This window comes from Mesoplodon mirus (assembly GCF_964341445.2).
Source record: "Mesoplodon mirus genome assembly, chromosome: 5".
NCBI classification, from domain to species: domain Eukaryota; kingdom Metazoa; phylum Chordata; class Mammalia; order Artiodactyla; family Ziphiidae; genus Mesoplodon; species Mesoplodon mirus.
The window spans coordinates 46816011-46876958 of NC_138980.1; the positions used below are offsets into that span (position 1 = coordinate 46816011).

General features: G+C 45.9%; 2 protein-coding genes and 1 pseudogene across 4 annotated transcripts; 1 reads left to right on the forward strand and 2 right to left on the reverse strand.

The window, feature by feature from the left end:
* Positions 1-23799: 23799 nt before the first annotated feature.
* On the reverse strand, positions 23800-24733 carry LOC309803956 (olfactory receptor 2M7-like; the record flags this gene model as incomplete). Its single annotated transcript, XM_082620876.1, is given in 2 exon segments — positions 23800-24651; positions 24653-24733. Coding segments are annotated over 2 exon segments (933 nt in total).
* Positions 24734-37444: 12711 nt separating this feature from the next.
* Positions 37445-40706, forward strand: LOC309805329 (EP300-interacting inhibitor of differentiation 1-like; annotated as a pseudogene). The gene is made up of 3 exons: positions 37445-37462; positions 40169-40414; positions 40455-40706. The product of its transcript is annotated as an EP300-interacting inhibitor of differentiation 1-like (transcript).
* Positions 40707-48859: 8153 nt separating this feature from the next.
* Positions 48860-60682, reverse strand: TRIM7 (tripartite motif containing 7). 2 transcript variants are annotated; one of them, XM_082623079.1, is made up of 7 exons: positions 59825-60682; positions 58840-58935; positions 54393-54623; positions 53557-53579; positions 53155-53270; positions 52609-52644; positions 48860-50488 (listed from the first exon to the last, which is right to left on the reverse strand). In XM_082623079.1, the coding sequence occupies exons 1-7, from the start codon at positions 60329-60331 to the stop codon at positions 49977-49979; spliced, it is 1521 nt and encodes a 506-aa protein (XP_082479205.1). In that variant the 5' UTR covers positions 60332-60682; the 3' UTR covers positions 48860-49976. The 2 variants fall into 2 exon arrangements, with proteins under 2 accessions (XP_082479205.1, XP_082479206.1); XM_082623080.1 differs by lacking the exons at positions 48860-50488; positions 52609-52644; positions 53155-53270; positions 53557-53579; positions 54393-54623 and adding an exon at positions 58161-58556.
* Between the last annotated feature and the right edge of the window lie 266 nt (positions 60683-60948).

The following is a 60948-nucleotide window of genomic DNA, read 5'->3' on the forward strand; positions in this document are numbered from 1 at the left end:
AGGCCACCTAGGAGGCTGGAACATTCAGAATACACACCCATCTCCTTCCAGCCCACACCCAGTGCCCCTCTGGCAAGTTTCTAAAAATAGGACATGGTATATTCAGTTCTCCCCACTGTTCACATTTTCTATGCAGCTATGCCTCAAACCTGGGAAAGGGTGAGCCCAGCATCTATGTATGGATCCCAATCCAGTGTACAAAACACACTTATGAGGTGAGGCTTTCCCTGCTTGACGCAGCCTTTGTGATGGTTAACTCACAAAAACTGGCAGAGCTGAGAGAGCCCCTAGACTGTGACAATAGCATGCAAGTCAAGTTATCATCGGCTCCACAGAAATCTTACACGACAAGACAAGGATTCCCATGGATTGGGCTCATTTTTGGTGGGCTTATAAATTGGTAGAGCCATTTCAAGGTCAATTTCGGTAATGTGTACCAATTTCTCAACAAGAACGTCCTCTGACCAAGAATTCCACATCCAGAAATCTGTTCTACAGAAATATTCACACCGATACCTAAAGATACAAGAGGATGCTCACAGAAGCAGTGTGAAAGTAGATGTCTGGAACTACCTACTTGCTACTAGGAGAACAGATATATATGGTTTATTCATACTATGGGGTACTATGGCACTATAAATTTTTATGGTGCACATACATTTTTAAAGGGAGCATATATTGCTTCTGTTTAAAATTTAAAAATAAGCTGATGATTCTTTTCCTTCTGCCTCATCTCAATGGGAAAAAAATCACAAGAAAATCTTTTTTAAATGTATAATTGAATTGATCTGATTGGACACTTGGTACGCGGGCCTCTCACTGTCGTGCCCTCTCCCGTTGTGGAGCACAGGCTCCGGATGCACAGCACAGGCTCAGCGGCCATGGCTCACAGGCCCAGCCGCTCCACTGCATGTGGGATCTTCCCGGACGGGGGCACGAACCCGTGTCCCCTGCATCAGCAGGCAGACTCTCAACCACTGCGCCACCAGGGAAGCCCTGACTGTACACTCTTAACAGCACAGGGTAGTAACATGACATGTTGTCATGTCTGTTATAGTTTTCAAATCGCTGCCTTTGATTTCCTCTGTGGAATCCTTCCTTATTGTCCCTCAATAGCATCTTGAACAGAGCATATCGTGTTCATACAACTTTGATTATACTGTTCAGTTTGCGAACTCTGACCTCGTATCCAATTCTGATCCCAGCAGGTTGGGGGCCTGCTGTGGGGAGGGGGCCATTCTGCCTCCGGAAACTTCCTCTTGATCCCTCTCACAGGCTCTTGCTGTTCCTTCAGCGATGAGGCAATAACGGGAGATGAGAGAAATGGTGCAGCCACAACCTCCCCAGATCCTCCCCATTCCTCAGTTCCCTCAGCTTTGGTCGAACCCCTAATCTCTGCTCCATCCTGTTCCTGCCAGGACAGCCCAATGCTCCTTTGATTCTGGATTCCCTCACCTGCAGACAGCATGCTTGAGAAGGATGCAGCAAAGTGGCTCAATTTGGCTAGCTTCCCAGATGTTCTTTTGACCCATGGGAAGCTCACACGTGTGTGCATACTGAGTGCAGGCTGGCCATGCTCTCTTCAAGGACCACATCCCCCAGTTTCCTCTTCCTCTGGGTAGATCAACAATCCTATCAAACAAGATGACAAGCTCTTCTTGCAGGCATCATCGAAAATTACATGATTCTTTGAGAGTTGGCTTAGGGGAGTGGCAAGTGACTCCACCCCCAGGGAGGGTAATTACCTCTCAACATATGCATTCAAACTCCCAAGACCTCGGTGACCCCCCTCTCCAGTTTCCTTCCCATCCTCTGTCCCCCAAAGGAAACGATCTCTTTTAACCACTTATTTCACACATTTATTTCTTTTATTTAGTTTATTGTCAACATACATCAGTTCTGTAAAATGAAAAACTATGAATAATCAAAGCATAATCATGAAAATTCACAGTAGCTATTCAATACGAAAAATACAACCATAAAAGCAGGTTCACTCACGCACACATAGCAGCAGGAGATGCAGCAGACATTTCAAAGGACAGCAAGTGCTTGCGTTTTCATCTGAAGACCGTGACCATATCAATACTAGAATGCGTCAGCTTATCAGTGTGTGTTCACCACAAGAGTCAAAATTCATTTGTAAAAATGTTTTTCACATTGAAATTGTTGTAAAAGACACACTTTCCAGAATTAAGCCTCCTCTCAGGCTTCTTGCCAGTTTCTAACACCTAAAAACTAACTGATACAGAAAATGTTTCAAATGTTAACTATTCTGATTCTTAAAGGTTAAGAAAGGATCTTCAAAAATAATTTAAAAGAATCATCGCAAATAATAATACTGGTACTCCCCCAGCCTTACTCCAGCATGGGCGTCTCTGGTTCTGATTCTGCAGCCTTGGGCAGGGCCTTCACCACACTCCCACCACTTTGCTTGCTTCCTTCCCTGGTCCTTCTACTGGTAGCTCCACTCTGGCTCCAGGCAGCTTTGTGTCCAGTGACTGTGCCTGCTCCCAAAGTCTTGGTCTGAAACTCAGTTCCACAGGGGCCAAGGCTCAGGACATCCCCAACACTGGTGAGACTTGGGGGGTTCCTCCTCCAGCCAGCAGACCCCTGTATACTGGTTGCCACAGTCCACATCAGGCCGAGGAACTCTCACTGTCGTCTTCTTTCCCAGCAGCAATTTGGAGAAGATTTTGTAGACAAAGGTCCACATCACTGCTGGCACTCTGATTATGTCACTGCTGCTGCTTCCCTGGATGTTCTCTAGACTTTCCCGGGAGGGAGCCCTTGGAGAAGAGCTGGTCAATGAGAGACCTGGGAGAACCTTAGGACTGGGAAACAGAGAAGTAGCAGGTTAGCTGGGCGCAAGGGGGTGCGGGCCAGAGTCTTTGTTGGGACTGAAGCTGGCTTTAGAATGGTAAACCCCACACAAGCTGGGGGCCACCTATCATCTGCCTTCTACTAATCTGGATGTTCACAACCTCATTGTAAGGCCAGGTGCTGACCACAATTTTAACTGTCACCTTCTTGGCTGCTCTCAGTAGGTCAAAGAAGCAAGAGAAACACCAGTAGCATGAAAAAAACCAAAGTCAGTGAAAGGAAATGGGTCATTCAGGTGGAATTAGGTCCCTCTGTTGTCAGCCATGGTAAGGAACCTCAGGCACAGTAACCTAGATTTCAGATTTCTTCTCTGCACTATTAAAAGCTTAGAAGCATCACTCCCATTCTTACAATAAGAAAATAACTGAAAAATGGAAAAACAATATCTCTTCTTATATCCATCAGAGAACTGAAGTCACAAGGCAAACTGTAACTAGAGAGAGAGGCAGATACAGAGAATCATAGTTTATAGGTGAAACCACACAACTCAGATGGGATTCAAACCCAGCCAAAACTCAGGTTGGGAATTGAACCCACGAACTAGGACTTCTACTCAGCCAAAACTCAGATCAGGACTTGAACCCACTGTCTTTTAGTTAAAATCACTCACCTGGTGTCAGGACTTGCTGCAGCTCAGGTTCTTTATGTCTCAATGCAGAAGGAATTCGGTGAGAGACAAAATGATACGTAAGAAGTGGATTTATTTAGTAAGATACACATTCTATAGATAGAATGCAGTCCATCTCAAAAGGCGAGAGTGGCCCTGAAATATGGGGTGGTTAGTTTTTATGGGCTATGTAATTCTGTAGGCTAATAAATGGGAGGATTATTCCATCTTGGAGAAGGGGCGGAGATTTCCAGAAACTGAGCCACCACCCACTTTTTGGCCTTTTATGGTCAGCCTCAGAACAGTCATGGCACCTGTGGGTGCATCTTCTAGATGCTAATGCATTACAATATGCATAAAATGAGGCTCAAGGTCTAAGGGAAGTCAAATCTTCCACCATATTGGGCATAGTTGGTTCTAATGAGTTTATGTCATATCCTCAATGGCTATGTCATCCTTTAAGGGTTGTGCTCTGCCTCCTTCCCTCCTGTTTCACAGGGAGCCCCAGAGGAGAAGCCTGCTGGTGAGGACAGTACCAGTAGGAACACAAACTGTAATTAACCAACTGCTGGGGGCGGAGCGTGGACAAGCTTGAGAGTTCAAAATTCTAGGCAGGGACCAGTTTAGTCCCCTCTCGCACTTTTCTGAGTTTCACCTCCAGGAGCCCCACCAAGTTCTCACTATGAAGATTGGAGGAAAATCCCCTCATGCTTCCAGCAGGAGCAGTGTAAAAGCAACCATTTTGAAATCTGCCAGAGCACCCTGTTCTTCCTCCAGTTCTCTGTAACAAAGGCCAGCACTCAAGGGAAACTACTTTATCTGACCTGGGGAAGGGCAATTAGCCAGCCCCTCTAGGCTTCCTGTCATGTAGAAGAGGGGAGAGGGAGGCTGAGAAGCACTTGTGAAGATCATACCCCAGGGGCCCAGACCCACAAAAAGACTGAGACATAATTATAGGACTATAGAATGTTCCCTCTTCCCAGTGCCTTCTTCTAACTCAGCAACAGAACCCCTGCACAATGACAGAGGGTTATAGTTAAAAAAACTGAAAGGCTCAGACTCTATTTAACAAGGACTTGATAGGAGAAAGAAAAACAAGGACACTAGAGGAAACTGACATTTCAGACAACTACAGCTACAGCACACAGCAAACACAATATAACTCCCAGCCAGATCAACGTATACCGTCACACTAAAGCCAATTTACCTGGTTTCTATTACCTAATACATCAAGTTCAGCTTTCAACAAAAATACAAAGCATGCTAAAAGGCAAGAAAAAAAATAGTCTGAAGATAAAAAGAAAGCAACAGAACTGAATTCAGATATGGCAATGATTTTCGAATGATTGGACTGAGAATTTAAAATAACTATGATTGATATGCTAAGAATTCTAATGGAAAAGGTGAACAACATTGCAAGAATGACGGATAACATAAGCAGGGAGACTGAAACCCTAAGAAGGAATCAAAAAAAATTGCTAGCAATCTAAAACACTATAACAGAAATGCAGAATACCTTTGTTGGGCTCACCAATAGATAGGGCTGAGGAAAGAATCTCTGAGCTTGAGAATATGTCAATAGAAACTTCCCAAACTGAAATAAAAAGAGAAAAACATAGAAAAAATGAACAGAACAGAATATTCAAGAACTGTAGGACAATTACAAAAGGTCTAACACATGCATAATAAGAATACCAAAAGGAAGAGAAAGAGAGAAGGGAACAGAAGAAGTATTAGAAGTAATAATGGCTAAAAATTTCCTCTAATTAATAACAGGCAGCAAACTACAAATCCAAGAAGCTCAGAGAACACCACGCAGGATAAAACACTAAAAATCTACACCTAGGCATATCATATTCAAATTGCAGAAAACAAAGACAAAAAGGAAAATCTTGAAAAAAGTCAGAGGGAAAAAAACACCTTACCTATAGATGAACCTTACCTATAGAGGATAGGAATTACATTGAATTCTTATCACAAACCATGTAAGCAAGAATTGAGTGAAGTATTGAAAGTAGTGAAAGAAAAAACCACCAACCTAGAAATCCGTAGTCAGTGAAATTATCTAATGCAGTAAGACAAAATGAATAAATAAATAAATAAAAGGCATACAGATTGTGAAGGAAAAAATAAAAATGTCTTTGTTCAAGGATGACATAATTATCTTTGTAGAAAATCCCAAAGAATTGACAAAAAACTCCTGGAACTAAGAAGTGATTATAGCAAGTTTATAGGGCACAAAGTTAATATACAAAAGTCAATTGCCTTCCTATATATACCAGCAATGAACAAGTTGGATTTGAAACTAAAATCACAATACAATTCACATTAGTGCACACACACACACATACACACACACAAAGTATTATACGTAGGAATAAACTTAACAAAATAGATACAAGATCTAGATGAAGAAATCTAAGAAGTCTGATAAAAGAAATCAAATAAATTCTAAATAAATGTAGAGATATGCCATGTACATGGAAAGGAATATTCAATATTGTTAAACTGTTAATTCTTCCTATTGATTTATAGATTCAATGCAATCCCAATCAAAATCCCAGCAAGTTATTTTGTGAATATCAACAAACTGATTCTAAAGCTAATATGGAGCTGCAAAAGACCCAGAGTAACCAACACAATCATAATGAAGAACAAAGTCAGAAGACTGACACAATTCAATTTCAAGATTTACTGTAAAGCTACAGTAATTATGACAGTGTGACACTGGCAAAAGAATAAATGGATCAAGGGAAAGGAATAGAGAACCCAGAGATAAACCCAGGCAAATATAGCCAACTAATCTTTGTTAAGCAATGGTACTGGGAACAACTGGACATCCATATGCAGAAGAAGAAGGAGAAGAATTTAGACACTGACCTTGCACCTTTCACAAATATTCAAAATGGATCATAGGCCTAAATGTAAAATACGAAACTACAAAACTTCTAGAAGATAACATAGGAGAAAGTCTAGGAGACCTTGGTTCGGTAATAAGATTTTAGATAAACACCAAAAGCATGATCTATGAAAGAAAAAAATTATACATTGGATTTCATTTAAAACTTCTGCTCTGTGAAAGACAGCGTTAAAAATAAAAATACAAGTCACAGACTGATAGGAACTATTTCCAGAATACATATCTGATAAAGGACTTGTATCCAAAATATACCAAGAATGCTTAAAACTCAACAACAAATCCAGTTTTTAAATGGGCAAAAGATCCAAACAGACACCTAAGAGAAGATGTACAGATGACAAATAAGCATATGAAGACATGTTCAACATCATATGCCATTAGAGAATTGCAAATAAAAACATCAGGTTATCACTACACACCTATTAGAATGGCTAAAATCCAAAACACTGACAAACACCAAACACTGACAAGGATGTGGAGCAACAAGAACTCTCATTCACTGCTGGTTGAGAATGCAAAAATGATGCAGTCATTTTGAAAGACAGTTTAGTTTCTTACACAACTAAACATAGTCTTATGACCATAATTCAGCCTTGCCATATGATCCAGCAATCACACCCCTCAGTATTTGCCTAAATGAATTGAAAATTTATGTCCACATTAAAAAAAAACCTGAATGTGAATGCTTATAGAAGCTTTATTCATAATTGCTGAAAACTGGAAGCAACTAAGATGTTCTTTAAAAGGTGAATGGATAAACAAACTGTAGTACATCCATACAATGTAATATTATTCAGCAATAAAAGAAGTGATCTATCAAGCCACAAAAAGACACATAAAAACCTTAGATGCATATTACTTAGTGAAAGAAGCCAATCTAAAAGGCCAGGGCTTCCCTGGTGGCGCAGTGGTTGAGAGTCCACCTGCCGATGCAGGGGACGCGGGTTCGTGCCCTGGTCCGGGAAGATCCCACATGCTGCGGAGTGGCTGGGCCCATGAGCCATGGCCGCTGAGCCTGCGCGTCCGGAGCCTGTGCTCCGCAGCGGGAGAGGCCACAACAGGGAGAGGCCTGCGTACCGCAAAAAAAAAAAAGAAGAAGAAGCCCCCACACCAGGAAGTGCTGGAGCTGGTCTTTACCCTTTAGGATGCTTCAGAACCGCCCAGGGCCTTGTCACAAATGCAGATTCATGAGCTCCACCCCAAAACATTCAGGAAGTCGGGAGAGGAGCCCTAGAACCCACAGGTTTAACAGGGTCTGGCTGATTCTAACTCAGGTGGATCTATTTTAGAAGCTTGGGGAATCAGACTGCTGTGGGGAGGGGAGCAATGGGCTGATGGTCATCACCGCTGCCAGAGAAGGTTTGGAGCCCCAGTATATTTCCTAGCAGTTCTAGTGGGGCTGGTTATGGGGTGTGCAAGTAGTATAGATGGGGAAGGACAAGTGAGGCTAAAGAGCAGCTGTGCTCAACAGAGGTCCCAAGATGGGTGTAAAAGGAGAACACTGTCCCAAATGTTCTCTAGGAGTGAAGGTCCTGTGTACCTTCCAGAGGAGATTCAGTGAGTGACACCTGATCTCCCAGTCACTTCTCTAGAACAGATTAATTCTTCCTTCATGCCCCTCCTTCTTGGGACCTAACAGTCCAGTGCACAGTTTTCATCAGCTCTCCATTTTTTTTTTTTTTTTTTTTTTTTTGCGGTACGCGGGCCTCTCACTGTTGTGGCCTCTCCCGTTGCGAAGCACAGGCTCCGGACGCACAGGCTCCGGACGCACAGGCTCAGCGGCCATGGCTCATGGGCCCAGCCGCTCCGCGGCATGTGGGATCTTCCCGGACCGGGGCACGAACCCGTGTCCCCTGCATCGGCAGGCAGACTCCCAACCACTGCGCCACCAGGGAAGCCCCATCAGCTCTCCATTTGCACCAGCTTCCCAACTGCAGCACAAACACGAGGCTTGCTCACTTCCAAAGGCGGTCCTGCCTCACCCTTAGAACCACCAGCTGCCACTCTTTGAGCTACAAGAAGGCCTCACACAGGGGATGGCCCTTGGGGATTTTAATTTTTTTAACCTGCATAGAGAGTTCCAGAACAAGGAATAGAAAAATCTCAGAGGCACCCCCAAAGCCAGGTGAGGTCAAAACTTGCTGGATGTGGGACTTCCCTGGTGGTTAAGACCCTACGCTTCCATTTCAGGGGGCACAGGTTCAATGCCTGGTCAGGGAACTAAGATCCTGCGTGCCCCACTGGGCAGTCAAAAAATAAAAAATAAAACAAAACGGGGCTTCCCAGGTGGCGCAGTGGTTGAGAGTCCGCCTGCCGATGCAGGGGACACGGGTTCGTGCCCCGGTCCGGGAGGATCCCACATGCCGCGGAGTGGCTGGGCCCGTGAGCCATGGCCGCTGAGCCTGCGCGTCCGGAGCCTGTGCTCCGCAACGGGAGAGGCCACAACAGTGAGAGGCCCGCATACCGCAAAAAAAATAAATAAATAAAACAAAACAAAAACAACAAAGACTTGCTGGATGTCAAACTCCAGGGATGGTACCTAACTCCTCACCTCTTCTGCACCATTGATGATCTTTTTTCTCCAAGAAACAGTTGGGAAGGATGCCCACTTCTCCTGCCAGTCAGCAGGGGGAACATGGCTCTGCAGCCACGAAGTGGAAGGTGAGATAAACGTGGAGGAAACTGAGGTCACTGACAGAGCAGACTGGCAATGCAGGATGAAAGGTGCCAGTTACATGGAAGGCAGGAGAGGGCAGAACACAGGGCCTCAGGGAAGAGGGTGGGACGGCAGTCACTGAGTGCAGGGCTGGAGAAGGTGGGAGGGGCTGGAAGCAAAGGACAAGAAGCTATTCAGGTGGGCTAGAGAGAGGTCAGAGGATGGAAGAACTTAAGCTTTGTACCTTCCTCAGCGTTTACTAGAAGGGGTGGTGAATGGGGCTTTTCCCTTGGGGTTTAGTACTTTTCCTTTCTCCAGGCACCCCACACTCCAAGGCAGCAGAAAGATGTTGAGAGGCAACTGAGTCAGCATGGCCATGGGAAGCACTCAGCTTCCAAGTGAGAGTGAGAGGGGCTTATTGAGTAGGAGGCACTGGGGCAGGATTTGCAGGGGGGCTGAACCAAGCATGAAGAGAGAGAAAAGCACCCCCAAAGCAGTGCTTCTCCAAATGAGGGTGGCTCACCTGCACCACCATCTCCCAGCAGCTTTTCGGAAAAATGACTTCCTGATCCCACACCTGATGTACTAAATCAGACCCTGTGAAGGTAGACGCCCCCTCCCCCAGATCTGCTCCATCAACAAGCAACCTGGGTGACTTTTAAGCAGTCAACGTGAAAAGACCCACTGATCAAGGCCCAGAGAGTCTGTCTGGGCCTTTCTCCAGTTTGTTAACAGTGTGCTGGGGAGAGAAGGCTACACTGTACTCTCCTGCTTTCCCAGCTGGATTAGCAGTTCATTTCAATTTGCTCTGCCTGCCCCGGGATTTGAGGAGGGTGGAGAAGAGGTCATCACAAGCAATGGTTCCAAACTTTAGCTGCCTATCGGAATCACATGAATATATTTTATTTATTTTGTATTTAATTGTAGTTGATTTACAATATTGTGTTAGTTTCAGGTGTGCAGCTTCAGATTCTTTCCCATTATAGGTTATTACAAGATATTGAATATAATTCCATGTGCTATGCAGTAAACCCTTGTGGCTCATCTATTTTATATATAACAGTGTGTATCTATTAATCCCATACTCCTAATTCACCTCTCCACCTCCCCTTTCCCCTTTGGTAACTATGAGTTTGTTTTCTATGTCTGTGAGTCTGCTTCTGTTTTGTAAATAAGTTGATTTGTATATATTTTTTAAGATTCCACATATAAGTCATGTGATATATATTTGTCTTTCTCTGTCTCACTTCATTTAGTATGATAATCTCTAGGACCATCCATGTTGCTGCAAATGGCAATATTTCATTCCTTTTTATGGCTGAGTAACATTCCATTACATATATATATATGTATATATATATGTATATGTATACATACATACACACACACACACACACTCCACATCTTTTTTTTGAGAAATTTTTGAAATTTTAATTTTTTTATAATTATGTTAAATATTTACATGGGTTCAGAGTCAAGGCTACAGAACAAGGTATATTCAAAGAAATTTAGCTTCTATCTGTGTCTTCTCCATCCTATTCCCTCCGCCCTCCATGGTCAAGTTTTTAAAAAATTATGGCTAATACTGTCTACACCACATCTTCTTTATCCATCACATGAATATCTTTTAAAAGTTGCTTTGGCCCTTCCCCAGACCAGTTAAATCAAAAGCTCTCAGTTGGGAGCAAGATAAAAGAATGTAAGGCTTGTGGGTGACTGTAATGGGCAGCCAAGGAGGAATACCATTGCACCAAAGGAGGGGTCTTAACCCTTTTTGTACCATGGACACCTTCTCAGAATGTTTGAGGTACATTCAAAATGCATAGTATTACAAAGGAAAGTTATTGTATTAACCCTTGGTTATCAAAAACTAAAACAAATTTTATTTAGATGGGCCATTTTTCTATGTCAAAATGGTCTAACAACCACCAGTAATTCCACATGGTTCAACCAAATAGTAACACATACTTATTATACAGTAAATAACAAGATAGAGCAGTAGGACTAACAAATGATGTAATTACAAAGAAGTGGTAAACATAAACAATATTTCAAGGTATCTGCAACAACTGCAATATAATCTGTAAATGGCTGTGATTTTTGTTGGTGAGACACACACTACCGTGATTTGTTGCTTCCATTCATAATTTTCAGAGAGCAGCGACATCTGCTGGGAACTTGTTATGAACACAAACCCCAGATGGGCTGTATCTCTGGGGTCCATCAAGACAGCAGCCAGCTCCATCCCCTCTCCATCTCCAGGTAGAATTAGTTTTTCAATCAGAAATAATTTGATAAGTAGAAAGGTATCTCAAATTAAAATATAATCAATAAACATACTAGTTTTTTCATCTTTATTGGCTATCTCTATTTCTTCCATGAATTGCTAATCAGGGGTTTTGTCCCTGTTTCTGTCAAAGTGTATGTCTCTCTATAGTGGCTCTCTTTATATATTGGATGTTAATCAATCTCTCTTTTGGTGAAATTTAACAAAATTTACCAATTTTTCACTTATCTGTTTGCTTTATACATGGGTGTCTTGATAAACAGATATTATATTCAAGGACCAATCTGTGAAATTTCCTTCTTAAATTTAGAAAGATCTTCCCCTGTCAGCTGAAGGTTAACATATACCTCGGTTTGCCTGCTTACTTTTAATTCCTTGCTCTTTATTTTGGAATATAATTAAAGAGGTCTGTTTATTTTCTAAATACTAAACAAATTATTTTAACATTAATTATGGTGAGAAATGCCAGGAAAGATAAAAGCAGCCCCTAACAACCGATAAACATGGATACAAAAATCCTCAACAAAATACTAGCAAACTGAATCCAACGATACAATAAAAGGATCATATACAATCAAGTGGGATTTAGCCCATAGATGCAGGGATTTTTCACTATCTTCAAATCAATTGGTGTGATATGCCACATCAACAAATTGAAGAATAAAAACCATATGATCATCTCAATAGATGCAGAAAAAGCTTTTGACAAAATTCACCACCGATTTATGATAAAAGCTCTCCAGAAAGTGGGCATAGAGGGAACCTACCTCAACATAATAAAGGCCATATATGACAAACCTACAACTAACATCATACTCAACAGTGAAAAGCTGAAAGCATTTCCTCTAAGATCAGGAATAAAACAAGGATGTCCACCCTCACCACTTTTTGTGTGTGAGGGGGTCCCTTTTATCCACACCCTCTCCAGCATTTATTGTTTGTGTATTTTTTGATGATAGCCATTTTGACTGGCATGAGGTGATATCTCACTATAGTTTTGATTTGCATTTCTCTAATAATTAGTGATGTTGAACATCTTTTCATTTGCCTCTTGGCCTCTTTAGAGAAATGTCTATTTAGTTCTTCTGCCCATTTTTTGATAGGGTTGTTTGTTTTGATGATATTAAGCCACATGAACTGTTTGTAAATTTTGGAAAGGTGTTTTTATACAACATAGTTTTGGAAGTCCTAGCCATGGCAATCAGAGAAGAAAGAAATAAAAGGAATACATATTGGAAAAGAAGAAGTAAAACTGTCACTGCTAGCAGATGACATGATACCATACACAGAAAATCCTAAAGACGCAACCAGAAAACTACTAGAGCTCATCAATGAATTTGGTACAGTTGCAGTACACAAAATTAACACACAGAAATCCTTGCATTCCTATACACTAACAATGAAAGATCAGAAAGAGAAATTAAGGAAACAATTCCATTCACCATTGCAACAAAAAATAAAATACCTAGGAATAAACCTACCTAAGGAGGTAAAAGACTTGTACTCAGAAAAGCATAAGACACCGATGAAAGAAATCAAAGATGACACAAACAGATGGAGAGATATACCATGTTCTTGGAATGGAAGTATCAACATTTTGAAAATGACTACACTACCCAAAGCAATCTACAGATTCAATGCAATCACAATCAAATTACCAATGGCATTTTTCACAGAAGTAGAACAATAAATTTTAAAATTTGTAGGGAGGGCTTCCCTGGTGGCGCAGTGGTTGAGAGTCCGCCTGCCGATGCAGGGGACACGGGTTCGTGCCCCAGTCCGGGAAGAGCCCACATGCCGCGGAGCGGCTGGCCCCGTGAGCCAAGGCCGCTGAGCCTGCACATCCGGAGCCTGTGCTCCGCAATGGGAGAGGCCACAACAGTGAGAGGCCTGCGTACCGCAAAAAAAAAAAAAAACTGAAAAGTAAACCAAAGACAGATAAAAAAGGAACAGATTATCCAAGAACTGTGAGACAACCACAAAAGTTATGACACACTCATAATGGAAATACCAGGAGAAGAAACAATTGAAGCTATAATGACCAAAAATTTCCCCAAATTAATGCAGGCAGAGATCGAGGAAGCTCAGAGAATACCAAGCAGAAAAAATGTCTCGAAACCCACACCTATGTACATCATATTCAGCTGCAAAAAAAAAAAAAAAAAAAAAAAAAATTAAAGAGATAATGGGGTCCAGGCTTCTACTTGGAAAACATGAAGGAAATGAAATGAGAAATGTGTAGAACCCAAATTCAAATTCTTACCACTCCACTATCTTGTCAGTTCTCTACTGCCAAGACTGAGGTGATACTGAGACAGGAAGGGGGCAGGGTGCCCAACCTTTAAAAGAATGACATAGCCCAAGGGCATGACATAAACTGATTAGAACCAACTAGGTCCAAGATAGACCATGACAGTTCCAAGGCTGACCCTGTTAAGGTCAAATGTGGGCGGTGGCCCAATTCCTGGAAATCCCCACCCCTTCCCCAAAATAGCTGGAATACTCCTCCAACTCATCAGCCTATGAAATTACCCACCCCTATAAAAACTGACAACCCCATACCCTGAGGCCTCTTGCCTTCCAAGATGGCCCACACTCTGTCTATGGAGTGTGTATCTCCCTGAACAAACCTTCTTTCACTTTACTATGTCTTGCTCTTGAATTCTTGCCTGCACAAAGCCAAGAACCCACACTTGACGGCCATCCCAGGGACTCAGACATGACTTGGGATGTGACCATCCTCTCGCACCCCACTCTCTTACTTGCAACATCTTTTCTGGCACCCAATGCGGGGCCTCAAAGGCCATAATCTCGATCTGCCTACTGGGCTACAGCTGCCCTCTGAAGGATGGCTGGGACTTATCCTGAGCCATGTAGATTCAAGTAGCCCGTTAAGTGGCAGCTGACGTCGCCTGCAGGATCTGGCAGAGACCAGTTCTCTGGCCGTGAAGAAGCGCACTGAGGCCAAGGCTTTTCCCCCTCAGTCTTTCTCATTCTCCTATTGCTCTATCTCTTTGGACTTGATAAGATCCACCCAGAGGACCACCAAACATCCAAATTAAGACTGCGTGGCAAGTAATTGACAGATTGGTTGGGTGAGTTTCCCCTGTGGCTCCTCGAGCCCAATTCCCCCTCCCTACTCGTTTCATCCCAGTCCAGTTCTGGGAAGTCAGAACAGCAAGGGGGCCCAAACTGGGGGACTCCTAGATTTGTAGCCCACCCGCAATGAGGCTTATGGCCTCATTGCACCTCGGAGCAGATGTTGCAGGCAAGCACTTCCCTCAAGAGGGTTGCAGTCCCTTCCTCCCTAGGAAACATCGAGGCCATGCACCTTCCTAATCCCACTCAGCCTTCCTACTTTTTCCAGATTTTATCAACCCCTGAGAGGAGGTAGTGGGTGAGCACCTTTCTCAGCAGGCTTACAAATCTCTCTTGGGAAGCATCATGGCTGGACACCTTCCTTACTGTCCTGGATTTCCCTTATATCTTCCTTTTCTCATGACTTCTTGGACTGTCTATTGATCCTTCAGCCTCCTTGCCGGCTTTACCAGCAAGTTGGGTATTACCTCTTTTACTTCTGTGGAGGGGTAGCCCTCCTCAACATCCCAAGGACCATATCCTGAGGGGAGTTTTTGCCTTTTATTGTTATCACCGCCTTGTGGGCTCCAGCCCTACCCTTCAGCTCTATTTGTTTCTCTTTCTTTTGTTTCAGTAGGGATAAAGTTAATCCATTTGGTGGGGGGAGCCTAGGTCTCTTCCCTCCCTTTCTGAAGGATTTAGGCCCTGAGACTCTAATTGCTTTTTCTCACCCTGGCTCTTGTTCCTTTCCTTGACTAATCCAAGGGGCCTCCTCAGGCTAACTGACCAGGCAGATTTGGGGTGCTCATAGGGACCCCACAGTTGACACTGGGAGAATGCCAGGACAAATATCTACCATAACTACCATCTGGGCTTCCCTGGTGGCGCAGTGGTTGAGAGTCCGCCTGCCGATGCAGGGGACACGGGTTCATGCCCCGGTCTGGGAAGATCCCACATGCCGCGGAGCGGCTGGGCCCGTGAACCATGGCTGCTGAGCCTGCGCGTCCGGAGCCTGTGCTTCGCAACGGGAGAGGCCACAACAGTGAGAGGCCCACATACCACAAAAAAAAAAAAAAAAAAAAAACACATAACTACCATCTGTCCAGGATCCGTCAGACCGCTGTCTTGTCAAGACATCCCAACAAAAAATGGGGCAACTACAATCATCCCAATGGACTCCCCACTATGATGTATATTAGCTAATTGAGGAAAATTAGCTAATATGGCTAATTTAGCTATGGCTTAAAGAGGATGGCTTAAGAAAAAAGATATTAATTTCCTTTTGCAATACTGCATGACCCCAATACAAACTAGGGGACCAAGAGATCCGGCCAAAGAATGGGTCATTGAATTACAATACCATCTTTCAGTTGGACCTATTTTGTAAAAGGGAAGGTAAATGGGTGGAAGTCCCATACATACAAATGCTCATGGCCCTATTCCAAAATCCAGGTCTAAAGAACTCCTGCCAGGGGGCTTACCTGGTGGCGCAGTGGTTGAGAATCTGCCTGCCAATGCAGATTGGCACAGGTTCGAGCCCTGGTCTGGGAGGATCCCACATGCCGCGGAGCAGCTAGGCCCGTGAGCCACAACTACTGCGCGTCTGGAGCCTGTGTTCCGCAACAGGAAAGGCCGCGATAGTGAGAGGCCCGCGCACCGCGATGAAGAGTGGCCCCCGCTTGCCGCAACTAGAGAAAGCCCTCCCAGAGAAACGAAGAACCAGCACAGCAAAAATAAAAAAAATAAAAAGAACTCTTGCCAGGTGTGCTGGGCTCACATCCCTTCAAAGTGCCTTCTCCCCACCCTGCCGCTGACAGGAACCTGATGTTTTAGATGATCTCCTTATGAGTCAACCTCCCCAAGGTCCACAACCGGGATATCCTACGTACCCCGATTCTGAGGGGGGACAGTTTCCAGACCATTTACCCCTAATCCCCCCTGCCCCTCCCACCCCGCCTCCCCCCCCCACCCCGTAAATCAGCTCATGGATTTGGCCTTTGGAGTATTTAACAATAGAGATAGGGTTGAAGAGGCAAAAAGGATTCAGGGACAACATCTAACAGCACAATTACTGGAGGCAGCCTTACCCCTGTACCACCTCAGGGTTACCCTCCCTTGTGAAGACCCATGGTGAGGACAAGATCCAGAGAGCCTAGAGCAGAGCCACTGTCTCCTGAGAAAACATCTGTTTTAGGTGTAGCCAACAGGGCCACTGGAAGAACGAACACTCCCTGTATGGGAAAATTTCACTGGGACACTGCCCAGTATGCCAATGAGAGGGCCACTGGAATTGGGGCCACCCCCAAAGGGGGTGGACTCGGGGCCCCCAAACCAGTAATGGCCAAGAGGACTGAAGACTGATGGGACCTGGGAACCTCCCCAGCTCCCAAAGGACACCTGGTTATTCCTCTGGCGGAGCTTTGGGTAACCCTTGATGAGGCAGGTAGGAAATTCATTTTCTTATTCGCTACAGGGAACTCCTGCTCTGTGCTGACTGATTTCCCTGGACCCTTGTCCTCCCAATCCTGTATGATAATGGGGATTGGTGGAAAGCCCCAAACCAGGCAATTCACCCCTCCCCTCAACTGCTTGCTAGGAAATTTTACGTTTGCACATCAGTTTCTGCTCATGCCTGAGTGCCCTCTCCCCTTGTTGGGAACAGACTCGCTCATTAAATTCCAGACAATAGTCCAAGCTGGAGACACTCACAGGGAAGACACCCACCAAGAAAGACAATTACTCTTGGCTGAAGGAGTCTACCCCAGTTCCAAGCCAGAGGACGTCTCCATTCCACCCTGTCTGAGTTTTTAAGCTATGGGCTATTAGACTGGTTCACAGTGGTAGAACTAAAGGTCACTTTCTTCTGCATTCCCCTGCTGCACCAAGACTCCCAATATCTCTTTGCCTTTGAGTGGACAAATTCAGACGCTGTAATGCCATGAATGCCTCCACTCTGTGTGCTTATAAAATTCAAGCTGAGGGTGCCTACAGGATAGGAATGGAATGGATGGAAAAAAATTAGACTAAAAATTGTCCAGCTACCTTTAAAAATGGGATCACATGAGGCTATAGGCAAGCCTCCTCAGATCAAAGGCCAGAGTAAGAGCCATAATTTAAAAATTTTTTAAGCCCAGGAAGGATCCCCCAAATTGTAACTACATTACCAAAATGAGAGGCCACTGGTCTGACTAAACTAACCATACCTGATAGGAATTTTTGGGGAGGGCTTCTCCCCTAAACTAAATGAGGAAAAATAAAACATTCCAACATAGGTAAATGGGTATGTCAGTCCTTCAATATCATTGAGGTAACCATCCAGTTGTTTGGAAAAAAAAAAAAAAAAAAACTTGTCCATGTTTTACAAATCTAGTTTTTACAGGACCAGAGGTATGGCTCCAAAAATAATCCAAAACCCACCAATCCACTTACCACTCCCCAAACCTTCCCTATTTATGTTAAGAGGCTTGTAAGTATTAAACAAAGGGGAAACAAAGTCATCCTAGGAGGAACTTACCTGTACCTTTGAGATGAAAATGTCCTATCTGGTCGTCTCAGGAACACTTATCTCTGCCATCTTTTTAAAATACAAATTTTGAAAAAGGAGGTAAATAATTTGGAACTTGTCAAGGACAAATAAAAATCTTAAGTATCTTTTCCATAAATATTAGTAAAAAGGGTTTAGCCATTTAGACAAGTGAGCTTGATTTGTTCCATCTGCCAGAAACCCAATTTTAATCCAATCTCTTTTGTAGACTGATGGGTTTTAAATTGCTGTACCTGACTCATGGCTGAAATTTTGGAATGGGAACTCTGAGGCCTCTGTGTTTGTCTGTGTGTTTGTATGTATCTACGTGTGTGTCGTGGATGTATGGTATTGCCAAAAATTAATTCATAAAAGAGCTCTATTTAATTGACTTAAAGAAAATTAAGCCCTTATATAATCAGAAGTAAAAAATAATCTGGCCAGAATAAGTATTGTCTCACAGTCACCTGTGATCTTTTTTTTTTTTTTTTTGTGGTACGCGGGCCTCCCCCATTGTGGAGCACAGGCTCCGGACGCACAGGCTCAGCGGCCATGGCTCACTGGCCCAGCCGCTCCGCGGCATGTGGGATCTTTCCGGACCAGGGCACAAACGCTTGTCCCCTTCATCGGTAGGCGGACTCTCAACCACTGCGCCACCAGGGAAGCCTCTGTGATCTTATTTAACCAAGTGTTTTAAAACTTTTTGACAAACTTCCCAAATAAAAATTTTAATTAAAGTTCTTTTGATTTCCAGCTAACCTTGAGATAATTTAGAGGACCCCTAAACTATCTCAAAGAGAAATATTTAACTAGGATTATTTGGTATGTTAAGTTAAATGCAATCATTCATAATTCGGGTTATTGTAACCAAGTTTCTTTATCGATTGCACTGTAATCAGATGTTTAACCATGGCTTTTAAGTCTTTTGTCATTTATAGTTATTCTTGTACTCTGATGCTGTTACAGAAAGTGTTTCATCAGCAATGAGATTCATAGAAAGGCCATGGAAGCAGTTACAACCAGTTCCACATCAAGATGATGACTATGCAAGGATTCCAGCCCATAACAACTCAAAAACAAGAAGCTGTCCTGTCCCTGGGGCCCCTAGGTCAGGCATCCAGACATTTTTACTCCCCGACATGTGGGGTCGATCGATGCCGCTACTCAGCCCTGAACCAGCTACAGAAGGCAGACTGTCGCCCCTCAACTTCCTATAAGATTATAGGAGTAAAATCTCTGAGGGGGGGAGTGAGATCGGAAGGGGGCAGAGCACAACCTTTAAAAAGAATGACAGAGCCTGAGGACACAGCATCAACTGAGTAGAAACAACTAGGTCCAAGATGGGCCGTGACAGTTCCAAGGCTGACCATGTTAAGGTCAAAAGTGGGTGGTGGGCTTCCCTGGTGGCGCAGTGGTTGAGAGTCTGCCTGCTGATGCAGGGGACGCGGGTTCGTGCCCCGGTCTGGGAGGATCCCACGTGCCGCAGAGCGGCTGGGCCCCGTGAGCCATGGCCGCTGAGCCTGTGTGTCCGGAGCCTGTGCTCCGCAACGGGAGGGGCCACAATGGTGAGAGGCCCGCATACCGCAAAAAAAAAAAAAAAAAAAAAAAAAAAGTGGGTGGTGGTCCAATTCCTGGAAATCTCCACCCCTTCCCCAAAATAGCTGGAATACTCCTCCAACTCATTAGCCTATGAAATTACCCACCCCTATAAAAACTGACAACCCCATACCCTGAGACCTCTTGCCTTCCAAGATGGCCCACACTCTGTCTATGGAGTGTGTTGTCTCCCCGAATAAACCTTCTTTCACTTTACTATGTCTTGCCCTTGAATTCTTTCCTGCACGAAGCCAAGAACCCACACTTGGCGGCCATCCCAGGGACTTGGATGTGACTTGGTATGTGACTGTCCTCTTGCGCCCCCTCTCTTTCCTGCAACAATACCAGACAAGGAATATTAGGAAATTTCCCCATAATCCTTGGTGCCTGGAAACCACTTGATACTTTAATCTCCACCTCATCACCAATAAACACCTAAGCCTCTCTGTCCAAGGGAACACCACACTTTGGTGAAGATGGAGCCTCAGTTACAGTGGAGGTCATCAGAGGCAGAGGCACCCAGACACTCACACCTGGACAAAGCTCAGGGCCCAAGGGAGGAGGAGGAGGCAGAGACCCCACTCTGGGTCTCCACTCCCACCCTGAAACTTCCCAACTGAGCCAGAGGGTACCTCTTGCTGGAGAACGGCCCAGTCTGCCCTATGCCTGGCCCTGGGAGCTGGAGATGTGTTTGCCTGCTTTAGGATGCCAGGAAGGCCCCAGGCCACCCATCTGCCTTTCAGGCACACTGCAGCTTTAGTCCCGGGCAGGGGTCAGAAGTCACCACCTCTAGAGCCCCAGAGGGCACAAGAGGAGACCCAGAGTGGGATGGCCTGTGCCCTTGAGGCTGCAAACAATGGGAGGAGAGCCTGGCCCACGCTACACTGCCTTGGGCCCTGGGGAGAAAGGTATGTGGGACTTTTGGCTCCTGGGAAATGGGAACAAGGCTCAGAGGTCTGACTGGACGTGGAAGACACTGCCCAGACAGGATCCCAGGAAGGTTCCAAAATGAATGTTGGGCAACACAAATGTTGGTGTATAATGCATCCACCCCAAAACTCATTGGCCTTATAGAGAATCGTTTGAAAACGTGCTTCATTAATGGTATACAATTATCTATCGTTTTTTAAGAAATGCATTGAGGGCTTCCCTGGTGGCACAGTGGTTGGGAATCCGCCTACCAATGCAGGGGACGCGGGTTTGTGCCCTGGTCTGGGAAGATCCCACTTGCCGCGGAGCGGCTGGGCCCGTGAGCCATGGCCGCTGAGCCTGCGCGTCCGGAGCCTGTGCTCCGCAACGGGAGAGGCCACAACAGTGAGAGGCCTGCGTACCGCAAAAAAAAAAAAAAAGAAAGAAAAGAAAAGAAATGCATCGATTATGCAAGTATATATGCATTTTAATAGAAAGAGCTAGCAAAGAGCTCAAAGTACAAAGCAGGTTAAGTGCAGTTTCTCATTCTATCCCTCCTAAAACTGTGTGAGCTAATATCAGCTCAACTGAAAGCTAGAAAATCCTGTTAGCTTGACCTTCAAAATGTATCCAGAATCTACCCACTTCTGCTACCTCCTCTATTTCCACCCTGGTCCAAGTGCCATCATTTCTCACCTGAATTACTACAGGAGCCTAGGGGTGGACCCTACAGAACTTCCAGGGTGGTTCTGTGAACTAAAAATGCCACCTGCCATATCAGTAAACAAAGGATGTTAGAGCCATCAAGCCATCACATTATAGCCGCCCCAATGGTAAGCCCTGAGGGAACTCAGGAGGTAGGCAGGATTTGCCCACCAACTAGCAGTCAGCAGTCAAGCCTGAAGGTGCACCCTGAGGAGACTCAGGATGAGAAGCACAGGATACTGGACTCAAATAGCTGAGGTGCGTATCAAGGGAATGATTTCAGTGAGGCCAGACTTTGCATCTTCCCATACATAGAAAAGTGCTAAATTTTGTAACTTGAGATATCCGGTTTCCTTTAATTAACAGTAATCTTTTTATGTTCTGACTACATGGTCTTCGTTGCAAAGTTATCTGAGGTGCTGTGTCCTGGGCATAAGTCCTCAGTTTTGTCCACTGAATAAAATATAACTCTCAGCTTTTAGGTTGTGCACTTATTTTTAGTTCTATTAAAAAAAGGGCAGGGCTTCCCTGGTGGCGCAGTGGTTGAGAGTCCGCCTGCCGATGCAGGGGACACGGGTTCGTGCCTCGGTCTGGGAAGATCCCACATGCCGCGGAGTGGCTGGGTCCGTGAGCCATGGTCGCTGAGCCTGCGCGTCCGGAGCCTGTGTTCCGCAGTGGGAGAAGCCACAACAGTGAGAAGCCCGCGTGCCATAAAAAAAAAAAAAAAAAAAAAAGGCAAAGCCCTACCTCCTCACAAGCCAATAAGGCCCTACAAGATGTGGGCCCTGTTTTCTGGCCAGCTCTTACTCAGTCTCCCTGAGTCTCTCTGTTCTAGAATACTGTCTTTAGTCTTTGCTCAGCTGTCCCCTCTGCCTGGAACACGAACACTCTGTATCAGTAGTCAGACTCCAAACTCTCCCAGGGCTGGACCATACCTGTTGCAGCAAAAATAGAAATGAAGTTTTTCCCCTCCTGAGAACAAGGAAAGTAAAGTGAACAGTGAACAGCCTAGAGAAGAAACATAAACGGGCCTGAAAGAGTTAATCACTCCTAGCTTTATTTTAACTGTTACTAGTCTGTAGTGTCTGTAACTAGATTTGTCCTTCACAAAGCTAACCTATCACTCCCTGACACTATGTGAAATACATCCTGCACCTGTCACCCCCTAACTCTGTGTGATGTAAATTACATCCTGCACCTGGTGTTTACCGCCCCTGCACTCCCTTGTAACAAATCACCCCTTGTAGCTTTTTGCATTTCAGAAAAAAGGTCATAGACCAATAAACCAGAGAAAATGAGCCCAATTACTGGGCTGCTGGACCCAATTACCAGGACACCTGACACCAGCTGAGACTGTTTTGAAATAATGCAAGAAGAAGAAAAATGCAAGACCTTCATGACTTAGATCCTAACCATATACCCTGGAGTGCGAACCCCACCTATAAGATCTCCTCCGATTCCCCGGGAAGGCGGGGCATGGTTCTTGAGGTGCTGGTCTGCTGTGTTTTCCCCTTTGCCTGGCAAAGAATTAAGAGCTATCTTTATTTTCCTCCAAAAACTCTGTCTCTGTATTTCTGATTGGCATCAGTGTGCAGAGAGCCAAGGGTTTTTGGCAACATACCCTCTCCTTCATCACTCTGTGTGCACAGCCACTTGGTGCCCCAAACCCCACAGGCTCTCAGGATTTGAGAGCAGGACCCTTGGGAGCAGTGTGATTGAACAATTGAGGGGAGATTTTAGGTCCAGTGTGTTCAAGGAGATCTTTGTAGAAGACGTGGCTCAAGAGATTATTTCCCAAATCCCTCCAGAGCCCCTGTGATGGAAACATGATAGAAGCCAGTTCCTGCTGGGGTCTTACACTCACGTCACTCCCATTCCATCTTTGGTTTCAATGATCAAGAATTAATAGTCTCCCCAAACTCCCTGATTGCGTGGAGTGATCCCTTTGTGTCTTCTGTAGTGTTATACTGACCTACAGACTATAAAAATGTTCTGGCTGTTTCTCTTTGAGATTTTATACTTTGGCACTTATATTTAACATACAATTTCAAGAAGGCACAAAACTCTTTACATTGCTCAATGACATAAGACAGATTGAAACGGAGTTTGTGTTATAGTAAGTAACTAGTAATTAGTGTCAGGAAATGTTGGACTTACTTTATTGGTAGCTATGATGGTACAGAGGATAAAGTGAAGCCCAGAGGATGAAGTAACATTGTCCAAGGTCGCACAGCTCCTACATGTCAGACTCCACCTCTGATCCTGGCACCACATTTCAGGGAACAATGAGCTCTGAATTGGTCCCCACTCCTTGCTCACTTTGAACATGCAATTCAGAAGTTAAGACTGCCCCTAGCAATCTTGGAGAAAAGGTAAATAATGTATCTATGTATCTACCTTCATTGGACAGAAATAGGGGTGCTCAGTGGAGGAAAGATTCACTGTGAAACTGATCACTTACCATCTGTTTCCTTGACCTCTTCAATCCAAATGTTTTCAGATTGCTCAGCTCATAGCCTCAACCCAACCAGCCAGAAGGGCCCAAAGAGTACAGAGGAGGAACATGAACCACAAGAGCACCTGAGCTTGCAGAGGAAGGAGCAGAACAAGAGAGGAAGCCCCACAAGGGTGGGCGTGTCTACACTCTCCATCTCCCCAGCACCTTCTTCCGGGCCCTCATTACCTCCCTGTTCCTCAGGCTGTAAATGAGTGGGTTGAGCCTTGGCACAGAGATGGTGTAGAAGGTGGAGATGGCTCTGTCTCCCGCTGGTGTTCTAGCAGAAGCCTTCTGCATGCAGTTAAATATGCCTCCCCCATAGTAAAGGCCCACCACAGCCAGGTGGGAGGAGCAAGTGGTCAGAGCCTTCTGTTTCCCTTCAGTAGAAGGCATGCTAGTCACAGCCGTGAGGACTCGGGCATAGGAAGCCACAGTGATCCCCAGAGGCAGCAGCAGCATGACCACACAGCAAGCATAGATGAAGCCCTGGAAGAGCGAGGTGTCAGCACAAGAGAGCCTCAGCAGGGTGGGGATCTCACAGAAAAAGTGATCCACCTGTAGAGAGCCGCAGTAGGGGAAGCTGAAGACCACGCCCACGTCAATCACGCTGTTGGCCACTCCAACCATCCAGGACACCAAGGTCATCAGACAACAGGTCTTCCAGTTCATGAGCACAGGGTACCGCAGGGGGTGACACACTGCCACGTACCTGTCATAGGCCATGACCGCCAGGAGGAAGCACTCAGCTCCTCCTACCATGACCACTGAGAAGACCTGAGCTGCGCAGCCACCCTGAGAGATGAACTTACTGCCCAAGAGGAAGTTGGCTGTCATCTTGGGTACTACCGTGCCATTCAGGGTCAGGTCCAAGATAGAGAGCTGGCTGTGAAAAAAGTACATCGGGGTGTGCAGGCGCCTATCGGCTTGTCTGAGCTGGAGGAAGAGGATGTTGCCAGCCAGGGCGGCAGCAGAGGCCAGAAGGACAAGGGAAAAAAAGGAAGAAGTCATATGGTGAGTAGCTGAACAGACCCAAAAGGATGAAATCCGATAGGGAGGTGTGGTTCCAGACATCCATGGCCTTGGCCCTGAAGAAAAAATAGAGGAGCAAGCATAAGAACAAAGCAACTTGCCTGGCATCTGCATCATACAAGGAAAATAACTGCCTCCTGTTTCTTCTACAGGGCAGTGCCCAGCGCACTGTCATAGCCCCATTCTTTCCTTCTGCAGTGAATATCCATTTGCTCTCAGCTGTCCTCAGGATTTGATCTTATTTCTCTTGAAAGACTAGGGAGGGCTTCCGTGGTGGCGCAGTGGTTGAGAATCCGCCTGCCAATGCAGGGGACACGGGTTTGTGCCCCGGTCCAGGAAGATCCCACTTGCCGCGGAGCGGCTGGGCCCGTGAGCCATGGCCGCTGAGCCTGTGCGTCCGGAGCCTGTGCTCCACAACGGGAGAGGCCACAACAGGGAGAGGCCCGCGTACCGCAAAAAAAAAAAAAAAAAAAAAATCTACAAACAATAAATGCTGGAGAGGGTGTGAAGAAAGGGAACCCTCTTGCACTGTTGTGGGAATGTAAATTGATACAGCCACTATGGATGGAGGTCCCTTAAAAAACTGAAAATAGAACTACCATATGACCCAGCAATCCCACTATGGGGCATATACCCAGAGAAAACCATAACTCAAAAAGACACATGCACCCCAATGTTCATTGCAGCACTATTTACACTAGCCAGCTCATGGAAGCAACCTAAATGTCCATCGACAGACGAATGGATAAAGAAGATGTGGTACATATATACAATGGAATATTACTCAGCCATAAAAAGGAACAAAATTGGGTAATTTGTAGGGATGTGGATGGACCTAGAGACTGTCATACAGAATGAAGTAAATCAGAAAGAGAAAAATGAATATCGTATATTAATGCATATATATGGAATATAGAAAAATGGTACAGATGAACCAGTTTGCAAGGCAGAAATACACAGACATAGAGAACAACATATGGACAGCAAGGGGGGAAAGGGGGATTGGGGGTAGGATGAACTGGGAGATTGGGATTGACATATATACACTAACTAATATGTATAAAATAGATAACTAATGAGAACCTGCTGTATAGCACAGGGAACTCCACTTTGCTGTACTGTAGAAACTAATACAACATTGTAAAACAACTATACCCCAATAAAAACAAAGTGGGGGGGTGGTGTAGAGTGAAATTCTCCCCCAAGTATTGAATGTATCTTTCTGGGTATATTTTGTGCATTTAAAAACCAGTACATACATAAATCCCTTCCCCATGTTTACACAAAAGTTAGAACACTATAAACACTGTTCTACACCTTGATTTTCTAATTTTTAGTTTTTTATTTTAAAATATATATAATGTATACAAGAGATTTATATATGTAGTGTTTCTTTGCTAACTTCCTGAGATGGAAATTAGACAGCTGATTTTCTGCCTTTTTCATTTTAAAATATATCCATTTAAAGTTATGAATTTCCCACTAAGCATAGCTTTACCTATATTCCACAAGTTTGGACATGTCATATCTTTGTTATCTCTCTTTTCAAAATATTTTAAAATTTACATTGTAATTTCTTATTTAACTCTTGGGTTACTTAGAAGCTTATCCCTTAATTTCCATATATACGAATATACTGTTGACCTGAAACAAATAGACTCCAGATATTTCTCCAGCAAAGATAGATTTATTCAGGATCAGCAGAAAATTGCAATTCAAGGTCTGCTACGATGGGGAGCCATATGCAAGTGCCCTAACAGCAAGGGAAGGAGAAACTTTTTTTGTTTTAACATCTTTATTGGAGTATAATTGCTTTACAATATTGTGTTAGTTTCTGCTGTATACAAAGTGAATCAGCTATACATATAAATATATCCCCATATCCCCTCCCTCTTGGGTCTCCCTCCCACCCTCCCTATCCCACCTCTCCAGGTGGTCACAAGTTGGGAGGGGTAGAGCAAACAGAATCCACAGCTTTTCATCTGCTGAGTCCTTGTCAGGAAAGAAGTTTTTCTTCTTCCTGTTGGGCTCTGCTATCATGGAAGGGCATGAGAGCTCCCCCTTCTTGTCTCACAGCTCTATTTAATTGAATTTTCTGTTTACTAATTTTTCATAATACATATAAATGGATTTTCTAGTTTTGTTTATTTGTCAATTAATTTCTAGTGTAATACTAAAAGAATATTGAAATCTGATTTCAAGGCTCTGAAATATGTCAAGACTTGCTTTATGGAACAGCATGTGATCAATTTTGGCAACTGTTGGGTATGCACTTGAAGAGAATGTGTATTTTGTAGTAGTTGGGTATAATTTTCTACTTATACCCACTAGGCCAAGTTGCTACTCTAGTTGTTCAAATCCTCCATATCCTTACTGGTATTTTTGTTACTGTATTCTAAAGTTACTAAGACATGTGTGCAAAAATCTCACATTATGTTGTGAATTTGTCTATTTCCACGTTTAGTTCTTTCAAGTTTCCCTTTATATAACGCCACATTGTTAGATACATATAATTTTTTTAATTTAAAAAAATTTTTAATTTTTAAATTTTTTTACAGTAGTCCTTATTGTTTATCTATTTTAAATATAGCAGTGTGTACATGTCAGTCACAAACTCTCAATCTATCCCACCCCTCCACCCTTCCCCCCATAACCGTAAGTTAATTTTCTAAGTCTGTGAGTCTGTTTCTGTTTTGTAAATAAGTTCATTTGTATCATTTTTTTAGATTCTGCATAAAAGCAATATCATATGATATTTATTTTTCTCTGTCTGACTTACTTCACTTGATATGATAATCTCCAGGTCCATCCATGTTGCTGCAAATGGCAGTATTTTATTCTTTTTTTGGCTGAGCAATATTCCATTGTATATAAGTACAACATCTTCTTTATACACTCATCTATTGATGGACATTTAGGTTGCTTCCATGTCTTGGTTATTGTAAACAGAGCTGAAATAAACATTAGGGTGCATGTATCATTTAGAACCATGTTTCTTTCCAGATATATGTCCTGGAGTGGGATTGCTGGATCATACCGTAGCTCTATTTTTAGATTTTTAAGGAACCTCCATCCTATTCTCCATAGTGACTGTACCAATTTACATTCATACCAACAGTGAAGGAAGGTTCCCTTTTCTCTACACCCAGCATTTATCGTTTGTAGATTTTCTGATGATGGCCATTCTGACTGTTGTGAAGTGATACCTCATTGTAGTTTTGATTTGCATTTCTCTAATAATTAGCAATGTTGAGCATCTTTTCTTGTGCCTCTTGGCCATCTGCATGTCTTCTTTGGAGAAATGCCGATTTAGGTTTTCTGCCCATTTTTTGATTGGATTGTTTGTTTTTTGGATATTGAGCTGCATGAGTGGTTTGTAAATTTTGGAGACTAATCTCTTGTCCATAGCATCATTTGGCAATATTTTCTCCCATTCTGTGGGCTGTCTTCTCATTTTGTTGTGGCTTCCTTTGCTTGCAAAAGCTTTTGAATTAAATTCTGTCCCATTTGTTTATTTTTGTTTTTATTTCCATTACTCTGGGAGACAGATTGAAAAAGATGTTGCTGTGATTTATGTCAAAGAGTGTTTTGCCTGTGTTTTCTTCTGAGTTTTATAGTATCCAGTCTTACATTTAGGTCTTTAATCCATTTTGAGTTTATTTTTATATATGGTGTTAAAGAATGGTCATTTCATTTTCTTACATGTACCTGTCCAGTTTTCCCCTCATCATTTATTGAAGAGACTGTCTTTTCTCCATTGTATAGTCTTGCCTCTCTTGTCATAGATTAATTGACCATAGGTGCGTGGGGTTATTTTTGGACTTTCTATCCTGTTCCATTGATCTATATTTCTGTTTTTCTGCCAGTACCATTCTTTTTTGATGACTATAGCTTTGTAATGTAGTCTGAAGTCAGGGAGTCTGATTCTTCCAGCTCCGTTTTTCTTACTCAAGATTGTTTTGGCTATTCAGTGTCTTTTGTGTCTCCATACAAATTTTAAGATTTTTTTGATCTATGAAAAATGCCATTGGTAACTTGATAGGGATTGCATTGAATCTGTAGATTGCCTTGGGTAGTATAGTCATTTTAACAATATTGATTCTTCCAATCCAAGAACATGGTATATCTTTACATCTGTTTGTGTCATCTTTGATTTCTTTCATCAGCATCTATAGTTTTCAGAGTACAGGTCTTTTGTCTTCTTAGGTACATTTATCCCTAGGTATTTTATTCTTTAATGCAATGGCAAATGGGATTGTTTCTTTCATTTCTCTTTTTGATCTTTTATTGTTAGTATATGGATGTGCAACAGATTTCTGTGTATTAATTTTGTTTCCTGCAACTTTACCAAATTTATTGATGAGCTCTAGTAGTTTTCTGGTAGCATCTTTAGGATTTTCTATGTATAGTATCATGTCATCTGCAAACAGTGAGAGTTTTACTTCTTCTTTTCCAATTTGGATTCCTTTTATTTCTTTTTTTTCTCTAATTGGCTGGGCTAGGACTTCCAAAACTATGTTGAGTATAAGTGGTGAGAGTGGTCATTCTTGTCTTATTTCTGATCTTAGAGGGAATGCTTTCAGCTTTTTACCATTGAGTGTGAGGTTAGATGTAGGTTTGTCATATATGGCTTTATTATATTGAGGTATGTTCCCACTATGCCCACTTTCTGGAGAGTTTTATCATAAACAGGTGTTGAATTTTGTCAAAAGATTTTTCTGCAACGATTGAGATGATCATATGGTTTTTATTCTTCAATTTGTTGATGTGGTGTATCACATTGACTGATTTGCAGATATTGAAGAATCCTTGCATCCTAGGGATAGATCCCACTTGATCATGGTGTATGATCCTTTTAATGTATTATTGGATTCGGATTGCTAGTATTTTGTTGAGGCTTTCTGCATCTATGTTAACCAGTGACATTGGCCTATAATTTTCTTTTTTTGTGGTATCTTTGTCTGGTTTTGATATCAGGATGATTGTGGCCTCATAAAATGAGTTTGGGAGTGTTCTCTCCTCTGCAATTTTTTGGAATAGTTTCAGAAGTGTAGGTATTAACTCTTGTCTAAATGTTTGATAGACTTTGCCTGTGAAGCCATCTGATCCTGGACTTTTGTTTTTTGGGAGATTTTAAATCACAGTTTCAATTTCAGTACTTATGATTGATCTATTAATATATTCTATTTCTTCCTGGTTCCGACTTGGGAGATTGTACCTTTCTAAGAATGTGTCCATTTCTTCCAGTTTGTCCATTTTATTAGCATATAGTTGCTTAAGGTACATATAAATTTTAAATTATTTTACCTTCCTGGTTGAATGAACCTTTTATGAAATATCCCACTATATCTCTAGCTTTGCTTTTTACTTTAATGTCTGTTTTGCCTGATAGTAACATAGTTTCATCAACATTTTTTACATTGTTGGCATAGCATGTATTTGTCCATTCTTTTGCTTTATACTGTTAATACCCTTAATTTTAAGAGAATATTTTGTGTACAGTTTATGCTCTTTAAAAAATTGAGCCTGATGGGCTTCCCTGGTGGCGCAGTGGTTGAGGGTCCGCCTGCCGATGCAGGGGACACGGGTTCGTGCCCCGGTCCGGGAAGATCCCGCGTGCCGTGGAGCGGCTGGGCCCGTGAGCCATGGCCGCTGAGCCTGCGCGTCCGGAGCCTGTGCTCCGCAATGGGAGAGGCCGCGGCTGTGAGAGGCCCGCGTACTGCAAAAAACAAACAAACAAAAAAACCCCCAAAAACCCACACACTCCTTTCCACGCTCCTTCCTCCACCTGCCAAACTCTCTGTGCCTGTCCAGGCCCATCCACAACATCCTTCCTTTGAAAAGAAGGAGAACTGGAACTAACATTAGTTGAGCACCTACTATGTGCCGGGAAGGTCTTTACATGTTTTAAAAAAAATAAAATAAAAAATTGAGCCTGACAATTTTCATCATTTTTTGACATATTTAGTCCACTTACATTTAGTATGATGTCTGTGATCATTTTCTAGGGCTGCCATAACAGAATACCACAGAGTGGGTGGCTTAAACAACAGAAATTTATTTTCTCACAGCTCTGAAGACTAGAAGTCCAAGATCAAAATGTCAGCAGGTTTGGTTTCTTCTGAGGCCTCTCTCCTTGGCTTGCAGATGGCTGCCTTCTCACTACGTTTTTTCCTCTGTGTGCTTTTGCCCCTTATGTCTCTTTTGTGTGTCTAAATTTCCTCTTTTTAATAAGGACACCATTCAGATTGGATTAGGACTTGCCCTAATAGCATCATTTTAACTTAATCACATTTATTAGGCTATAGCTCCAAACATAGTCACATTCTGAGGTACTTGGGGGTTAGAGCTTCAGTGTATGAATATAGGGGGGATACAATTCAGCCCCTAACAATATCTGATATATTTCAGTTTAAACTCATAATCTTACTATTTGGTTTTTCACTTGTCCCACTTGTACTGATTTCTGCTTGCCTTATTATTATTGTTATTATTATTATTAATTAGGTAATATTTTTCATTCTTTTCTTTTCTCTAATAACTTGTTAGTTATCGTTATTTTTATTCTTCTTTTAGTCGTTACCTAGAAATTACAGCTGGCATACTTGATTACTAGTGTCTAATCCAAATATTTTTGTTACTTCCTGCTTAACATGAGGACCTCAGCACACTCTACCCATTATTTTTTGTAAAAGGCAACTCTTAGTCTTCTTACTGCACTTCTTAATGTAATCTGTCTTTTTTGATGGATGCTGTTAAATTTTTTCCTTTTGTTTTGATTATCCAGAGTTTACACTATGTATTTCTTTTCATTCACCTTGCTTTTGACTAATAGAGCTTCTATGACTTGATGTTTTCCATCACTTTTGGAAGTTTCTTTACCATTATTTTTTTCAAATATTGTTTCTGCCCTATTCTCTTTTTCCCCTCTGCTTTTGAGACTCCAGTTACATTTAAGTTAGACCTCACTGAGTCTATATGTTTCTCATGATCTTTCCCATATTTTATGTTCTTTTTCTGTGTTTCAGCCTTGATTTTTCTATTGACCTACTGCTCTCCTCACTTGTGTCTAAACTGCTCCTAAATCCATTTATTAAGTTCTTAGTTTAGTTTTTGATTTTTTTTCATTCTAGAGTTTTATTTGAATGTTTTCATAAATTATAGCTGTCTGGTGAAATTATCCATCTTCTTTGCTTTCCTCTTGAGTATAATAATAATCGTTATTTTAAAGTCTCTAAAAGGTAATGTCAATATATGAATCTCCTTTGAGTTTGTTTCTTTTTCTTCTCTCTTGATTTTTGGTCATTTTATCCTTGCCCTGGAATACCTCGTATTTTTCTTGAATGGAAAACATTATGAATTACATATTAAGAGATAGTCTGAAGCTCTGGATGATAATCTTTTCCTTCTGTCATGCAGCTAAATTGTCAGCAGATTTTAATCTAGCCTATGACCTGTAGGAAGCTGGGTCAGTATTTATGAGAATTTGTCTATTTCTGACTAATTATTATTCCTAGGGTATAGTCCTTCTGTGGTCTTAGCTGGAAACCTGGGATGTTTTTGAGGGCTGTGAACTCCAATGTCTGTCTCCCAGATCTATGAGATTACTGAAAGCTCTGCTCAGCTTTCCAGCCATTAGACCCTTTGCTGTTTAAGTCAACAAATTCCTTGAAAGAAAAAGCACCACAGAACATCCAACCCATCTCAAAATACTTCCCTTCTATCTGGGACCTCAGCCTCTCAAGTCATGGTTGCTTTGCTATTGTTATGATGCCTTCAAAAAATTTTGCTTTCTTGTATTTTATCCAACTTCTATAATTGTTCTCATTGTGAAAGTTGCTCTAATACAAATTACTCCACTATAGCTAGAAATGTTTTCTTCTTTATTTAATTTTTATTTTTAATTGTGTGAAACATTTGCCAAAACCCAAACTATAAACAAAAGTACATTCAAAGATGCCTAGTTTCTATCTGTCTTCTCCAAAATTTCTTCCTTCTTCCTATATGAAACACATTTTTATTAGTTTTTGGTTATCCATTCATTTTTCAATTTTGAAAATATAAACAAATGTATATATATACATATATATAATTATCCTCCTTTCTTACACAAGAGATAGCATACTATGTACACTGTTTTGCACTCAACATTATATCCTGAAGATCACTTCAGCATAGCAGATAGAAATACTTTGTGTTGCTTTTTACAGTTGTATAGTACTCCATCATGTGGCTATATTATAACTTGATCAGACCACCTTTAGTGAGCTTTCAATTTTTGTTATTATGAAAAAAATTTGGACATGTATGAAGTTAGAGAGAATGGTTTAATAAATGTCCATGTACCTATCACCTAGCTTTGACAATTATCAACTAATGGCCAATATTATTTCATCTGCTCTCCCACCCACTTCTCCCTGCCTCCCTCATCTATGGATTATTTGGAAACAAAAATTCAGGAATCATATAACTTCATTACATGTAAATACATTAGTGTGTTTCTCTAAAAGATAAGGAAATTAAAAATAATAATGGAATGAACATTTTAAAAGAATTTCTAACAAATATTGATATTGACATCTCATGGACATTTATGTCACAGTTACTGCTTTCTTTATAGTGTTTAAAGTTTGGGGGAGTAATTTGAATACTCTCAGACACTTGAAAAATTATTTTAGAAAATTACACTTATGCATTAAAGTAAAACAGAATACTTCTATTTATTCAAGGTAGTTTTCAAAATAAAAAAGAAGGTATCAGTTCAGACTTCCTTGTAATTTATTTGAGAAAAATTGGCATTTCAAAGACTACATCTATAGCCTTTAGAATCTTTAAAGATAAGGAATAATTGCTATTAATAGACTTTTCTCACTTCCCTACTGTGGGTCCTCAAGCCTCAAGCTATCTTGAGTTAGGATGGATCAAGGAGAAAAACACTGAATTTGGATATGAGATTCAAGTTTGATTTTTAATGGACTGGATTTAGAATACTTAAATGAGCTTTAGTCTGACCACCCAACTCTTGAATATGCATGAGATATCATGAAAAAATGGGGATGAAAGAATTGAGATGTCCTATTTAAAAGCAGTGGTTGTACAAAAATAAATGCATTTCCTTGTTTGTACAAGGTCAACTGGAGCCTGTTCAGTATAATGAATGGCAATATAGGAGATGTCACATGGCAATACAGTATATGTTTCCCAGGATGTAGACAGTAGGCTTGCAGTGATTCGTGGGAGGCTGAACTCATGGTGGATTGAGTTTTGGGGTAGTTTGAAAGGAGAAGATGTGCTCAAGCTCGATTTTGGAGAATTAGTAATGACCGAGGAAGACTAGAGGAAACAGACATAGTACAGTCGTCCCCAGGTATACATGGGGATTTACTCCAGGATCCCCTCTCCCCGGTGGATACCAAAACCTCTGCATGCTCAAGTCCTTTTTATAAATGGTTAAATTGCATATAACCTGTGCTCATCCTCCCATATACTGTAAATCATCATCATAATATTACTTAACCTAATACAATGTAGATGGTATGTGAATAGTTGCCAGTGCATGGCAAATTCAAGTTTTGCTTGTTGGAACTTTCTGGAGTTTTTTTTTTTTTCCTGAATACTTTCAATCTATGGTTGGTTGACTCTGCAGATCCAGAACCCAGAGATACAGAGGGCTGACTGTAATCTCCAATGGGGAAAAATGGTTTGAGCAAAAGTGTGGACATTGAAAACCATCAGATGTATAAGGAGGATAAGAGGAATAGGCTGAAAAGGGAGAAGAGTGGCAAATGCTCTAAGTCATGTCCTCAGCAGCCAATGTGCTGAAAACCAATTTGCTGGAACCCAATTCCATTCTCTGTTCTCTGGTCTTCCTGCCTCTCCCTCTAAGCATCCCCCTCAATGTGTTCCTTGCCTCCAGCTGAAGGAGCTGGAAGCAAGACCACACAAAGGGGTACATAAAAAAAAAACCCTGTAGGGCTTCCCTGGTGGCGCAGTGGTTGAGAGTCCGCCTGCCAATGCAGGGGACACGGGTTTGTGCCCCGGTCCGGGAAGATCCCACATGCCACGGAGCGGCTGGGCCCGTGAGCCATGGCCGCTGAGCCTGCGCTTCCGGAGCCTGTGCTCCGCAACGGGAGAGGCCACAACAGTGAGAGGCCCGCGTACCGCAAAAAAAAAAAAAACAAAAAAAAAACACCCTGTAACAAAGACACTGTTTTATGATGGTCTCATCTTATCAATAACCAGTGCTGTGGCTGGACCAGCCCTTGTGGTTCCTATTATGACTGCAACATACCCTTCAGCAATAGCCATCAGGAAACTTTGAAAAAATAGAGGTTTATTACATACGCAACACACCTGGGACCACACAGTGAGGCAGCAAGTAGAGAAAGAGAAAGAAAGAGTGGGCCTGGGGTCCTGCTTTTACAGGGGTCAAGGGTGGGGGCCTAGGACTTTAGGGGATCACTCTTTATTAGTTAATTTAAACATAAGACCATGAATTTAAATCACAGGAAGAGAAAAAAAAAAACAAGCAGCCCAAATGGCTAATTACTGAAATCAACCAGGATGTCTAAAACAAAGGAGCCTCAGTGGGGAGAGGCAGCCAGGCTCTGGCTCTTTGTCTGGCAACATGGATGGCAATGTGTTCATTCCACACAGTCTTCTTTGAAGTGGATGCCTTCAAAGAAGTGGCAATCAAAGCTTAAGTCAGGTACTTGCATTATAAAAAAACCCAAAACACAAACAAACAAACAAACAAACAAGAAAGCCACTGTCAGAGCTTATACGACAGACACCTAAAAATATAAGGATTTAGAAGAAACAAGTTTGGTGACTTAGCCATTTGGCAGGTAAAATGCCACCATATTGGTCAGTGAGAAAATTAATTAATTCTATAGGACATAAAGCCAAAAATAGAGAAACCCTAAAATTTATCATTCAACATGAGACACTCTTGAGAGTGAAAGGGAGTGCTATCCATGATTACGCTGGGACAACAGGTATAATAACTAGACCACAGGATTGTCCACAGAAACACGTGAAGGGCACTGAGCTTAGATAAACATCTAACAGGGTTTGGGAAGACACCCAGCTCCCATGCCACCATCTGACTCTCTCAAAGATGGGTGCTTTTCTTTCCCTCCCACTAGGAGGGACAGAATCGTGTTCAGTTCCCACTTTTGATTCAAGTGCAACATCTCACCCAGCGCTCTGCATACCATAGGCCTCCAGTAGACGCAGGCTGACTTCACAGGGCAGGAAAAGGACAGGTGTGGACAGCGTAGTACAGGGAGAGCCAACTGGGGCAGTCACAGGTAAAGACCCCATGTGGGCCTGGGAGGACACTGGGGAACCATTGAAATGTGTCTGTGGTGGGGGTTAGAGCACCAAGAAACTTGCCCCCCATGCCTGTGCCCTGGCTGCCCTGTGCCCCTCCCATGACCAGGTTTCCCCACACTGTCCCACTGGCCCTTCTTCTGGTCCTGTCCCCAAGCTCCCTGTTTGGTTTTCTTCAGTTATAAACTTGGGAGCTTCTGCTCCAGGGCTGGAGTTTGTGGGCTCCCCTGGGACTTCACAGCTTTCCCTTCCTCACTCAGGTTCAGTGTTAAGCACCTGCATGGGCAACGGGAGACAGTTCTGCAGCCCATGCTGGGAGGCAGCCCATGGAAGGTGGACGGGAATCAGGGGGTGGGCTCAGATACACGGATCCTGGCTCTGTCCCCATCTGCCCACCACCATCTCCTTGACTAAGTTCACTTTCTCCACACCCCTTTTGCTGAGAGGAGGCTGTTGTCTGTCTGAGGTCCACTGTCTGAGCTAGAGAGTCACAGAGAGGCTGAGGGTGACGTGGACACCCACAGCTGGGCTGAGAGGTTGGTGGGAGCTGAGGAAGGAGGTCAGAGCTGAAGGGCTCCTCTCTGACCCCTCTGACCCAGTAAGTGCAAACAAAGAAAGGAGGCTGAAGTGATTTTGAGGCTGGAATCTCCTTCACAGGGTATTTGCTGAGTTTATTTTCTTCCAGGGAACCCACCTTTAGGTGAGGGTCTTTACCTGTTACCCGCCTCTCTCCTTTTTGCAGTTCCTATTACTGATTGCTGGTTATTTCGCATTTCTATTTATCAGCATTTTCTCTTCCTGTTATTTTCTGCCTCTGTTAGTTTTTATTTTCTTTTGGGGGGATAAGGCAGTGGGCATATATCTTCTAGTGTTATGCCTCTTCTCACTCTTTCTTCCAGTCCTCTTCCTTTGATCTACTTCTCCCTTTTTCTTAACTTAGTGTCTCATTGACCTTTTTCTTTTCTCTTTCCCTCTGTCTGGATTGGGGGGCCACAGTGATGGGTTGAAGAGTTTTCTAAAGCAGGAAGACAAAGGATGAGTGGAGAGAGATGCAGGTAAAGAGGCAGGGAGGAGAGGGGAGGTAGAGTCGCTTTTTCCCCAAAAGGTGACTTGTTTTATGGTGACATTTCTAGGAAGAAAAATGAACTTGCTAACTAAACACCCAGAGAAAGGAATGATGTTATAGTGCAAGAAATGAGCATGTGAGATGCCAGAATAATTTCTTGAATTGTTTTGCATAATACAATTACTCATTCAACAAATATGTGCTGAGAACACAATATATACCAGGCACTGTCCTAAGAGCCTGAGATCCCACCATGTGCAAAAGTGGCATCAGTGAATATAGGTTTTAGTTGAGAAATTAGGAGTATAACAAAATTCATGTGAATTAAATGTAGCATGCCCAATGGTGTTTAGCGCAATGAGAAACATGAGGCAGGTTAGGAATGAGAAGGAAAAAAGGATTTCAACTCTAAATAGATGTGGAGGAAGGCCTGGATAAGAAGGTGAGGAGCAGGTAAGGGAACAAGGTGGAATATACCTGGGGAGAGTCTTATACGAGGAGGTAAGAACAAGCCTTGCATCCGCCTGCTCTGTTGGAGGAACGGAAGGGAGGCCAGTGAGACTTGAGTGGAGGAAATTCCAGGGAGAGCAGAACATACATCCTTTTGCCTATGGATGCTCCAGCAATATCTATAGAGACGGCTGTCCTTTCTCTGAGAAATTGAATTGCTTTTGCCCGTTTGTCAGCATAGCGTATACAGAAGTAGAAATACAATGTTGCACATGAAACATTTAATGCCATAAACCAATGTTACCTCAAAAAAAAAAAAAAGCAAGCAGCAAAAAGGATAGCAACAACAATGACAAAAAGATTAGTTGGGGAGAAATATTTGACAAAGGACTTGTAGCTGGACTAAATAAAGAACTTATCAAAACCTAATATTTTAAAAAGTTGTCCACATTAACAGAATTAAGGGGGGTGGAAATCACATGATCATCTCAATTGCTGCAGAAACAGCATTTGACAAAATTTAGTACCCTTTCATGATAAAAACATTCAACAGACTAGGAATAAAAGTAAACAGGTGGGGCCTCCCTGGTGGCGCAGTGGTTGAGAGTCCGCCTGCCGATGCAGGGGATACGGGTTCGTGCCCCGGTCTGGGAGGATCCCATGTGCCGCGGAGCGGCTGGGCCCGTGAGCCATGGCCGCTGGGCCTGCGCGTCCGGGGCCTATGCTCCGCAACGGGAGAGGCCGCAGCAGTGAGAGGCCCGCATACCGCAAAAAAAAAAAAAAAAAAAAAAAAAAAAAGTAAACAGGTGGATGGTTAAACAAACTGTGGTACATTTATACCATGGAATATTACTCAGCAATTTAAAAAAAAGAAATACTATTGATATAACTGGAATGGATCCCAAGGCAATTATGCAGAATAAAAAAGCCAATCTCTAGAGGCTACATATTGTCTTATTGCATTTATATAGCATTCTTTTTTTTTTTTTTTTTTTTTGCGGTATGCGGGCCTCTCACTGCTGTGGCCTCTCCCGTCGCGGAGCACAGGCTCCGGACGCGTAGGCTCAGCGGCCATGACTCACGGGCCCAGCCGCTCCGCGGCACGTGGGATCTTCTCAGACCGGGGCACGAACCCGCGTCCCCTGCGTCGGCAGGCGGACTCTGAACCACTGCGCCACCAGGGAAGGCCCTATATAGCATTCTTGAAGCAACACAATTAGAGACAGAGAATAGATTAGTGGTTGCCAGGGGTTAGGGATGGGAGACAGGAGAACTTAGCGGGGTTGTATGTGGCTATAAAAGAGTAGCCCAAGGGAGTCTTGTGGTGATGGAACAGTTCTGTATCTTGATTGTGACACTTTCATGAAGCTACACATGTGATAAAATTGCTATATATCAGGTCCTGGGTCAGGAAGGGGCAGCTGTGAAGCTGTTACCTGTCACGGGGTGGGGGTCGACTGTGGCCCGGTGCCATCTCTTAGATCCTCCCCTGTCCCCTTAAAAAAAAAAAAAAAGAAGTAGTGAGTCAAACAAAGAATCATGCCTCTTGAGAACTAGGTAAATTTAAATCTTGGGTAGCCTAATAGACAATGTTCAATCATGACATTGAAAAAACATGCAGTTGTGGTGTGCTGTGTTTTCATTTTTATTTGTCTCTAAGTGTTCTGCAGTTTCCCTTGTGATTTCTTCATTGATCCATTGGTTGTTTAAGATTGTATTGTTTAGTTTCCACAAATTAGTGAATTAAAGTTTTACTTCTGTTATTGAAAAAAAAAGAATAATGATGTACATATTAAATTAAGGCAAATTATATAAGTTTAAATAGTGAGCTGATTCCAGTGTAAATAAAGAATGAGAAAATGAATGTGCTGGGGAAAAAAATTGCTATATAGAGATATGGAGAAATCTGAATAAACTCTATGGGTTGTACCAATATCAATTTCCAGTTTTGTTACTGCACTATACTTATACAAGATGTCATCATTGGGGAGAGCAGGTGAAAGGTACATGAGACCTCCCTGTATATTTCTTTGCAGCTTTATGTGAATCTATAATTATTTCAAAATATTTTCTTTCTTCCTTCCTTCCTTTCTTTCTCTCTTTCTTTGAGCCCAGATTCCAAATTAACATTCTAAGAAGCTAATGCTCTAATGTGTAGATAGTAAGAGCCCTGCTAATGTCAGGGGCTGTGGTCAGTTCATGATTCCATGTGGTTTTACAGACATTTTCTAATCCACACTGAGGACCTCACTGTGGAGCAGTGATAGGGCCTGTTAATAAAATGACTGAGTGGAAGGTCGTGTTATTAAAACACGAAATACTCAGCTAAGGCCAATCTCTGCAGGCCCATGAGGCCTGAAAGACACACACATTGGTTGAAAAGCAGACAGCTATACAAAGTTATAAAAATCACACCACAATCTTTACATTAAGATTTAACATAAGCACAAGGAATAAAGCCACCGAATGCAGCAGTAATCCCAGAGTATTGGTTACCCTCTTCTCTTCGAATCTCCCATCCAAACTCAGAGCCCTAGGGACAGAAATCAGGCTACTTTTGTCTTCTAGAATTTGAGCCAACCATTCAAATGAGGTTTTGGAAATTTTAATAACATAAAAATCTAAGTTTAGAGCAATGACGTGCAGATGGACCTGATGCCTGGCAAGAGTGACCTTCCACAGACGGAGGTAGGCAGCGGGAGCCGGGAGCCATCCCCGAACCCCCGCACCGGAGCCCTGCCACAGCTCGACCAGGACGGCCCAATGGAGGAGGAGGAGGCCCAGCCAACGGCGGAGCCGCAGGGAGACAGAGGCCTTGCTAACCGGCCCAGCTCTGGGGAGTAGCCAGGCCAGATCGCCAGCCCTGGCTTGGAGAAGGTGGGGGAGGGGGGAGGGGGGATACGACGAGAAAGACTAGGAATTTGATGACTGGGAGGACCACTGCGACTCTCTGGCAGAGGAGCAGCTGAGTGGTGCAGGCTGTAGAGTTTCAGCAGCCCTTGGAGGAGACAACGTGTTTCTGAGAACCTCCAGAGTAAGAGAAGCAGCTCTGGATGGCGGGTTTCAAATGCGTTATGAAAACACCTCTTTTGATCAGTTGGCTTTTGGGGAAAAGCTTTTTTCACTTATGGTTGGCAATCGTTTGACCGAAGAACTCGGCTGTGATTAGATTATTGATATGATACAGAGTAGCTAAGTGATTTGGGAGAGACCCAGCGTTCCACTGTCTCTCGGGTTCTTTCCAAATAGGTCCGTGCCAATGGAAAACTTGATCTTAAAAAAATTTTTTTTTCTAATTAAATTAAATTAATTAATTAATTTATTTATTTATTTTTGCAGAGTAGAATAGGGCAGGGACAGCACAGTTATGAAAAAGGAAGATAATTGGTAAAGAAAAAGGCTGGGGCTTCCCTGGTGGCGCAGTGGTTGAAAGTCCGCCTGCCGATGTAGGGGACACGGGTTCGTACCTCAGTCCGGGAAGATCCCACATGCCGCGAAGCGGCTGGGCCCCTGAGCCCTGGCCGCTGAGCCTGCACGTCCGGACCCTATGCTCCGCAACGGGAGAGGCCACAACAGTAAGAGGCCTGCGTACTGCAAAAAAAAAAAAAAAAAAAAAGAAAGAAAGAAAAAGGCTGTTAGTACTGTTGAATCCTGTTTTCAAGAATGTCCTAAAACACCTACGGCTTTGACTTTGTTATTGATCCAGATTATTTTCCTTGCATTGGGGAAAATATCTTTCATATGTAAGGGATGGTTTTGCAAGAATAAGTCATGACCAAGACAAACTACCAGCACAAGAGCCCACTGTATTAGTTGCATGACAAAGAGTAACTAATTTGTCCAATTAAAGACACGATCTCTTTGAGTTATTTGGACTGAAAGCATTTTTATTTATTTATTTGCCACACCGCGAGGCTTGCGGGATCTTAGTTCTCCGACCAGGGATTGAACCCGCACCCTGAACAGTAATATCGCCGAGTCCTAATCCCTGGACTGCCAGGGAATTCCCTTGTCTGAAAGTATATGGAGAAGACTTTGAAGATTCCACTTTGTGATCTATCCAAGCTGTGGTTATCAAAGGCTAAATTTTTAGTGTAAGATAAATTGAGTATTCTTCAGTATCCCTAAAGGATAATCAAGCTCCCAAAGAAATATGTATTGTGTGTGCTATGTCTTAAAATATGTTTCCAAGATCATCTGAAATTTTGCTTGTACTTGTATCTTAATCATTTAGATAGCTATTGTGATCTATAATTCAAGAAAATACCTTGCCTTGACTATTTTTAAAAGTCAAATTTAAGACGTCCTTAAAAAAGTTTCAAATTTGAGACATTAAAATGTATGTGAAAGTACAAGAAAACAAACTATTTCTAACATCCTTATACTCTAGAGAAAGTGTTTTACTTGCGCTCTTTTTTTTCATTTAACTTTACAGGTAAAAAAGACTGTTTCAACTTCATAATGTAAGAACTGTTAAGTGAAAATTGTCAAGTAAAAAGAAAGCCCTACATCTAAAAGACTTTATGAATACTCATGTCCGTCAACACTTAAAGGTTTTAAACCTGCCCAGAAATCCCCCTCAGTATCTGAAGTTTCCTCAGTCTCCTTCTGTAGTTAAGCTTGTTATTGGTTATGCACTGGCATTCGAGGTAATTTTTTTTTTTAAAAAGCACAATTCAAGTCTGTATCTGAAGCAAAATCACTCACTGATGCAGGTAAAAATCAACAGAAAACCAAACTGGAGATTAGTTCACCAAATAGTGATGGTTGTCTCTGAGTTTGGGGCTTGCAGATGAATTTTTTTCTATATACTTTTCTTGGATTTGCTATTTTTTAAGAAGTGGGTTTTTATAATGCGGGGCGGGGGGGGGGTGTCTCTGTACAGTGTGCAGTCAAGCGTGTTTTGTCAAGACCCCGTACCTCCATACCTCCAGCTAGAACATTTGTTTCAAGGGTGGAAACATCAGGCAACAGAACTGCATGGATGGAGGCTTCTGAGACCGCCAAGGCGGTCACTGATGAACCACTTCTGAATGTGTCGGTGTTATTTGCCAAAAAATGTTATGGGTTAAACAAAAAAGAATTGGGAGGAAGTAGTGCAGTGTTTCCCATTCCTTTTTTTAATTCGTAAAAACAACACAAGCTCACGGGTAAAACAAAACAAAACAAGTGATAGTGTAGAAGGCTTCCCCTGCGTCCACGCCCACTCCCCCAAAGTGAACTGCCAGAGTGACTTCTTGAGTATCCTTCCCAAAAACATTGTGTGCTTCTGTGCTTCGTGAATCCTCCTTTGTCAGAGCGCTCGCAGAGCGCAGATTCCACGCCGGTGGCTCTGGGCAATCTAATTCTGCTAGTTGGAGTGTGGTTCTGCTGACCTGTAGACCCACCCCTACAACTGATTTCCCACAGGACCCTGCGGATGTTATCTAAATTGAAAAATAGCTCCCAAAACGTGTTTAAAGTCAGGGTAGCGTGGCCGAGCGGTCTAAGGCGCTGGATTAAGGCTCCAGTCTCTTCGGGGGCGTGGGTTCGAATCCCACCGCTGCCAGCTTGTTTATCCCTTTTTTCCCCCCCATTCATCACAAAAAGGATTATGCAAATTGGACGCTCAACTACGGGCCCCGCCTTCACTCGGAGCATGGGACTTCGTTCACCAGCCTGCTGAGATATATCTCAGCTCAGGGCGCGCCGAAGTCCCAGATCTCAAGTTGGGTGGCTTAAGGTCTCTACGGGGGCCCGAGGATGATTGAGGAACCCAGCGCTGTAGATGCTGGTTCTCCCCTCCCTGGAAAACCGGGAGAGGTGATGATGGGATGTCCTGAACTGGGACCAAACTTACTCCAAAGTAATAAATTTCAAAAAGCTAAAAGGAGATACAGCCTCTAGCTAACCTTGTTTCCGCCCGGTTTCGAACCGGGGACCTTTCGCGTGTTAGGCGAACGTGATAACCACTACACTACGGAAACAGGCCCGCTATACACCTTTCGTAATACTCCTGAAAATCTCTAGTTAGGAAAACTTCTTGTGAGTACGGTGCATACACAGCTCTATGGTGGTGAAACAATGGTGCCACGATCCAGATCATTGGAAACGCCCACAGAAGGCTCTGCACCCAACCTCTCACCGGCAAGCTGCTCACCCACTCTTCTACCTGCATTTCTTTCCCATCCCGGAACTCTTGGTGATGCCCACTGCCCGTCCAGGACGGAAACTGTCCACATAACAAGAAATTTTCAGAAGGTAAAATGAAAAAAAAAAAGAGAAAAGCGGGCTCGTCCGGGATTTGAACCCGGGACCTCTCGCACCCAAAGCGAGAATCATACCCCTAGACCAACGAGCCACCCGATAGAATAACACCTGGTTCAATCCTTGATATGCTGCTATGTAGAGTCGTTTAATCGCTGAGAAAGTGAACATTTTTTTCTGGTATAATGAAAGCGTTCTCTGGATCTCCGAGTCTCTCACGCCCAACCTGTCCCTGTTCGACCGTCATCGCGTCAGCTGTTAACTCTCAGCGGTAGATAGTTCGCTCAGCATAAAAGCTCGGTATCCCTTGGCCCCTCTGAGATCTCCTGGAATCCAAATGAGCGCCTCATTGCTAAGGCTACTCGGGCAGCAGGCAGGGGCATCCTTCCACTTTGGGGACTCCTCCTCTCCCAGGGGAGCCCAAATAAGGCGCAAGTCTGGAGGCCCAAGGGCAGAGTACAGAAGCCGGGAGAGCCGGGGGTCTCCTGGAGAGAACCGGGAGCCGGGCTTGTAGTGGAGGCGGGATGGACTAGGTCCCGAGCCGCGACAGACGAAATGAAACCTGGGTAGTTCCTTCCTATGAAGCGCCTGGTAAGGGCAGGAGGGGGGGCTGGGGGGGGGGCTTTTCTTTATCGTTTTATGAAAATGTTAAAAACAACATATACTTATTTGCAAAATATTCAGGAAGTGTACGGAAGTGAGAAATGAGAAGCATAAATGAGATGGCCAGGAACCCCGCTCCCTCAAAGGGGGACCGACCACGGTAGTTGGTGCGCAGCCCCCCGAGGCTAGCATCGGTGCGCGCACGCACACGCACACACGCGGCGCCCTAGCTGCGTTCTCCCGGGATCGCCCCAGAACAGTCACCCGCCCAGTGAACGAGAGGCCCGGGCTGTGCGGGCGCTTTCCTCCTCCAATTCCACTGGGTTATTTAGTAGTAAAAAGCAGTGATTCCTGGGATCACTGCTTTCAAAGTTCACGAAAATCCACTCAGAGTGGACCCAAAAGTTTATTTTTGTGCCACCAGCAGAGAAATTCCCTACACGGATGGCTGTTACAAAAGAGGGAGACGAATGGTGGTTAACCTACTCCGAGGGGAAAAAAGTGCTATTTTTTCCATTGCCACTCTCCGAGATCTTGCTCAGCCCTCTGACCTGACCTCTCTACTCGTTGCCGCTCCTCCTCTCGGCCTCTTCCTTGGAGACCACGAGGCTAACGCACTCCATCCCCACCTGCTGTGGTCTTCCCCTCCTCCCGTGCGCACTCTGCGTTGGGTGGGCTCTCCTCTGCTTCCGGCGGCTGTGCGTCCTTGGCCTCCCAGTCACTACCGCCTCCGTGTTGTAAGCATTCGCTTCTCTTCTCTGTGGAATTATATAGAGAAGTGCAAACAAATGTCCACACTCGTGACACCTGGACCTAAAAAGTGTAACTTTGTCACATTCGCTTCCAGTCTTTTTTTAAAACAACTATTTAGTTTTCCTTTTAACAAACAAAAAACAGTAATACATGCTGACCTTCTGACTTATTTATTCTGTTAACGGAAGTCAAGTGTACAAAATGACCCTAAATCCTCAGTGAACATGGGGCCCCCTGCCCAATGGGCAGAACCAGGCCCGCTAGAGGTCTCGGGCGCCCGCCCGCCCGCCCGCCGTGGCCTTCGCGGGCATGACCCATCCGGGGGGCCTTGGCAGAAGCAGAGCCCTGACTAGGCCCCGCCGCGTCATCCGAGAGCGCTGGAGCCCTCTCTCCAGCGGATGAGGACCCTCAGAAAAGCCCTGAGCGAGTCGCCATCCCACGTGAGGTCTAGCTTGGATCAGCTTTCGATAACAGAACCCGGGCCTCCTTCTCACCAGAAGAGAGAAAACCGCTCGCGGGAACCTGGGTAGACGCCCAGGAGGGGAGAATGAGGTGAGTGGGGGGCGTGGCAGAGGAGATACCCACTTCCCTCCCTCACACAAGCCAGCTCCCATCCAAAGAGGCAAGCTTTCCATCAAGACCCGAAGGGACTCGCCCCACACGGGCACGCTGAGGCACCTGCGCGTCCCGGACTCCCGGGATTCTTCAACTACTATGTGACTGCCCTACTGGAAGGCCACCTCATTAAAGAAGCCCCTGCGGGGACCAATGGCAAGCTACGCGGGGTCTTAAACATCGCTCCACTCTCGACTAAAATAGTAGATTCCCAGGGGGCGGGGGCGGGGGCGGGAGGGCTTTCACAGGTGATCCCCCAAGCAACGCAGAAAGAATTAGAGACCAGGGCAAGCCCCTGGCCGAGTGGAGCGACAGGAAGGGAACGGAAAGACCCGCCGTGAACTCGCGGAGAGGGCGCGCATAAGGAAGCGAGAGAGGGGTCGCGGGGGAGAAGGCGCGCGGGGCCAGCAGAACCTGTGATCTCAAAGCGAGGGACGCAGTGGGTCTGGATCTTCGCGAGAGTAGACGGGAGGGAGGGACCGAAGGGTGCCAAGCATTTAAGGGGCACTCGAGGGGCAAAAACACGTAATGGCGGAAATTCGTGTTGGGGTATGCATTTTCAGCTCTTCAGAAGAGAGGGATGGAAAAATATTGTAGCAGGCCCCAGCGAGATTTGAACTCGCGACCCCTGGTTTACAAGACCAGTGCTCTAACCCCTGAGCTATGGAGCCAACTGCGAATCGCCTTTCTGCGCACGAGTACTTGACACCGCTCTGGTCACCGCGCAGCCGCAGACACTGGTCACCGCGCAGCCGCAGACACCAACATGCAGGAGTTAAGTGACGACAGGCGGGTCCCACGTCCCTCGACCAGTGAGCGCCCCGTCCGGCTGCCGCCACCTCAGCTGCGGCGTCAGTGTCAGCGTCGCGGGCCGAGCTGCAAATCCTGGGAGAGAGCCCAGAGGAGACAGGGCGGCGTTGCGCCCTCTGGGGAGCGGAAGCTGTGAAAGATCTGGTGAGGGCGGGGCGCGCTGCGGGAGGGGGCGGGGCCACCAATGGGCTGAATACGAGGAGGACCCGGGGTCTTCCGCACGGCTTTGGGGTCTGGGGCGAAAACTTGTTGAGGATAGAGGTCCTATGACAGTAGGGGTCCGAGGTCGTGGCTCTGAGAGGAGGGCTAGAGGAAGGGTGTCAGTATGCCTGTCCTGAGAGGAATACAGGTCTGGGCTGGGTGGGTGATCAGGAGGGAAAGATTTGTAGAGAAAGGTGGGAAAATCAAAATGTCGATGTGTGAAGGACTGGAACGGGACAGGAGGTCCCTAGCCCCTACCGCAACTTACGGCAAATTAGGAAAAGGAAATCCTTAGGGGCTCGTCTTGAATTTTGGGAGAGCTGGTTCCATCGGGGCCCCCAAAAGGGCCCACGGGGCAAAGGGAAGTGATTGAGAGCCCAGGTGAGGGACAGGAGCCCGGAAATGGTCAGAACCTACGGCTGTAGTTGGTGGAACTTGGTCTGATGGCCCAACCCACCCTTTGGTCCCTGCAAGGTCAGATGACTTAGGTCACTGGGTGGCCAGGCCAGAGGAAGGTCCCTACGTGCCCTCTTGTCTGGATGCTGAGGAGTGGTGCGAGGGTCTAGTTTCAAGGATGTGGGTTTTCATGTCTCAGCAGCTCACAAGGATCTAGGACCAATGAATGGATGGAGTCAGAAGGAACCCAAGTTAGGCCAGTCATTGCTCTCAGAGGCCCAGACATCTCAGAGATCTTATGATGGTCAAAGGATGGGAGAGGAAAATGCACACACACAGGCATACTCTCACACCAGCCTTGTGACATCCTAAGTCACTGCACCACCCTAGTGACCAAGAGAGAACATCTGTCGTACTGTCCATGTGTAATTGTTATGTAACTGTTGTTCCATCTCTTCGAATTTGTATATATCTACATGGTTATTCTGCAAACTCTGATAGACACACAATCACATTCACAAACACAAAAGCTGAAAATATAAACACAGCCATCCCTGCAGTGCCCAGACCTGAACCTACAGTCACCCTACCTTCTGTGACCTGTAATGTGTTGCAGTACTTCAGCACAGTTGTTAGATGATATAAAGGGTAATTGTGCTACTCAATCCAAAAGCCATACAAGCCTGGATAACATTAAGGCTTGATGATAGCATTAGGCAATTTAATTAATAAGTGAATGTTAGAAATGGATTTTCCTTGTGGAAATCAGTGGTATCCAAATACATGGATTAGCTAAAGTGTTCTAGAGCTACTCCCTATGTATGAACACCACATAGGGTTCATCCTCTGGGATGCTGCTATAGGCTGGACTCTTCAGTGGTCCTGTCCCCAGCCCATAGGACACTGGATTCTGACTGCCTAGTGCTATATCTCTGGATTGCCTCTAGAAAAGTTTCATGCCTGCCCCGACAAGAACATCTCTCTTACCGTCCCTTGTATGCAAAGTGTGCTTGAAGTATCTCAGGGACAGAGCATGGAAACTCCAAGATGCTTGCAGATCAGACTGTTTGATGGTCACTGCCCCTGCATGCCAACATGTCTATCTAAACAATGTGTGCAGGACAGAATTAGGTCTGAGAGTGGATTTCATCTAGCTGGGTAGCTAGGTAGTGGGGGAAGGAAACCTTTGGCTTTCACCTAAATATGGGGTGGCTAATATTTTACAATTACAAATCAAAAATAGGGTGCGACCATACTGACCTATGTTTGCTTGCACCTAAACCCTATACGCATGCTCATAAATGCCCTCTCCAAAATCCACACGGCCCCGCCCCCCGTTCCTGAGATCTGAGATATAAACACACATGCAAACGTTCCTCACACAGATAAACACACATGCTCACCCAGTCTGGCAGAAACCTTTGCTCATAACTGTGCTCTTGCATTCAGACTGGGGGAGTTAAGAATGAGCCAATGGGCTTCCCTGGTGGCACAGTGGTTGAGAGTCCGCCTGCCGATTCAGAGGACGCGGGTTCGTGCCCCGGTCCGGGAGGATCCCCCATGCCGTGGAGCATCTGGGCCCGTGAGCCATGGCCGCTGAGTCTGCACGTCCAGAGCCTGTGCTCCGCAATGGGAGAGGCCATGACAGTGAGAGGCCCGCGTACCGCAAAAAAAGAATGAGCCAAGGCACCCTAGAAATGAGCTCACAGTCTGTATTTCCATCTCCCCATCCCCGTTTCCTGGAGCACCCTAAGCAGGGAACAGCCCACCTCCACTCTCCCAGAAGCCCAGCCATGCAGAAGCTGGGGAACAATTAGCCAAGGGAATCACACCCTCCAGGGTACAGGCTGAGCAGGCCTTGGCACCAGGGTCTTCTGCTGTTGGCATACATTTGGGAAGCTCCAGAAGTGTCTGTCAAGGGCATGCCTATGCTCTGTGCATTTCCATGCTGGTGTTAGTTGCTTCTGTAAAATTATACGTGCCGCCTTGAGTTTCAAAATTCCAGAATCTTTGGTCTCCTTACCCAAGGGAGACTGTACTTTGGCACTTGAAAAGGGTTTAGGCAAACTTGAGAACACGGAGCAGTCACTGTGGCCGAGGCTGTATTGTACATTTCCACTCTGTCATCAGGCTAAGCCACATTGGATGGCAGCAATGCCTATATGCTGTTACCCTGGGCTTTTCCCTCATGTACAGATCAAGGGTCTCCTACCAGTTCCGGCCCAAACTCTCCACTGAGCTGGAAGTACAGTGATCCTCCCTGAGTAGACAACTTCGTCAGGCCAGCTAGATTCAGGTCTCTGAAGGCAGAGCTGGCAGCTGACAGGAAGGCAAAGCAGAAGGGATCATGAACCTGATTGGCCTGGCAGGAACCTGCCCCCTTGCAACTGAGGATGGCACAGGACCAGAGCTTGGTTTTGATCCACAGAACCAGAAGCCCTGCTGAGTTGGGGCAGTGGTAGGAAGCACCTCTGGTGGAGCTGGGCTCCTGTCCTCATCCACGTCCACCTCCTCACAGCTCAGGCCAAATCCACACGCAGACAACAGGCAGGAGACATGCCAGGAGGGTCCAAAGCATCTCTTCCCCTGCTCAACTGACCTCAGAGCCCTTGTCCCCAACAGCCCATTCTCATGTCTTTGATGTTGTAGTCTGCAGAAGCCCCTCTAAGGCAGCCTGGGGCAAGAGTCTGCAGGGCATACCTAGAGTGACCAGGAGGCTCCATCTGAGGGCACCGTGCCTTCCCATGGGCAGCCAGGGCTAGGAGGAGTTCACCCTTGATCGACTGACCCCCTCAGGGAGGCCGGGCAATGCCCCTCAAGGCCAGATTCGCAAGTAGGTGCCAGTGGAGCAGACAGAGAAAAGGGGGAACACGCGCTCCTGGAAGTTGACACGGAAGGTGTAGATGTGGTGCATGTCCTCCGCAGCGTAGAAGGACACGGCCCCCACCTCCAGGTCCAGGGCGACCCGCACGCGGGACAGGTGCCCACAGCTGAGGGCCGTCCTTTCAGGGCTGGTCACCGCCCAGTACTGCCCGCTGTTGAGCTGCAGCGCCCAGACGCCCTCCTCGGGGGTGAAGGGCGTGAGGCCCTTGCGGCGCACGCTCTCACGTGCCACGCCGAAGGCCCAGCCGTCCTTGGAGCCCACTTCCACCTCCCAGTGGTGCCTCCCGGAGGAGAAACCGCAGGATGCCAGAACTCGCGTGTTGGTGTCGAAGCGGCGCGGGTGGCTGGGCAGGTCCTGGGCCCGCTGTCCAAGGCGCACGCTCTTAAGATCCAGAGAGAGGATGAGGCGGGGGTTGGCCGTGTCGGGGTCCAAGGTCAGCTCCACTGTGGGGTTTGGGGAGGGGGGAAGACAGGGAGAGACAACCCATGCAGCGTCCTTGCGCGGCTCCCCTCGCCCCACTCCCACCGCCCCCTCATTAAGTAGGTGTTGAAATCACGGAAAGGCAATTTATAGACCTCATTTGGATCTCAATTCAAACAGATTGACAAATCCAATTTAAAAGAGGTGGGGGGGCCTTGCCTACTGGCGCAGTGGTTAAGACTATGCCTGCCACAGCAGGCTACACAGGTTCGAGCCCTAGTTCCGGAAGATCCCACAGGTGGAGCAAGTAAACCCCTGCGCCACAACGACTGAGCCTGCGCTCTAGAGCCCGCGAGCCACAACTTCGGAAGCCCGAGAAGCCCGTGCACCGCATCGAAGGGTAGACCCCGCTCTCACAACTAGAGAAAAGCCCGCGTGCAGCAATGAAGACCCAAGGCAGCCCAAAAGAGGAAAACAAAAAGACAATTGGGGCTGTACAGCAGAGATTGGCAAAACATTGTAAATGAATTATACTTCAATTGAAAAAATAAAATAAAAAAAAGACAAGTGGGGAATTTCAGACCCTAGATACTGGAAAGAATCATTAATTTTTTAGTTATGATGTTGGTTTTGTGTTTGCTTTTTTAAGGTTTTGTGTTTATGTTTTTTTAAAAGTCTATCTCTTTAGAGACAACATACTGAGATATTTACGGAAATGAGAGTTATCTGTGGTTTGCTGCGAAATAATCCAGTGGGAAGCAGTGGGTAGGGGTGTTTATGAAAAATACTAGCCACGAGTCAATAATTGATGAAGGTGTGTGATGAGTACATAATACGCGTTATGCTCTTCTGTCTACTTTAGTTTATGTTTGAAATTTTCCATAATAAAAAAGTTAAAATATGCACACTTGTTGTAAGTGCTACTATGTTCCAGGTCTGTTCTAGGCCCTGAGAATCCCACAGTGGAGTATCCCTGCCCTCCTGAAGCTTCCTTTCTATGGGGAGAAGGAGGAGAGACAATAAATGAGAGAGATCAGGAGAGCAGGCTGTAATTTCAACTAGAGGGGCCAGGGAAGGCCTTACTGAAAACCTGCATTTGAGCACAGACGTCAAGGAGATGAGGAAGTGAGATATGCAGCTGTCTGGGGGAAGGGTGTTCCAGGCCCTGGCATAGCCGGTGCAGTGCAAAGGCCCTTAAGTAGCTGTGTGCTTGGTGCCTTCCAGGAGCAGCAAGGACTGTGTGTGGCTGCACGGAGTGAACCAGGGGAAGAGTGTGCAGTGAGGCCAGATCCCTAGGGCCTTGAAGACCCCTGCAAGAACTCCAGGCCTGGGCTTCCCTGGTGGCGCAGTAGTTGAGAGTCCGCCTGTCGATGCAGGGGACACGGGTTCGTGCCCCCGTCCGGGAAGATCCCACATGCCGCAGTAGCGGCTGGGCCCGTGAGCCATGGCCGCTGAGCCTGCGCGTCCGGAGCCTGTGCTCCCCAACGGGAGAGGCCACAACAGTGAGAGGCCCGTGTACCGCAAAAAAAATTAAAAAAACAAACAAATAAAAAACCTCCAGCCCTCACTGAGTGAGAGGGGCAGGGCTGTCACAGGGTCCTAAGCAGAGGAGGACATACTCTGACTCAGTTGGTTTAGATTCTTCCCGAGTAAAATCTGATTTAGCTCAGTCAGCATCAGGTCAGCATCAGGAATATGTGCCCTCCCCTCCCCATTTCCCTTCCCCTTGGGGTTAGATCCCACTCACCCCAGAGCCCTGCAGGAGTGATAACCACCTCCCTTCCAGTCTTCAGTCTCCCCCTGCTTCCCCCGACCCCTGCACACAATCCCTGTCCCCAGGAGAGGTCTCCATCTCTCTGGGAGCAGGGAAGAGAGGCTTGTCCAGGTGACCGACAAGCACTCCCTGATCTAAGTATCTCAAGGTGCAGGGCACTCCTGCTCTGGAACAACTTATGGGCCTATGGGCCCCACTGTGGCCTGAAGGAATCAGAATTGTGAGGATGAGGAAGAAAGGGCAGTCGATGGCAAAGTTGCTGAGGTGGATGGGCGGAAGGAACCAACCATGCACAGAGCCCCGGGGGACAGTCACTGGATCTCTGCATGGCCAGTTGACGGGCACTCACTGTTAAAACAGCCATCATACCTTTTTCCTCTTTCTCCAGTTCTCCCCGAAGATCCTCTGAAGAGGAGAAACAAAGCAGGTTGTGTGTGAATGACATGGGAAATTTCTATCTGGGAACAGTGGTGACACCACCTCTTGACACTGACAGCCCCTGTAAGTGTTAAATCTGGGGGTTCACTCACTCCCCAGATACCCTAGAGTTGATGGGCAAGTGCTGGGCCAATCATGGGGGCGGGGAGGGGGCTGTATTCTAGTTCTACTCTCCCACTTCCCCCTCTTTTGTCTGGAGCCACTCTGAGCTGAGCTCTCCCTCCTCATCCTTCTTTCTGCCCCCAGTGCCTCTCTACTCCATCTGTCCCCAGGGGAAGCTTCATGCCCTGGGGTAGGGGTGGGGGTTCTAAATAAATTAGCCACCACCGCCTCCCCGAACCAGTCTGGCCTTGACACACCCTAGTTCCTGTTTTATCATACAGCTTTTGGAAAGGCACATCTTCAGGACCCCAAACCACCAGAAACACACCATCACCACCAGGACTGCAGGGCCCAGCCCCACACACAAGCCCCTACCTCTGAACTTCTTGAACAGCCCCTTTAAGACAAAGGTCTTGAGAGAAACATTCCAGACTTTATTCTTCATCTCAGCAGAGACTGTGGTTGGCTTGGGGGCAGGCACATTGCTGCACCTGCAGGACAAGGACCCTGAGGAAGACCCACTACCACTGTCCCACTCCCACTGGGCTTGACAATTAGGATGGTGAGGGCCTCTGGGTGGGGAGAGGTGAAAAGGAGAGCCTGACCTCGTACCGAATACCCATGGCCAGGCAGCAGATGTTTGCCTCAGAAGGTACCCAGGTAAGGCAGTGGGGGCATCGGGAGGTGAGAGGTCAGGGGTGGGGGATGAAGAGAGGAAGCTAAGTGGAAAAGAAGAGCCAGCTTAGAGAGGCCCAAGGTATTGTTAGGTCCACTCACCTGCTTAGTGTGTTTTTGAATTCCTGGAAAGAACAATGAGAGAAAGCCAAATCAGCATTCACCTTTGAGAAAATAAAACTGGCCCCTTCCCTCCTTCCAGGGGAATAAGCAGTAAGCAGGTGTATCACCCCCTACCTCCTGCATGGGCCCCAGGTGGCAACAGCTTCCCGATGCTCCCATTTATTACAGAATCATCACTGGAGCCAAGTGCTAGGACCCAGTGTTGCCTCTGCTTTCAACATCACCCAAGACAAGTGACAGCTCTTATGCAACAACTGGTCATCACTCAGATTAGTGCCTTTTAAATGACCTTTTTTGTTTTTTTTGGCCTCATGGCTTTGTGGTATCTTAGTACCTGACCATGGGTTGAACCCAGGCCCCCGGCAGTGGAAGTACAGAGTCCAGGGAATTCCCTTAAATGACCATTCTTGATCCATTTGTGACTTGTGAAGTTTATTTAGTGGATTGTGACTCTTTATTTTAGAAGGAAATAAGACAGAATAAAAAACATCAAAGTGCATCACATGTAGTAGAGGTAAGGGTCATTTTCTGTGACTTCTGTCACAATGTATATAACAGAATACATTGTAAGATATATTATTGTGGACCATGGTCAAGAAAGTTTTTACCACATCCCTTCAGACCTCTAACCCCAGGAAAATCAGCGCTCCCCTCTCTAGTCCACTTTGGCTCCAGATGTGTGATTCTACTAAACTCATAGGATCTGATTCTGTTCTCGCTGCCGTTCTTATTTCCTCATTTGAAAAGTGGGAGGGATAAATTCATGCCTCCTGCTTTAGGATAAATGACGTACACCCTGGGCAAGCCAGGCTCACCTGGAGAAAGTCAAGATCAGGCTTGCAAGTTGTCTCCTGGATCTGGCTGCTGAGCTTGGAGAGCTGGGCAATCTCACCCCCAAGCTGGGCCAGGTTCTCATTCTGCTTCTGTGTCACCTCCCGGGACAGCTCCTCCAGGCGGCCCAGGAGCCGGCCCTCCTGTTCCACCAGGAAGGCCCGCAGAGCCTGGAACTCCGCCCCAACCTTCTCTCGCTCGGCTGCCATCTGCTTCTGTCCCAGGAGAGGTGAAGTTGAAGAGGGCAAAGGGATGTGGGCATCTGAGATACAGCATTCGGATAGAAGCCTCTGAGCCATCCCACAGGGCAGGGGTCCATCCCCCTCACGGCTCAGGGGTCAGAGACTCACGCATGCACGCCCACCATGCACACGCTCTAGTTTAAACGTCCCAATTCCGAGCACGCAGCAGCCTCAACACGTGCTTTCCCTTTCCCTGTCACAGTTGCGCTCATGTGTCTCTTTAGACCTGGGCTCTCCCACCAACCTAGGCTCTCCCACCAACCTAGGGCAACTTCAGACTCACCCCAGAACCCCCCAGGGCTGCAGTTTCCGTATTTGAAAAGTGGGAGGGATAAAATAGTGCCTCCTGCAGTCACTGTAAGGATTAAACTGAGGTCCCCAAACACATTTATTTTGTGTTCAAAACAAGGCCCCAAATGGAGTCGCTTATGTTAAGCCCCACATCACCAAACCGAGACCTAATGACAGTTTCGGCTCTCCCACAAATGTTATCTTAAACCAGCCTATAAGGAATGGCCTGATCAGTATTTGTTCAGTAATCTGCCTGACAAACCCCTGCCATCCCCTACAGGGAAAGCAACTTTGCAATAGCCAACCCACTTTTTTGTGTGTGTGACCAAATTTATGATCTTTATTCCGCTGAAATTAGAGCATCCAAACACATGATGGTTTCAAGTTATTGTAGAGTTGGGAAACATCTTTGATGGCACACACTGAGATCTCAGACATAATGCTGTATAACTCTTCTCATTTTGGTTTAGTTCAACATTTTCAGCAATGATTTAATATGATTTATAAGGCAACTTTAAGGTGTGGCTTTGAAGCAAAACCTTTGTGGAGTGGGGGCTGCTGATGAAAACTCATTTTAAGACATAGAAACTTAAAGTAAATCATTGATGTCACTGGCTGTCAGACAAGCAGGTCAACAAAGTACCCTAATTCATTGTTAGGCTGCAAGGGTGAGGCAAGTATCTACATGGAGAGATGGTGGCAGGTCTCACATTTAAAGAAGCATATTCACAGCATTAAAAACATGTGCTAATAGGATATCAAAACTGCAAGACTGGAAAGAAATTTAAAATACTTCTACCTTCACAGCACTTCTTATGTTTAAATTCTCTCTCTAATCAGACACCCAAACTACTTTGGGATCATAAACCATGTTGATGAATCAAATAGTCTATAAGTCCTTAGTAGTGCTGGCTTGGGCTCTGCAGGCAGAAAAGACAACTCTTAGAAATGTGTCAGTTCCAGCCAAGATAAAATGCTGTCCCTTCCAGGGTGGAAGAGGTCCAGTGCAATCCATCTGCTACCAAGTAACTGGTTTCCTTCAAGGATGATGTATCAGGCCTCTGCAGTGGTTCTGTTGCTGCCAGGCTGAACACTGGGCAGCAGCAGTTGCTAGATCATTCTTGGTGAGTGGGAGCCCATGCTGTTGGGCCAATGAAAAGCCTTCTTAACCATCAAAACAACTATTCTACTCATGAGCCTCTGTGGCCAACCCACTTTTTTGCCTAGTACAACTTCCTTGTTGCTGCTTCCTCTGCCTGTAAAGTCTCTTGCCTCGTACAGCTCTTCAGAACTTCTTTCTTTCTGCGAGATGGGATGTTGGCTGATTTATGAATCACTGAATAAAGCCAATCAGATCTTTAAATTTTACTCATTTGAATTTTGTACTTTAACATTTGTCACCCCTCCAACTTTCACTCTTCACTTTACTTCATTTTAAAGAGCACCTTTTCTGTTTAGCAATTGGAAAGGCAACACAAGTTCATAATACAAAACCCGGAAATGCAGAAAAGTAGAAAGAAGGAAGGAAAATCAATGCCAGTGATCAGAGGTAAACAGCACACCCACAACGACCTAAGGAAGAGGCCGCTGTGTGCAAGCTTTCTATTCTGTGCTTCCCATTACCACCATCCACAGGACTTTCACCCCTGTGTTTTCAGACACAGACTCTCGCTCCTGATCCTCTGGATTCTTTACGTGAATACCTGGGAGGGACTCTGCATGATATAACAAGTGAGGCCCCTCATGGCCAGTGAGAAGGATTCCATCCCTCCAGCACAAGCTCAAATGTCAAAGTTCCTCTTCCCTGAAAACTCTAGGGGAGGAGGAGGTGGCTGGAAGAGGAGACTGTAAGTGGGTTCTGAAGTCAGGAGACCTGGGTTCAGGTCACTGCTCCCCAGTCTTCAGGATGTTGGGCAAGCGGGCAGCAGCAGCACAGGGAACTTTACAGGCGTTAACCCCCTCAGTGCTGACAACCACCCAGCGACGTGGGTACACTCTCATCCTGATTTACGAATGAGAAGACCAAGACAGAGAGGTGCATTACCAGGAAGTGGGAAGTCAGGATTCTAATCCAGGGAGTCTGACCCCAGAGTCCAAGCTTCTTGCAATTGTAGCATATGGTCTCCCAAGGAAATAACACAAGTGGGACAATACTTACCAAAATACTCTAAATCGGGGTTTGCAACCTCGGCGCTATTGACATTTGGGGCAAGGTAATTATTTGTGGTGGAGGGCTGTCCTACGCATTGCAGGATGTTTAAGCAGTACCCTGGCCTCTACCGGTAAACACCAGTAGCACCCTTGCCCCAGTGTTGACAACCAAAAATATCTCCAGACATAGCCAAATGTCCCCTGGGGCCCAAAATTGCCACCAGTTGAGAACTAGTCCTCTAAATGGTAAGAGCATTTTCAAATAAAAATCTTCATTCTCCTTGTTCGCATAGCAGCAATGGTTGTCTCATTAAGCAGGTATTTTGTAATCATAAAGGATGTGTGGGCCAGAGGGGGGTTGGCTGGGTGGGGGTAGGACAGAGTAGAAAGTGCTAAGCAATGTCATGGGGTGTGGGGTCAGAGACCATGAAGCTGCCCAAGCTGGAGAAGGCCCTCTGGATCACAGATGTACAGCAATGGCCAAAGAGCCACATGCTTCCTCTTTTTTCCAGCAGAGCAGGGTGGAGATCTGGAGGGGGTGAGGGGTGAGCCCTTCCTTGTGGAGGGAAGTGAATGTTCAGAAGAGAATGCCTGAGATGTGCATGGGATGCAGGTGTACCAGATGCAGTTCAGGGTCAGGAAAGGACCCTGGGGCACCTGTACACAGGGTCCTCCCCTTCACCCCACACCTCCTTCCCTTAAGGTGGGGCAGCCCTCAGGTTCCTCTCCCTCCATTTTCCAACTCCAGAACTTCAGAGCTCTGCCCTAACAGGGCTTAGTGGATCCTTTCATTCTCTTAACCCCTAGTTTTTGAGCTAGGAACTGAATTTTCGAGATAGAAAATGACAGTGACCCACATTTGCCCACCTTAACCAAAATGAACCCCATTTCACTTTCCTGTTCCACTTCAAGGAAGACAAAATATCACCCCAAGCGCTGGGCAGGGCGGGTGCTAGCACAATCGGCTGCTGAAAACCCAAGTCCCGGAACCTCCTGCCCTCTGCTGGGTGGGGAGCAGCTCTGCCTTTCCCTCCCCCATCCCCCCAACCCCTCTCCCCTAGCCTCGATTTCAAAATCTAAAAAACTCTAACAATGAAAAAAAGTTTTTTTCCCAACTCCTTTGGTGGTAAAATATGCCATAGACTGACAGAAGGCTCACACTCAGTATAAATATTCATATGTTTCTCTATAGAAATATTAATGTGTTCAATTACAAGATGCTCCACAGACCCTAACTGGGGTGTTATGTAATATTAGGGGGACGATACATTCTGATTCACCTGGACAGTTCCACTTCAAGCCAGCTGTTCTAAAATAATTATTTTAGGGCTTCCCTGGTGGCGCAGTGGTTGAGAGCCCGCCTGCCGATGCAGGGGACATGGGTTCGTGCCCTGGTCCGGGAAGATCCCACAGGTCGCGGAGCAGCTGGGCCCGCCATGACCGCTGAGCCTGTGTGTCTGGAGCCTGTGCTCCGCAACGGGAGAGGCCACAGCGGTGACAGGCCCGTGTACCGCAAAAAAAAAAAAAAATTATTATTATTATTTTAGCCCTCCCTTTCACTCTCAAAAGCTCTGGTTATATAATAAATTACACGGTCACCCTCTATAATATGCATCTCACTATATTTCTAAAATGCACCTGTGCTGTTCCACAGGCACACACTCCAAAGCCACACACACCTAGCCAGAGTGGTGGGTGGCCCTCTGCTGTCACCCAGGGGAGCCAACCTGGGGGTTGCCATGCTCACCAGGAGCTCCCTGCTCTCCTTCTCTTCGGTGGAACGAAATGCCTCATAGTCCTCCAGATCCTTCTTCAAGACCTTCAGCCTGGACTCCAGGAGCTCCTGCGGAAGAGTGAGAAGGAGGACCCTGTGGGGAGAGGGTTCTGGCAACTCCCACGTGTGCCTTCCTGAAGCCACCCAGGAGAAGGGGAAGGCCCTGTTCATTGAGGAGGAGGCGGGCAGGGTTGAAGCCACCTCTGGACGTTGGGATGGCTACAGCCTGCACAAGCTGCACGTAAGGGAACAGGACAGCTGCTGGGTGACTCCAAAGGTCTCAGGGTCTCCCGTCCTCAAGACCATCTGTGCACCATCCAGGCTGAAATCAAGCCCCCCAGCAGCCCAACCTGCCTAGTCCTCCCTTCTGCTCTCCTCACCACCATCAGAAAGCCCTCTGGGTGGGAGAGCTGGAGCAGGGTAAGAGCAAAGAAAGACTGGGGACTGTGCCAGAGGCCTCCGCGCACACCCTAGCAAGTTGGCAGGAAAGGGAGGTGCCAGAATCCCAGATGGCTCTTGGCTCTCTAGTCAGCCCTGGAGCCACCCACCCCCTTACCCCGACCTCTTGGGAAGGTCGTCCCACTCGGCCACAGAAGGTGAGAACACCGAACAGAGCTATGCCCAGGGAAAGGGCTGAGAGTGGGGGTAGCGAATGTGTGGGTGTGACGGAGAAACCGCTCAAAGCCAGGTACCGACAGAAAGAAAATCTCCAGATCTGTGGGGCACCGTGCAGGCGGTCCAGTAGGGGCCCAAAGGGAAACGCGAGGGGTTTGGGAAGGTGGTATCGGTGGTGTCGGGGGTGACAGACGGAGAGCCGCGCTCAGTCCCGAAGCCAATGCTGCGCAGGATGGGATAAGGGAAAAGAAGCAGGGGCTCACCTGGGCCTCCCTGCCTGCGCGGGAACGCAGAACGGGGACTGGGGGTCCCGGGGACGCGCAGGGGTGGGGACCCCGCTCACCTTGGCCTCCTGAACCGCCTCGTCCAGGGGTAACACGGCGTGAGCGCGGTGCTCGCGGGCGCGGTCACACACCACGCAAATGGCACGTCCATCGTCCTGGCAGTAGAGCTTGAGCGGTTCGCGGTGCTGCGCGCACCCGGCCGCCCCCGCCTCCGGAGGCCCGCGTTCCCCCTGCGCGCCCGCTGGCAGGCTGAAGCGCCGCAGCAGCATGGCCACCGCGGCCAGCTGCCGGTTGGGCCGCAGCTGGCCCGGGCGCGCGGGCTCGCGACACTGCGGGCAGGGCAGCGAGCAGGACAACTTGTGGGACGCGGCGGTGGCCCCGGCGCCCGGGCGATCCCAGCAGCGCGCGATGCAGGCGCGGCAGAAGCTGTGGCCGCACTCGACGGACACCGGCTCCCGGAAGAGCTCCAGGCAGATGGAGCAGGTCGCCTCGCCCTGCAGCTCTACCGCCAGCGCCAGCGCCTCGGCCCCGGCGCCCGGGCCAGTCCGCGGCCCCACCGCCGCCATGCGCACCCTCAGCTCACCCAAGTCGGGCGGCGCGGGAGAGGCTACCCTACCCTACGGTACGCCGCTCCCAGCGCAGCGGCCGGGGCGGGCCTCCGAGCGCCCACGGGAAGAAGAAGGGCGGGGCTGACGCCTGCTGGCAGAGACTTGAGCTGAGGGTGCTCCAGGATGTGAAAAGTGAGGGGAGGGTGCGCTTTAATAGCTGACCGGGCAGCGCAGGGCGAGGGGATCTCAGTGCAGGCCAGTGCTCTGCGCTCCCGTTCTGGGCCCCTCAATATCCCGCCTTGGCCCGCGGCCTCCTGGGTCCCGCGGCGCCCTCTCTCCGTCACTCCCTTCTCTCACCCCTGACGCGAGCCTGTCTAGGCCGTCCCAGCCTGACCCAGTCAGCCTTGGGAAACGGGCCAGGACAGGTGGAAGCACACGCCCATCTGGGCACCACTCCCAGTTGCCGCCCGAGGCCGACCCAGCACAGCCCGAGGGCCTGGCGCCGGACCAGTGTCAGGTTCCCGGAGCTCAGGTTTGTCCGGCCCTGTGCTGAGCTAAATTTAGAGTCTGGAACCTGACTCTTGCCCCCGACCCCCAAGCGTGGCCTTGTATCCACTTCTGTAGCTACCTCTCCC

Excerpts from the sequence above, each read along its gene's own strand:
- TRIM7 (XM_082623079.1), bottom strand. The coding sequence starts at position 60,331 with ATGGCGGCGGTGGGGCCGCGGACTGGCCCGGGCGCCGGGGCCGAGGCG. Across the intron at positions 58,936-59,824 it reads AGGCGGTTCAGGAGGCCAAG|GAGCTCCTGGAGTCCAGGCT; the intron begins GTGAGCGGGGTC and ends ACTCTTCCGCAG. Across the intron at positions 53,271-53,556 it reads TTCAAAAACACACTAAGCAG|GTGCAGCAATGTGCCTGCCC; the intron begins GTGAGTGGACCT and ends CTTGTCCTGCAG.